This window comes from Ziziphus jujuba, chromosome 4 (assembly GCF_031755915.1).
Source record: "Ziziphus jujuba cultivar Dongzao chromosome 4, ASM3175591v1".
In the NCBI taxonomy this organism is placed as follows: domain Eukaryota; kingdom Viridiplantae; phylum Streptophyta; class Magnoliopsida; order Rosales; family Rhamnaceae; genus Ziziphus; species Ziziphus jujuba.
The window spans coordinates 1505850-1576293 of NC_083382.1; the positions used below are offsets into that span (position 1 = coordinate 1505850).

Here is a 70444-nt window from a genome sequence, read left to right on the forward strand (position 1 = left end):
TTCTTCTTTTGAAGACTATCAAATATGGTATACGCGTTAACTGTATTGCGTCTTAAAATTAATTATGGATTCTAACATGTGGGTTTTGTTTATGTAATTGTCCTCTTTGATTTTCACTCATTTTCATTTTATCTAATAAACTGTTCCATTTTTATCAGTCAGGAGATGGTACGTTAATTGCATGACACTCCCTAGGAATTTATAACCTATGCAATCTTTTTTATTTTTTATTTTTTTATTATTATTTTTTATTTTTTTTATATTGGTTGAATAACCTATATAATCTTTAAGTCATGTATTTTCAGGTTATTTGGAAGTTTTGATGTAATCCCCCAATGATCCTACCAGCAATTTACCAGGTTGGTGAAAGGATTTTTAAATTTTTTAAAGCTTTACAATGGTAGTTTGAAGCAAACTTGAGGCAGTTTTTGTTAGTCAAAGGTATATTCTATGATATAGTTCATCGCTTACTGCTAAAATAATCATTTTCATTGCAAAGGTTGGAGATTAAATAAGGACAATCAAATTTTCTGCACGTTACTCACATACATTTTCATCTGGCTGCAAAAACATTTTCACTGTATGTTTGGCCGATTTACTTTGTGATTACAATACGAGAGACCTGTTATGTTCTTCGAACGTGATGCATCCTCATGCAGTGAGTTCATATTTCCTTGTAGATCAACTGTGAATTCTAGTCTCTCTCTCTTTCGAGTTTTACTTTCTGATCACCGCAGAGCTGTGAAACAATCTGGAGGATGCTGTGGAACATGATTTGGAGGGTGTTGTCGAGTAACATCCAGAGGGAAGAACTGAAGCCTGGGGATCACGTCTACACATGGAGACACATCTATAGTTGAGCCCATCATGGTGAGCCTCTTCTTCTTCTCCATTTCTTATTCTAGAGAGTATCTAAAGTGAGTCTATTTTTGTTTGGGTCTTTTCTTACAAGAGTAGATTTGCACTTTAACTGTATTGGTTATGGGGATTTAAGATGGATTCTAACCTATGCCTTTGTTTATTTAATTGTTTGCTTTGATTTTGACACCTGAAAAAAATCAGCATTTGAATTTATAACTTCATCATTTCATTTTATCTGATCACTAATCCACTTTGATACAACAAAGTATCCATGTGATATCTTTAACAGTCGACAATTTAATTTGATTTGATATCTTTAGCAGTCGACAATTTAATTTGTTTGTGTACTGTGTTAGATGGTATAGACTTAAGCTTTGCAAGGTGACCACGTTGAATTGTTGATCCTAGTGAATCTAGGACACATTGCATAAGCATTGCATCATACTTTGGCAAAGAGTTACTGTATTCCTTGGTTGAATTTTTGTTTTCTTTGGTAGCCTCATTAATGTCTTTGCAACATTCCATATTGTGATTAGTGTCACGATTCTACAAAAACTGTTACTGGCAGAAGCATGTTATAGCCCACTTTCTTGAGGAACAGGTCTATGCATGTGAATGTTTCTTTCTATGGATATAAGTTGCTATCATGTTATCGCTGTAGATGCTCAAACTTGTTCTTTTTTTTTTTCTTTTTTTTTTTTTAATATTATTATTATTTTATTTTCTTTATTTTCTGTTCTTTGGGAACTTCTCTGTACGAAGATTATACTCTGTATCTCTGTCATGTGAGGTCCAAGGATGGTCTCTCTCTTGAGGTGCCCTGTCACAAATTTATATTTTGGAGATCAGGTTACTCCCATGGGTTAGAATTTTCATTTCACCGACTGGAATGAATTGAGACAGCAGCAGTTTCTCTTGTAGAGGTTATGTCATCAGAAGCAAATTAGAAATGGAATGTTAATATCTCATGTCCATCTCTTAAACATATGCTTGTTTGTTTCTAGAGGTGTAGCTCCAAATGTTATTTGTACGGTAAGTGGATTAGTGGAAAACTCCTAGCACTGATATCCTGCTCTTATTTTCTTGTTTTGATGGGGTAATTGACATACAGAGTAGCATCTTTGCTTTAAGTTGTTTGAGACATGGGAAAGGGAGTTATTCTTCTGTCAACCAATCGTTTCTGCAATACAAGTTTGAATTGTTTTCTTCAAAATGGAGATTGGACGAGAAGAGTTCGGGAAAGACAAAAGATTGATGTCAATTACATACACGACCACTTTTTGTTTTGTTTTTCAATTGTTTTAGGCGAGAACAAAGGGGCTGAAATGGAAACCACCTCCTGTTTGAAGTGGAATTGGCGCAGAGAAACGCCTCAAGAGAGTAAGAATTAGGAAAATAAGAATATGGGTGCTTTTTCTTCTCCCTGCCATCTTCTACAATAAGTCTAGGACTTAGAAACAGCTATATTATAAGTAAAATTTTCAATTTAATGTGATGGTTATATGTGACAAATTGTTTAGAAACTTTACTGGTTTGGGAAATTTTTATTAGATTTTAGTGCCAAAAAATAAACCAAAAGTAAGTTGAGGGTTGTGTCTGATCACTGTGTTAAACACAACAGCAAGTAGAAAAATGAATTTTCGCATTCTAGCGGCCTCAAGTTTTTTTAAATATTTACATTTGAGAAGGTTTTCACCTGCTTATTTTTCAATCTGTTGAACTTATTAAGGTTTCGGAGCTTCATAAACCAGTTTTATTGTTTTATTTCTATCTGCTGTTTCTTGTTGTATATAAACTATGTCATGAATTTGCCATCAGGGGATTTTGCTTATTTGTCTGCTATATCACACCAGGGATATACGTTGGTGATGGAAAGGTTGTCCACTACACTTAAGGAGGTCGCAAAGATCACTCATCTGCATCCCATCCTTCAGAAAGTATTTGTGCAATAAGTAGTGACCATTCAAGGCTTGATCATGTGGTCTGTACCAGCATAGATGTTTTTCTTTCTGGTGGAGAATTTTATCTCTTTGAATATGGTGTTAAGCTCTCTTTATAGCCAAAACTCAAGGTGGTACATCTACCCTTGCCCCTAGTGCTCCACTTGAAGTTGTACAGGGCCGTTTGGCATACCACCTTGAAAACGGCTTTGGGGACTAGCACCTTTTCAAAAACAACCGTGAAGACTTTGCAATCTATTGCAAAACAGGCTTTCAAGTTGCGGCTTACAATTTTAGTGTTGGCAGAAGTGGAGGCAGTATCCTTTGTGATAGGCATTATTGCTTTCATTTGTTCTGCAATTCAATCCTCAGCAGTTCCAAATACCGTTCTGCAGACTATTCTGCATTCTCTTATGGGATATGGCATTTACTCTGCCTGTCGATGGGCGTCTGATATCGGAGTTCGGCCTAATGTTAATAAAGATGCAGATGAGGGATTGGCTGAAGAAGAGAGTTCCTGGCTGTTCCGGAAACGCGGTCATTAGTAAAGTTAGCATTACCGTAACGGCTTGTTTGGAACGCTTTGATGGTTGCAGTTTGGTGGATTTATTGTTACAAATTGCATTGGACTACCGAGTACATGAGTTTTCTACTTGAGTGGACGAGTCTGAGTTGTGGAGCATGGGTGGCGTTGTTTGTTCACTTAGATTCTGCCAGAAAAGAAAACAATGAAAACGGTTCTTATTTTATCTGCCTTGCAGGCTGTTGCTTCTTACGCAAGCAAAACACGGCTTCTAGTGCTGGATAACGTAACATTTTGTTTTATCTTTCTGATTTTGGAGGTTGTTTGTCCTGTTGTGTTTTTATTTGTCATTGGACAGCTAAAATGGAATAATGTTTCTATGTCTAGTGTTAGATTTTCCTTTTTCTTTTTCAATGAATATATGTGTTTATGTTTCAAATTTCGAAAGCCATGGGATCGATCATTTGATTTGATAGAAATTTTCCTTTTTATCTGTTCAATTTTATTTTATTTTGCTACAGTTTTTTTAAATCAGTATATATCAACCAGTCTTCCATCAAACGTTTAGATGGATCATCAGAGCCCTTGAAGAAATTTGTTTGCAATTTATATATAGGGATACGAGTTTTAGTAAGGTTGATTTTGCTACTGCCATTTTTGTATGTTAGCATTTTAATAGACTTAATAAACTCATATAATATATTTTTAAATTGAAATAATTAAAAAATTATAAAATTTTTAATTAAATAATATATATTAAAATATCATTAGTTGATGGATATATATATATATATTATATAATTTAAATATAAAAATAAATAAATTTAAAAAATTAATTAAATATTATTAGAAACAATTATCATCTAGTTAAATAAATAAATAAATAAATGAAAAAGACGAATTGGTATTATAAAACCAAGACCATAGATTACGAGAAACAGGTGGCTAAAGAATAGAAAAAAGAAAGAGAGGTGGCAAAAAGTGTAAAAGACAGATGTACCATGACTGGACAGGTGGAGTACGCTACAAGAGGGCTGGGCTGCTGGCGACACTCACTTGCGCACACGCCAACACAGTCCCTCATTTCTACAATTGACATGTGTCTCGCAACTTTTCCCAAATCAATGCTGTTTAAAATAATAATTTCACTTTTTATTTATTTATTTATTACACTGTTTTTATTCGTTTAATTTTAATATAAAACTCTTATTTTACATATATTTTTTTAAATATAATTTTTTTTATTTTACATGTTTATAAGAGTAAAATGATGTATATCCAAAATAATAATAAATTTATATTTATTTATAAATGGTTAATTAATTTTATTTTTTAAATAGAAAATAAATATTTAAATAAAGTAAATAATTTTAATACAATTAAGAAGCTTTTATTTCACATGTATTTTTAATTATGATGCAATACAATTGAGTAAACACATTTCAAATTAAAGTGTTTTTTTTTAATTTTATCTCTGTTTATAAAGAAAAAACAATGCAATTAGCTATGTATGAACAAATAAAAAATTTATTATTATTTTGGATATGTTGTAGATAGAAAATCAGGTTCTTAACAAAAAAATAAAAAAATAAAAAAAAGAAACATATGTAAAATAAAAGTTTAGCATTTAAATAATAGAATGGCAAATACTGTAATAAATTTAAAAAAGAATATCAAATTCTTGTTTGAGTTTTGGTGCATGGCTTTTGAAAAAAGTTGATGGAACACATGTCAGCTATAGAAGTTAGCAAGTGGAATTTCTTGGTTAAAAAAACCAACGAGTAGATTTGTTATGGATAGAAATAGTACAATTACAAAGTTAGAAAAAGGCGTTAATGATAAATTTCAGAAAAGTGTGGGGTTTAGATGTAATTATGCAAAAGTAAAAGTGTCTAAATAAAATTGGCCGGTTCTTGATCCTGAAGTGTTGCGAGCTCCAGTGATAATGCCTGGCCTGCAGCCGTCGCATGCGAAAGCGGGGCCTAATCTTTTCATCAACGATTAGGTTAAAAAGAAATAAAATGGTGGCGAGCCCTTACAGATGAAGCAGCGCGATTTCCATCTTGTTCGTTTACCCTCTGGATCTTGTTTGACAGCACTCTCTCCTATCTTGTTTGACTACTGATGATGAGAGTGCTGTCGACAAGATCCAGAAGGTGCTGTCGAATAAGATACAGATACAGAGGAACGAGCAACTGTACCTACTGTCATGACAATCTTCTTCATATTCTCTTCAATTTTCATTTTTTTTTTTTTCCATTTACCTGTTAATCACCGTGGTATTGACAAAGATACTAACGTGTGGGTTTTGTTTATTTAATTGCGTGGTCGATTCACAGGTAGTTTTTATTTATTATTTATTTTTGGTCTTTAGAAGTGTTCCGTTTTGATCTGCCTCAAAAATATTCGAGGAGGATTCAGTCTATTTATAGTCTTTGGTTTTTTAAAGTTGACTTTACCCGCGATTGTTGATCAGCTTTGCAAATCGATCTTACCTTTGCAAAGATTTATTATATCTATTATTTAGTGTAGTACTAGTTTATTCACGCTTGTATGATTTCTTTAAAAAGCAAAACCATGTCAGCTGTAAGTGTAAGCATTATTTTATTCTGAAGATGCTTAAACCTCCTTTTGTTGTATTTGGTTAATTATTATTTTATTCTGAAGATGCTTAAACCTCCTTTTGTTGTATTTGGTTAATTCTTTGCAACTTGTGCATAAAAAAGAATATATATACATATATATGTGTGTGTGTGTGTGTGTGTGTGTGTGTGTGTTTGTCTCTTTGGGGTGAGATGTCAAAAACTATCTTTTTATCTTGAGGTACCGCGAAGTACATATACATAACATGATTATATGTTATGGATGGTTCCTCATAACGTATTTTCAATGGTGGGAATGAAATTTTAGGTATTTTCAATAATGATGGTTCCTCATAACTTCTCATCTCTACTTTCCCTTCAAGCTGAGAACGGCCATCCCCATCCCTTCCAATTAGGTTTAGTGAACAGAAGGTGTATTTTTTTTTTTTCTTTTTTTGTTTTTTGGGTTAGGATGGATGCGACTATAAAAGGCAGAGGATGCTGGAGTATAGAGCATCCGGCGATCCAAGCAAATTCATTACCGGCGTTCAAACCCGCCAACCGACCGATCGAGGAGAAAGAAGCAATTCCCCAAGGACTCAAATTTTCTTCATTTCTGCCCTCCTCAATCTCTCTCAAGCGAAGCGAGGAAACAAAAAGTGAAAGATGGGAGTGGTGTTGAAGAAGCTCCGGATTCGGAAGCTGCTGTCCAGGAAGATCGAGATTCTGCATCGGAACAATGTCCGGAGCTGGAGAAAGCAGCTGAAGCCGATCAAGCAGCGAAGTTTTACACGGAAGCGCAAGAGTACTAGGTCTCGTTGCGGTGATCTTTTGCTTCTTCTACTCTATTTCACTTGTTTTGGATCGATCCTCAACATAATCCGGAGGTTTGTCTCTAACAAGGTCCTAAGAGAGCAACTAAAGCCTAGAAATGAGGTTTACACTGGGAGGCACGCCGATCATGGTAAGAATTTGAAAACATAGGTTTGCAATTTAATGGTCATAAGATTTTGACAAATATTTGAACTTTTGTGGGTTTTGTTTGTTCAATTGTTCTGCTTTTGATTTAATTCACAGCTAACTTCATCATTTTTTAAAAAAAAAAATTAAAATGCTTTCCATTTTTCATATGTGATCGTTTGTTTGTTCTCCAAATTTTGATAGGAATTCCTTTTTGAAAGATTGTATGCCTGAAAGCATGTAAATTTTCCCCCTGTTTTTGCTATCTGACCGGAAGAGTATTCTCTTTGGACCAACTTGAAGTTTGCGCATTAAATTGAACATTGCGAGGAATGTGGCAATAACTAAAATAGAATTTGAATTTATTTTCTTATGCCTCCTTATGAGGTCAGAGATGGTATGATAGTTGCATGGCACCTACAGGAATTTATAACATGTAAAATTTATAACTCATGTATTTTCACTGCATTGGAAGCTCTGCTGTAGTCCCTCAATGATCTATCCATTGATTTGTCACGTTTGTCAATGAATCTCTAAAATTTTGTAAAGCTTTATATGTTAATCTGAAGCAAACTTAAAAGACTAATTTATGTGGATTCATGGAACATGCAGTCTGCCTTTCAGAGTTTTGTTCTAAATATTTTCACTGTGTTGCTGGTTGATTTGCTTTATGGTTCCAATTCTTCAGGGAGACCTGTTATGTACTTGCGAAGTGGTGCATCGCCATGGGGCATCTTCAGATTTCCTCATAAGGTGAACTGCATGTTCCAAGCTCTCTCTCAAGTTCTACTTTCTGTTTGCCAGAGCTGTGGAACGATTTGGAGGGTGCCATCGAACATGATCCAGAGGGAGGAACTGAAGCCTAGGGGTCACATCTACATATTAAGGCGTGCCTATAACTACAGTTATCATGGTGATCTTTTTCTTCATTCCTCTGAGCATAGGTTTCTATTTTTGTTTTTGGGTTTTTCCTACGAATGTAATTTTAGCATGTTAACATATATTGGTAATAGGATTTAACACAGATTCTATTTTTTTTATTTGATTATCTGCTTCTATTTTTTGACACCTAAAAATTTACTTGAATTCACAGCTTCATCAGTTCCTTTTATATAATAAGTTCTATCTGCTTTCATACAACAAATTTTCCATTTTGATCTCTTTAAACGCTTGAGCATTTGATTTGTTTGTGTTAGACATATAGGCTTTGGCAAAGATGACTGTGTTAGACATATAGGCTTTGGCAAAGATGACTGCCCAGAATTGTCAATCTTATTAAATTTAGGGACACATGTCATTAGAGTTACATCCTACTTTGGCCAAGATTTATCATATTCTTTGTTTGAATTTTTTAGTTTCTTTGCTAGCCCGTTTGTGTAGTGCTTATCATTCATGTCTTTTAAAGGTTGCACTTGCATACCATGATCATCGCAATGCCAAAACAAAAAATGTTAGTGGCAGTTGCACATTATAGCCCAATTTGTGGACGAACATGTCTATATTTGTGAATATTGTCTATTGATATAGTTTGCCATAATGTTATGTTGAAGTTGCTAAAACCTTTCTGTATTTGGTTCAATGCATTTGATCATCAATTTTTTCACTTATTTAAACAGAATTCGGAGTTATTAAAGTAGAATTTGAACTAATTTTCTTGTGATTCTTAATGATGTTGAGATGGTACTATAATTGCATGACTAGACAAGAATTATTACCTATAAAATTTATAACTCACGTATGTTCACAGGGTGGAGAGCTGCGATTCGATTCCTCAATGCTTCATTGATTGATTTGTCAGGTTCGTGAAAGAATTTCTAGACTTTTGTAAAGCTTCCAAACTTTTTCAAAGCTTTTCAGTGTTAGTCTGTAGCAAAGTTGATGTCGTCTTTCTAGTTAGTACAAGAATTGATAATTTTCATTGCAAAACTTGGAGGTTAGTTGAAAGACGGGCATTACAGTTTTCAGCAATGAGAGAGCTGGTTTTTACATGCATGTTCATAAAACATAAAGTTTACATGTGCATGCCTGTTCTTTTATGAATGTGTTGATGCTCTTTCTAAGAGAACTTGGTGATGAGGGAGAGAAATCAACGATAGGAGGTAGAGAAAAAGTTAGTCTATAATAATCAAATCATGAACAAGAATTTAGTTATAAAGATTTATGTAATAAAGTATGTACCAAAATGAAATATGACACGTAGTTAAATAAACCAATACTATAATTAGGATAAGAAATCCTAAATTCTCATTAATAGAAATAATTAACACTGCATGCCTAGTTGCCAATTGCTGTAATTGGAATTAAGGCTATTACTCTGTGATCTGCATCAAATATATGTTTTGAGTAATTGTCACTTTCCTTTTTAAGGTGGAAAGATAGATGGTTTGTTTGGGTTTAATTTTGCTTTCTGGTTTCTGGTTTATCATGTTTTCAGATACTTAGTTCCCTTTTGTGTTGTTTTTACTTCAAATTCACTTTCTCCTTTCCTGTAGTCCATTTGCTAAGTTTCTTTGTCTCTAACACCAATTTTACTCTATGCTAAATTTAAAAAGCAGTTTGTCTAATACAAAAAAGGAATGAATGTCTTGCTTGTATGTCAGTTAAGCATGTGTCCATAACAAACTGATTTAAGGATGTATGGAACATGCAAACTATATTTGAATTTTGATCTAAAATATTTTCACTACAGGACTGGTTGATTTGCTTTTTGGTTTCCCTCTCTTTCAAGTTTTACTTTCTGAATGTTGGAACTGTGGAATGATTTGGGGGGTGCTATTGAACAAGATCTGGAGAGTGCTATCAAACAAGATCCAGATGGAGGAAGTGGAGTGCGGGGATCACATCTACACGTGGAGGCGTGCCTATAGTTATGCGCACCATGGTTATCTTCTTCTCCTTCTCCATTTATTATTCTGAAGATTAGTTAACCTGAATTTCTGTATTTTGTTTCTGGGCTGTTTCCTACAAGAGTAGATTTAGTTACAAGAGCAGATTTGCGGGTTCTATATTGTTTATGGTATTTAACACAGATTCTATATTGTTTATTTAATTGTTTGCTTTGATTTTGACACCTGATTTCAGTACTTGAATGCACAGCTTCATCATTTCTTTTATCTAATAATTATGTCCGCTTGAGAATTTAATTTGTCTGTGTAAGATGATATAGGATTTGGGCTTCTGCTTAGAATTCTTGATCTTATTACATTTAGGGAGACATGGGATTAGCATTACATCCTACTTTGGCAAAGATTTACTATATACTTTGTTTTCTTTCTTTGCTCCATTAGTTTAGTGCTTATCATTCACGTCTTTGCAAGATTTCATGTTGTGATTAATGTAATGATTAAGGAAAAAATTTATGGTGGTGGCACATTATTTACAGCCCACTTTCTGTTAGGAACGTTTCTATATATTTGAATATAGTCTACAGATATGTTTGCCATTATGTTATGCTGAAGATGCTAAAACCTTTCTATATTTGGTTAAATGCTTTTGATTGTCTATTTTTCAAATTTCTTTGTATGAATTAATACTATATTTTGTTGTCTTTGTGGTATAATGATGAGAATCTTTCTTCAGGTATATAAACTACGTTATGTATTTGTCACCATGAGATTTGTTTGCTATGTTACCCCAGGGATATATGTTGGTGATGGAATGGTGATTCACTACACTCGAGGAGGAGGCTTAGATCGTATTATATTCAGCTCGTCTCCATCCCGTCATTCAAACGGTACCAACCCCATAAGCAGTGATCAATCAAGACTTGATCGTGTGATCTGTTCCTCCATAGATGATTTTCTTTCTGGTGGTGAACTCTATCGTTTTGAATATGGTGTTAATCTACCTCTCTTTATTGCCAAAACTCGGGGGGGTACTTGTACCCTTGCCCGTAGTGATCCACCCAATGATGTCCTTGACCGTGCGTATAGCCTCCTTGAGAATGGCTTTGGTAAATACCACCTTTTCGGAAACAACTGTGAAGACTTTGCTATATACTGTAAAACAGGCATCCACTTGGTAGATAACAATTTTAGCATTGGCAGGAGTGGGCAGGCGGCATCCTTCTTGGTTGCCATTGGTGCTCTCATTTCGTCTATAATCGCACTATTTGTAGATAACATGTATAGTGTTGGAAGGACTAGGCAGGCAGCATCCTTATTGGTAGCCATTAGCGCCTTCCTTTCTTCCATAATTCGATGCCCGACTGTTAGAATTACCAGTCAGCATTTCATTGGCAGAAGGGGGCAGACACCATCCTTCTTGGTTTATATTAATGCTTTTGTTTCTTCTACAGTTCGATCACCGACTGTTATAATTGCTGGTCAGCATTTTATTGTGGGTTATAGCATTTACTCTGCCTGTAGATGGGCTTCTGATATTGGAATTCGTCGTAATGTTAGTAAAGCTGCAAATAGCAGATTGGCCGAGGAAGAGACTTCTGGTTATGGAGTTAGTATTAAGTTTAACTTGGCATTTCTGAAAGGTCTTGCTTTGGATATTTTGGTATTTGCAGCTTGGTGGATTTGTTGTTATGTGCTGGAGTTGACTACAGATATTACAAGTTTTCAACTGGGATGGATTATACTGACTTCTACAATATGGCGGGTGCTCTTCGTTCCTGTTGATCCAGCTGAAAAAGAAGACAGAAATAGGTATTTCAATTTTGATCTGTCTATAGACTTGAGAATTCGTTTTATCTCTGTGAAGACCGTATGGCTTGGGCTTCTCAATATGTTGCCAAACAGGGCCGCTTGCTGGTGTTTGATAACATTGGTATCACTACTAGTTTGGTTGTTCTGTTGTTCTATGATGTACTGATTCGGGTTGGACTATTTAAGATGTTGTTGTTGCAGCAATGTGGTGGTGCTTTTCTGGACGTTGTTGTACTGTTATGTATTGATTCGGATTTGACTATCCAAGATTGTCTTTGTTTTTTTGGTGTTTGATAATTAATACCTACCTTTACTGATATACTGATTTAATAAATTCTTATTATTTTTATTTAATTACTAAATCATTTTGTGTTGTACTAAGATTTTTTTTTTTTTTTTTTTGGGGGGGGGGGGGGGGGGGGGGGGGGGGGGTGGTTAGTAGGTGCGCTGCATGATTTTAAACGGTAAAAAATAGTTTTAAAATTTAAGGACTAAATTACGAATGAACTAAATCATGGTTTATGGATTGATTTCCTTTCAAATATATTTGTATTTTGAAAATGGACAATTTTATTCATATTACAAATTTTGGTAAGCATATTACATTCTTAATGATTTTTTTTTTTTTTTTTTATATATCTCAAAATATTCCTATAAAAATATTCTTAAACATTCATCCACATGTATCGGATGATCAATATTGTTCTGTACTAAAAACATAAATTTCAATTGTATAATTTTGAAGAAGTGTATGAATTCTTGTGTGTGTATATATATATATATGTATTGAATGGATCAATATTATACATACTGTTTGTATAATTAAGCATTCTGAACAATCTATGTCATCGCATTTACATATATAATATTTTTAAAAATAAAATTGATATATTTTATTAATGTAAAGGAGAAAAATAAAATTTTAATATGAATGTTTATAGCATGAATATTATGTTTAATAAATTTTATAATATGGAAAGAACTATTTTTTTTTTTTTTTTAACGAGGTACGAGTGAATATTACTCAATGTTAAAGAAATGGGTAGATAAAAAACTTGAGAATGTTCCGTGGAACTATGACGCATGCAGATCTTCGGCGATCAACCAATAATTTTTTATTCATAAGAAAAAAAGAGACGTGATATCATGCTAGTCACATGACATTTAATTATTGGATAAGAGCATTTTCAAGGACTATTTAAATATAATATTTTTTTGTTTTTAGTTTTAAAAAACAACATTTAAAATTAAAATTTGAATAAACTATTTATTTTAATTTTTTAATATAAAAAATTAATTTAATTATTCAAGTATAGATAGTCAAAATTATTTTATATTTTAATTTTATATTTATTTAATTAAATATAATATATTTTTTATATTACTGTTATAATATTTAAAAATAAATAATTTATATAAAAAAACTATAAACAAAACGATGAATATTTATAAAAAAATAAAAATAAAAAATTTATTAAAAATATATTTTTAAATTTTATTAATTATTTTTAAAAATATTTTTTAAATTTGGAAATCCTATATGAAAAAAAGGGAAAAGGAGATAAACCAGATGACGTGTTAAAATGGGCTAATTGATGACGGCGGTATGAGTTTGGACTTTTAGATAACAAAAATTAATCAGAGTAAACGTGGCAAAAAAAATGAAAGAATAAAAAAGACACGTGTGGAAATATAAGTGGAAACTGGAACCACATCATCATGGGCTCCAACTTCTCATCTCTACTTTCCCTTCAAGCTGAGAACGGCCATACCCATCCCTTCCAATTAGGTTTAGTGAACACAAGGTGTATTATTATTATTATTTTTTTTTGGGTTAGGATGGATGCGACTATAAAAGGCAGAGGATGCTGGAGAAGGAACACGCCGCTTCCATCTTGTTCGTTCACTCTCTGGATCTTGTTCGATGGCACTCCCCTCTTATCCAATCTTTCTCTCTCTCTTATGATGCGAGTGGAATTGCCATGAACTTGATCCAGAATGTGCTTTCGAACAAGTTACACCTACTTAATATCTACTTCTTTTTTCTTTTTTCTTTTTTCTTCCATTACTATTATTAATGAAGGTTTCTTTTTCTGGTTCTGATTTTTATTTACTTATTTATTTATTTGTTTTTTGTGTTTGTGTTTTTGGGTCTTGTATAACAATATATATGTATATATATATATGACTATATTAATCATGCATGTAATATAGATTCTTTTGTTTTTTAATTTATTTGCTCATTTATTTTTTACATTCATAAATCAATGTAAGTGTTCCGTTTTGATATTGTATAAAGCCCTTTTGGCGGGCTTCACTGAATTGTTACTATATGTATGTATAAAATCCAGATTTATATAGATGGTACTTCTCTGTTTTGCGTCAAGAGCTAATTTTCTCTCTCTCTTTCCTTCCTGCCCCTTCTATTATAAGTGTAGGACTTAGAAACAGCTATATTATAAGTAAATTCTTCCATTTAAACTTACTCTGACGGTAATAGATGAAAAATTCTTTAGAAACTTACCAGTTTGGGAAATTTTTATTGGATTTAGGCTGATTAACCAGTACTAAGCTTCAGTGGGGGGAAAAAAAAAAAATTCAAAAGTAAGTTGATAGTTGTGTTTGATCATTGTGTTAACAGCAAGTAGAAAGGTAAATCTTGGCCATTTAACTAGTCATAAGTTTTTGAATATTTACTAGTAATTATATATATACATTTGAGAAGGTTTTCACCTATGGAGTTTTTGTTGCTTCACAAACCAGTTTTACCATATTATGAGAACCCATCTGTTTCTTATTGAATATAAATTATGTTATGAATTTGCCACCATGGCATTTGCCTTTTGTGTGCTTTATACCCCAGGGATATATGTTGGTGACGGAAATTTTATTCACTACACTTGAGGAGGCAAATAGCATATAATATTCAGCTCATCTCCATCCCATCCTTCAGAAAGTACGTGTACAATAATTACTGACTAATCAGGCTTGATTTTGTGGTTTCTACCAGCATATATTATTTTCTTTAGGTTGAGAGCTCTATCACTTTGAATATGGTGTTAATCTAGCTCACTTTATCATCAAAACTCGTGGTGGTACCTGTACCCTTTCCCCTAGCGCTCCACTTGAAGTTTTCCTGGACTGTTTGGTGCCCACCACGTTTTCAGAAGCAACTTTGAGGACTTTGCAATATATTGCAAAACAGGCTTCCACGAGGCAGATTGTAAATTTACCATTAGCAGGAGTGGGCAGGCTGATCATTCGTGGTTGACATTAACGGTTTCATTTCTTCTACAACTCGATCCCTGGCTTCTAGAATGACTGCTCTGCATTTTATTATGGGTTATGGCATTTATCCTCCCTGTAGATTGACTGTTGAATTAAATTAATATTTGTGGACTTGGCATAATCAATTACTCACTTACAGGATCTATTTATGCCATTAATGGGACTGGTTTATTTTATTATTTTGTAGTAGGACCCTTGGTCACACACTCTCTATAAGACTCTAGTTGGCCCATTGGACTGGAGGACCAACTCTCTTTATAAGCCCAATGACTTATCCATATTTTTCCTAGTATAATTATATTATCAAATTATTATTATTTTATGTGTGTCAAAATTAATGGATAAGTCTGACTTGCAGAAACTATTTAAAGGTTTAGGGCAAGCAAACAATTGATGCCATACGGTATTTTTGATATTAGGGTTTTCAGAGATTTGAGAGTGGTTTGAGAGTAGTGTGTCCATAGGCACTACTTTACATTGTTTTCTATTTTGCAGGATTAAAGATCTAATTTATCAATGGCTGCGTTTGGAGGTTAATAATTTATGATTTATAGAATTTATTATGCATATTTAGATCCATAAAAATCTAACAATTGGTATCAGAGCACAAGGTTAATATGCATAGTAAATTTCTTTGTAGTTTATTACAGCTAGCATGTGAATATTGATCTGTGTTTTTTGCCATTATTATCAGTGTTCTAGATATATATATATACACGTTGCTTTATATTAATTTTTTCTTTCTTGAATTGTGTACATATGTAAGTTTTGAATCAGATTCAAGATTATGTTATTTACGTAGATGTATATACTCATGGTCGTTTTTTGTTTGTTCTTAAAAAAAAAAAAAAAATTTATTTGTAAATATCGGGCTTGTTAAAAAAAAAAAAAAAAAACTGGGTTTTCGGCCATGAATTTCACATGCTAATTTTTTGGGTTTTTGACCAAATTGATTTGGGGAAAAGTTTCCCAAGAATACACGCAACAAACAGCATCAATTTTGACTAAAATTTGCTCGAATTTCTTGTGTTTCCATGGGTTTTTTTGTTTGTTTTTGGCCGAATAAAAACCTTATTTGGATGTTTATTTTGAGTTGATTTTGAATCAAAATTGTTTGTGGGAAACGTTGACCGTTTGGAGACGAAACTAACGCCGCCGAAATCGTCGGAAAAAGGTGGCCGGAATGGTGAGATTTGGCCGGGTAAAATAGCGGGTCGCCTGACCCGATTGGACTGGAACCGGGTCACCCGTGACCCGGTTGGCTGAAGAAGAAGAGAGAAACGACGTGTCGTTCTGGGTGGTTGCTGACGTCAGCACGACACGTCGTTTGCTGACGTCAGCAGATGACGTCAGCAGGCCCAAAAAAAAAAAAAAAAACTTATTTATTTTTATTGATTTATTTTTGTTTATTTATTAATTAATTTAGTGATTCAATTGTTTAATTTATTTATTTATTGTTTGTTTATTTGTTTAATTATCACATTCCAATTTTATTAAAATAAATTAAATATTTGTGATTGGAAAATTGGTTTGTGTGAGCTTACCCAAAGAGGCTTTGTGCCTAGTTGGTATAGTAGTGTGGGATTTTAGGTACTCACCTGTCGTGAGACTTATTTTATCTGCATTATGTATACCAATGTAATATATATTGGCATAGTGGATGGGATGTTTTATATTTGCCTATTTCATGAAATTGCCAATATGTTATTTTTCTCCCACTTTATTAACCAGGGTCTATACGGGTAATTAAGCTACCCTGTCGGTAGTTCTAGTTGCTTTGTATGACGCCTGGAATGGCAGTGGAAGTTAATTAAATGCCATGTATTGCAGGTTCTGAGTTGCCCTGTCGGTGATTTAGTTCAATGCATTTGATTGTGGTTATTTGGTTGACTGTCCCTGGCCCGCGTAAGGGTATCTTTAGTGCTACAAAGACCCTAAGCGATATTTGTGTTTGTGTTTTTGTGTTGATGGGCTGGAAAATAGTAATTGAATTGTCTTAAATTTTTTAAATGTCTTGTTGTTTACTATTTTTACAGCTAGTAGCACCCCAAATCTTATGCCTATGACTGCCATGATGAAATTGGATGGGACAAATTATCAGAAATGGAAGAAAACCTTAGTTATGAATTTGGCTTTCATGAAATTGGATTTGACTTTGGAGATAGATCCACAAGAGATGCCGACTGATGAGAGTACTGCAGCAGCTAAGAAACTTTATGAGGATTGGAAACACTCTAATAAGTGCTGTATGATGATGATGGAGAATTACATGGATGAGGCCATATATGCTAGTATTCTTAAAGTGGATACTACAAAGGGACTTCTTGAGGAGATAGGAAAGAAGTTTATCAAGTTTGATATGAATGAGAAACATCATTATTTGGACCTATTGAACAATACCAAGTATGATGGTATTAAAGGAGTAAGGGACCATATTATGCTACTTTCCTCCTATTATAATAAGCTGAAGGATCTTAAGATGGACATTGGAGAGGAGTTCTTGACCTATTCTATAATGAGGAGTCTTCCATCACAGTTTGATAATATAAGGTCGAGTTTGAATACTAAGAAAGAAGGTTGTAGTTTGGAGGAATTGACTACTATCCTTGTCAAGGAAGAGGATGATATTAAATTAAGTCTAGGTCTGTTACTATGGTTTCACATCAGGTAGATAAGTCCAAGAAGTTTTTCCAAAAGAAGGGATAAGGATTCAAGCCAGGACAAGGTTTCAAGCCTGGGCAGGGTTTTAACCCCAATAGGAAGAAGTTTTCTGGTATGAAGCCTAAAGGACCTAGGGATGGTGGTTTTCAGATTAGAGAAAGGAAAGAGTACTTCAATGGAAGATGTGGATACTGCAATAAAGTTGGGCACAAGAAGATAGACTGTTGGACCTTAAAGGGAAAGCAAGAGAAGAAAGGTAATATTTTAATGATTGAGACCAATATTATCGATGTGCCTATGAATTCTTGGTGGTTAGATACTGGAGCAACAATTCATGTTACTAATTCATTGCAGGGGATGATAAGCCGAAGGGGCCCAACCAATCTTGAGCAGCATGTTTATATGGGAGATAGCTCAAGAGTGAAGGTGGACATTGTGGGAACAATCAAGTTGAAGCTTGCCACTGGATATGTTTTGGAGTTGCAAGAAGTTTCTTATGTACCTTCAATAAGAAGAAACTTGTTATCTATTTCTGTTTTGGATAGTCAAGGTTATAGTTTTTTGTTTGGAAATAACAAAGTTGAATTATTTAAGGATGGTAAAGTTGTAGGTTTTGGAACTTTATGTGGCAATTTATATAAACTTGATTTATTTAATAATGGTCTCAATTTCTCTGTTAATTCTATTGTTGCTTCTAAACGCCCAAGAGTTAATGACAATTCCTCAATGTTATGGCATAAACGTTTGGGACATATTTCTAGGCACAGGATGGAAAGGTTAGTGAAGGATGGGATACTTCCTAATCTTGATTTCTCTGATCTGTTGACTTGTGTTGAATGTGTGAAAGGGAAGTTAACTGCCAAGGTAAGAAATGATAAGTTAGCTAGGTGTGGAGATGTTTTGGAGTTAATCCACATTGACATATGTGGACCTTTTACACCAATTGCTTTGGGTGGTTATAGATATTTTATTACCTTCATTGACGATTACTCTCGTTATGGACATGTTGAGCTTATTCGTGAGAAGTCAGATTCTTTAGTTGCCTTTAAAGAGTTTAAGGTAAAGATGGAGCTTCAAAAGAATAAGAAAATAAAAGCTGTAAGGTCTGATAGAGGTGGTGAGTTTTATGGTAGGTATGATGAAATTGGAAGGAACCCAGGGCCTTTCGCTATTTATTTGCGTGAGTGTGGCATAGATGCGCAATATACGATGCCTGGTACACCTCAGCAAAATGGTATAGCTGAGAGAAGGAATAGAACTTTGTTGGATATGGTGCGGTCTATGTTGGCAAATTCTAGGTTGCCAGATTATTTGTGGGGAGAAGCTTTAAGGACGGCAGCTTATATTTTGAATCAAGTTCCAAGTAAGTCCGTTCCTAAGACACCTTTTGAGTTGTGGTCAGGAAGAAAGCCTAATTTGCATCATTTTCGAATATGGGGTTGCAAAGCTGAAGTAAGGATTTATAATCCTCAAATTAAGAAGTTGGATCCTAAAACCATTAGTGGATATTTTGTTGGCTATTGTATAGGATCTAGGGGTTTAAGATTCTTTTGTCCTTCTCACACCACTAGGATCGTGGAATCAGACAGGGCCATTTATTTTGAAGATGATTTTGGGTTTGGTAATAGTAATGGTCCAAAGGAATCTCAATTTAGAGAAGAAAGTGTTTTCATTCCCAGTATAGTTGTTCCTGATAGAGATATTGTTGATCCAGTAGTTGATGAACCAGTAGTTGGTCAGAATGAACTTGTTGTTGAAGAGCAGGATATTCCAGCTATTACAGATGCTGATGTACCTTTGAGGAGGTCACAAAGGACTAGGAGATCAGCTATTCCTGATGACTATGAGGTTTACTTGCAGGAGCAAGAGTTTGACATAAGTGATGATTCAGATCCAGTCACTTATGAGGAAGCCATAAGCAGTTCAAATTCAAATTTTTGGTTGGATGCAATGGAAGATGAAATGAAATCCATGGAGTCAAATGGAGTATGGGATTTGGTTGAGTTACCAGAGGGTAGCAAGCCTATTGGGTGCAAATGGGTCTTTAAGACTAAAAAGGACTCCAATGGTCAAGTGGAGAGGTATAAGGCTAGACTTGTAGCTAAAGGGTTTAGCCAGAAGGAAGGAATTGATTATATAGAGACTTTTTCTCCCGTATCCACAAAGGATTCTTTTAGAATTATTATGGCGATTGTGGCGCATTATGACCTGGAGTTGCATCAGATGGATGTCAGAACTGCTTTTCTGAATGGTGATTTATATGAGGATGTATATATGGTTCAACCAGTTGGTTTCCAACAAACGGGGAATGGTAATTTGGTTTGTAAGCTTAAGAAATCTATTTATGGTCTTAAGCAAGCTTCAAGACAATGGTATCTTAAGTTTGATGAGGTTGTCATCCAAAATGGCTTTAAGGAGAATGTTGTTGATAGATGCATATATATGAAGGTCAGTGGGAGCAGTTTTATTTTTCTGGTGTTGTATGTTGATGACATACTTTTGGCTACTAATGACACTGACCTATTAGCTGAGACAAAGCAGATGTTGTGCAACTATTTTGATATGAAAGATCTTGGTGAGGCTTCTTTTGTTTTGGGCATCAAGATTGTTCGAGATAGGACTAATTATGTAGTGCAATTGTCTCAGAGAGCTTATATCGATAGAATTTTTAAGAGATTTGATATGCATAATTGTTCTCCTGGAAGTGTACCGGTTACGAAAGGTGAAAAGTTTTCTAAAGATCAGTGTCCCAAGAATGATAGAGAAAGGATGGCAATGAAGAATGTTCGCTATTCTTCAGCAGTAGGTAGTTTGATGTATGCTCAAGTTTGTACACGGCCTGATATAGCCTTTGCTGTGGGTGTGCTTGGTAGATTTATGAGCAATCCTGGTCCTATTCATTACCAAGCAGTTAAGAAGGTCTTTAGGTATCTTCAGGGTACTAAAGATCATATGTTGACATATCGTCGCACCAACTCTCTTGAAGTAGTGGGTTATAGTGATGCAGACTATAAAGGTTGTGTGGATGATAAGAAATCTACCACTGGTTATATATTTATCATGGCAGGAGGTGCTGTGTCTTGGCGGAGTGCCAAGCAGTCAGTGACAGCATCCTCAACTATGGAGGCAGAATATGTGGCGTGTTATGAGGCTACCCGTCATGCAGTTTGGCTACGGAATTTTATCCGTGATTTAGGAGTGGTTGACTCCATTGAGAGACCTATTATGATGTATTGTGATAATACTGCAGCGGTGTCTTTCTCCAATAATTTAAAAGGTACTCCTGGTGCGAAGTACATTGATGTGAAATATTTTGTGGTAAAGGAGAAAGTTGAAGAGGGCCTCATTACTGTTGTTCACACGCCGACTTATAGCATGGTGGCAGATCCACTGACCAAGGCTTTACCGGTAGGCATATTTGAGGAGCATGTGTCCCGTATGGGATTGTTAGGCAGTTGAGACTGCTGTGGGTCAGTGGGAGGTTGTTATGTTTTCTGTAGTAATATCCATGTTGAGAATTATTTATTTCTTTGAATATTTTAATACATTGATGTATGTGGATCATTATTTACTTATGAGATGATTTATTACACATATTATTGCTCCTTGTATTTACAGGCCTGTTGAGACTATTAGTCTATGTATATGTGTATGTTGATCCACAGGTGCCATGGTGAATCCCTACTACCTAGTTTAGGTATATTGTTGTATCCTGTCGATACACAATGTGCTTGAATGAAATGGTTTTGTGTGTTGGGGGATTGCACATGGTTAGGTAAATCTCTACTACCTAGACTGAGTTTATGGCATGCAAAGTGCTCAGTTGAAATGACAACATGTTTTGGGAGATTTACTGAGAGAATCTCTACTGCCTAGTCTAGTATATTGTTGTGCCCTGTCGGTATACTATATATTTGGATGAAATGGCATTATGGTTCGGGAGATTCTATAGTAAGTGAGTTTGGATTATATGATGATGATTATGCAGTCCAAGTGGAAGAATGTTGAATTAAATTAATATTTGTGGACTTGGCATAATCAATTACTCACTTACAGGGTCTATTTATGCCATTAATGGGACTGGCTTATTTTATTATTTTGTAGTAGGGCCCTTGGTCACACACTCTCTATAAGACTCTAGTTGGCCCATTGGACTGGAGGACCAACTCTCTTTATAAGCCCAATGACTTATCCATATTTTTCCTAGTATAATTATATTATCAAATTATTATTATTTTATGTGTGTCAAAATTAATGGATAAGTCTGACTTGCAGAGACTATTTAAAGGTCTAGGGCAAGCAAACAATTGATGCCATACGGTATTTTTGATATTAGGGTTTTCAGAGATTTGAGAGTGGTTTGAGAGTAGTGTGTCCATAGGCACTACTTTACATTGTTTTCTATTTTGCAGGATTAAAGATCTAATTTATCAATGGCTGCGTTTGGAGGTTAATAATTTATGATTTATGGAATTTATTATGCATATTTAGATCCATAAAAATCTAACATTGACTTCTGATGTTGGAGTTCATGGTAATGTTAATTAAGCTGCAGATGAGAGATTGGCTGAAGAAGAGAGTTCTGGTTGTTTATGAAGCTCTGACAGTTCTGGTTGTTTTCGATACCGGGTCAGTATTAAATTTAACTCAGCATTAATGAAACGTCATGTTTGTGCCCTTTTGATACTCGCAGTTCGGTGGTTTTCTGGTTATCAGTTGCAGTGGACTATAGCATTGGAGAGTATAAATTTTTTCCTGGGCTGGATTATACAGAGTTTTCCAGCGAGGTGGGTACCAATGATGGTTGATCGGTACAGAGTTTGTTTGTTTGTTTGTTTGTTTGTTTTTTTTTTTTTTTTTTTGGCGCTTAAAGATTGGTACAGAGTTTTGTGGTTATAAGTTTTATATATTTATATATATAATTATATAAACGCTATATTGCGCAAATTAAAATAAAGTTATACCACCAGTGACCAATTTCTTTTTTTTTTTGGCTGAAACATATCACCAGTCACCAATTGATATGTGATTATAATTTATTGGAATTGTTTAAAACTAGAAATTTATTAAAAAAATTGAAAACATAATATAATATATATTAATTAATAAGCTTCGCTTCTGCGGTATAGTGCGCTGCCAATGAAAAATAATACTTGTGACAGCTGGCATTGGGTTGGGTTACAAATTGTAGCCTTCGGTGGAAAACAGGTGTCGCATGATGAGTGGATAGATGGATCCACGTGTGCGTCAGTTTCCACCTAACTTTGTCTCCTCTCTGCGATAAGGTCAATGCCACTTTCATTCCATAACCCTTAATTTTCAGAGCACAAACATAGCAAATGGTAGCTAAATTTGTAAATTGACGACGACGAGTGTTAAAGAGAGATGAAGGAAGCGATTAGCGTGGCGTGTTGTTAATTTTACCCTCTGGATCTTGTTTGACAGCACCCCCATCATCTTTGTTCATGTTTATGGTTTAGGGTATTATATATCCAATCTCAATCTCGTATGTAACATGTACTGGAAGTGCTGTCAAGCATGATCCGTAAGGTGCTGTGTTCAGCAACATACAGATGGATCAAGCAACTACACCACTTGCTATATATGCCCATCATCATCTTCTTCTTAACCTTATCTATTTATTTATTTATTTATTATTATTATTATTTTTCCCGAAGAGTGTTGAATATGGGTTTCTGTTTGTTTTTTGCTTTTTGTTCATAGTTTTTATTTATTTATTTATTTTTTAGTTCTTCTTACAAGAGACTATATTAATATTGGTCACACTCCTAGCATTTTAACAAAGGTTCCAACTTTTCCTGATGTGGTTTTCTTAATTTTGATGGTCTGCTTTGATTTCACGCCCAACAACCATCACTTAAATTCACATTCATTTTCTTTTGTTATTGCAAAATGTTACTCGGCTTTGGCTTCGCAAGTTAGACTACCTCAAATGTTGACCAGCCTACTTTGGGCAAAGATTTACCGTATATATATATATATATATATATATATTCTGGGTTAGGATTTTTTATTTTTATTTTTTTTTAAACCAAATTAGTCTGGTGCTTATCATTATTGACAAAATATGTTGCACATGTCTATCTATCGTTAATGATATAATTTGCCACATTTGCTAAAGCCTTCGTTGTATCTGATTAAATGCCTTTGATCCTCTAGTCTTGGGAACTTGTCTATATGGTGTATTTTGTGTGTTCATTATCTTTCTCTCTTCAGATGCTCCATTGGCCATTACTTATGTTTTCGTTTTTTTATTTTTGTTTTTTTATTTTTTATTTTTTTATTTTTTTTGGGGGGTAAAGCCATTACTTGTGCTTATACTAAGCAAATCGGAATAGTCGGCATATTTCACGTGTAACCTCTTAATGTTCTTTTTGTCCACTCGGGTGCAACGCAACAAATCAAAGACAAATAGAATGGCCAACGGTCAAGATTGATTTGGAAAGGACACGTGTCATTATTTTATATGGATAAGATTGGGACGGCAATTGGAAATGACGGTGGTAGTCGTACCAACTACCTAGTTTTGATTTTCTCAATCTTAAGGTGGTGGGACCCATATGAATCCACGGTGATTTATCCTTTGGTCACTTTGGGAGGGACGTTCTGGAGGATTCTTTTAAAGCATATATAAAGCAGTTATTTTCGTTAGTTCTGTACAAAAAGAAGAGGGTACTGTCTCTGTCTTGTCTTCCTCGCTTTCGCTCTTGTTCTCTTTCTCACTCTTTCGCTCTCGGCGGCGGTGGCAGCGAGCTCGTCATTTCAGTGTAGAGCACCTGGCGATCCAACCAAATTGATTACCGGAGTTCAACCCCACCAACCGACCGACCAAGGAGAAAGAGGCAATTCCCCAAGGACTCAAATTTTCTTCGTTTGCCCTCTTCAATCTCTTTCAAGCCAAGCAAGGAAACAAAAGTTAAAGGTGGGAGTGGTGTTGAAGAAGCTCCAGATTCGGAGGGTGCTGTCCAAGAAGATCGAGAATCTGCATCGGAAGAACTCCCGGAGCTGGAGGAAGCAACTGAAGCCGATCAAGCAGCGAAGTTTTACACGGAAGCGCAAGTGTACTAGCTCTCGTTACGGTGATCTTTTGCTTGTTTTGGATCGATCCTCAACATAATCCGGAGCTTTGCCTCGAACAACGTACCTGGGAAAGCAACAAAAGCCTAGAAATGACGTTTACGCTTGGAGGTAGGTTTACAATTTAATAGTCATAAGATTTTGACAAAGATTTGAACTTTTGTGGTTTTTGTTTATTTAATTGTTAACCTTTTGATTTTTACACCAAAAAGCCGGTACTTTTTTAGTTCACAGCTCGCTTCATGTAAAGTGCTTTCCATTTTTCATCTATCTAAGGCTGTTTGCGTATTTAAATGGAATTTGTAACAGCTTCTAAACATGTGATTGTTTGTTTGTTCTCCAAATTTTGATAGGAATTACTTTTTGAAAGATTGTATGCCTAAAAAGCATGTAAATTTTCCCCCACTTTTTGAAAGATTGTATGCCTAAAAAGCATGTAAATTTTCCCCCTGTTTTAATATCTGACCTTAAGAGTATTCTGTTTGGACCAACTTGAGGTTTGCGCATTGCATTTAACATTGCCAGAAATGTGGCAGTAACTAAAATAGAATTTGAATTGATTTTCTTGTGCCTCTTTATGAGCTCAGAGATGGTATGATAGTTGCATGGCACCTACAGCAATTCATAATCTGTAAAATTTATAACTCATGCATTTTCACAGCATTGGAGGCTCTGCTTCTATTTTTGTTTTTGGGTTTTTCTTACGCCAATAGTTTTGCACTTTAACATACATTGGTTATAGGATTTAACACAGATTCTATTTTTTTATTTAATTATCTGCTTTGATTTTGACACCTGAAAATTTACTTGAATTCACAGCTTCATCAATTCCTTTTATATAATAAGTTATATCTGCTTTCATACAACAAATTCATTTTGATCTTTTGAACACTTGAGTATTAGATTTGTTTGTGTAGACATATAGGCTTTGGCAAAGATGACTGCCCATAATGGTCAGTCTTATTAAATTTAGGGACACATGTCATTAGAGTTACATCCTACTTTGGCCAATATTAATCGTATTATTTGTTTGAATTTTTTGTTTTCTTTGTTAGCCTGTTAGTGCTTATCATTCATGTCTTTTGAAGGTTGTACTTGCGTATGTGATTATTGCAATGCCGAGGAACATATATACATTTGTGAATATTGTCTATTGATATAGTTTGGCATAATGTTATGCTGAAGATGCTAGAACCTTTCTGTATTTGGTTCAATGCATTTGATCATCAATTTTTTGGATTATTTTAAACAGAATTGGGAGTAATTAAAGTAGAATTTGAACTAATTTTCTTGTGAATCTTAATGATGTTGGATGGTATTATAATTGCATGACTAGGCAAGAATTATTACCTATAAAATTTATAACTCATGTATTTTCACAAGGTGGAGAGCTGTGATTCAATTCCTCAATGCTTCATCCATTAATTTATCAGGTTCATGAAAGAATTTCTAGACTTTTGTAAATCTTCGAAACTTCTGTAAAGCTTCTAAACTTTTGCAAAGCTTTTCAGTGTTAGTCTGAAGCAAAGTTGAGGTAGTTTTTTTACTTGGTACAAGAGGTAATAATTTTCATTGTGAAACTTGGAGGTTAGTTGAAAGAAGTACATTATAGTTTACAGCAATGAGAGAGCTGGTTTTCACATGCATGTTCATAAAACATAAAGTTTACATGTGCGTGCCTGTTCTTTATGAATGTGTTGATGCTTTTTCTAAGAGAACTTGGTGATGAGGAAGAGAAATCAACAATAGGAGGTAGAGAAAGAGTTAGTCTATAGTAATCAAATCATGAACCAGAATTTAGTTATAAAGATTTATTTAATAAAGTCTCTGCCGAAATGAAGTATGACATAGAGTTAAATAAACCAATTAATTAGGATAAGAAATCCTAATTCTCATTAATAGAAATAACTAACACTGCTTGCCTAGTTGGCAATTGCTGTAATTGGAATTAAGGCTGTTACTCTGTGATCTGCATCAAATATATGTTTCAGTAGTTGTCACTTTCCTTTTCAAGATGGAAAGATGGATGATCAATGTATAAAATCATCATTTGTTTGGGTTTAATATTGCTTTTTGGTTTTTGGTTTATCATGTTTTCAGATATTTAATTCCCTTTTGCTTTATGTTTACTTCAAATTCACTTTCTCATTTCCTGTAGTCCGTTTGCTAGGTTTCTTTGTATCTACCGCCAATTTTATTCTATGCCAAATTTAAAAAGCAGTTTGTCTAATACAAAGAAGGAATGAATGTCTTGCTTGTATGTAAGTTAAGCATGTGTCCATAAGAATCTCAATTAAGGATGTATGGAACATGCAAGCTATATTTGAATTTTGATCTAAAATATTTTTACTGCAGGACTGCTTGATTTGCTTTTTGGTTTCTCTCTCTTTCAAGTTTTACTTTCTGAATGTTGGAACTGTGGAATGATCTGGAGGGTGCTATCAAACAAGATCCAGATGGAGGAACTGGAGTGCGGGGATCACATCTACACGTGGAGGCGTGCTTATAGCTATGCGCATCATGGTTTCCTTCTTCTCCTTCTCCATTTATTCTTCTGAAGATTATTTAACCTGAATTTCTGTATTTTGTTTGTGGGTTTTTTGTCCTACAAGTGTAGATTTAGTTACAAGAGCAGATTTGCTGGTTCTATATTGGTTACAGTATTTAACACGGATTCTAAATTGTTTTCTATGTTTGCTCCATTAGTCTAGTGCTTATCATTAATGTCTTTGCAAGTTTGCATCCTGTGATTAATGTAATGATTAACTGATGCAAGATGGAAACAACCTCTGAAAACTTATCAGAGAAGAGGAAAAACAGATTCTAAGGCCCAAACATTAATTTGGCATGATCTAGGACAAGATGGGCTTATTTGGGATCTTCAAGGATTTTAGTAGATTAATTTAGTTTCCTATTTTTAATTAGAGCATTTTATTATTTAATTAGGTTTCCTATTGTTTTCAGTTTCTTAATGTTATTAGTTTCCTTATTTAACTAGGTTTCTATTATTTTAGTTTCCTAATATTATTAGATGATTTTAATATAAATAGGGTTCTTTGTAATTCTGGGAGCAGTTAATCAATATTACAAGAATTTTATGAGATTATTTTCTCTGGTTTTGTGTGATGCAAAACAAACTTAGGTGTGATGCCTAGGGTTTTGGGAGTGATTCCTAAAATCAATCTAGTGTGATACTAGAACCCTATCTATTTCTTTTCTGTTTTTTTTCCTTTCCCTATCTGTCCTACATCAGTTTGGTATCAGAGCCAGGTTCCAACCCTAGCCGCGTAAACAGTAACTCTTCGGCATGAACACTAACCCATAGCGTGAACAGTAATCCGACGTGAACAGTGTCGGTGATCAGATTGTTTCTTTGGATTAAGGAATCATGACTACAAGGTCTGGAAAGAGTTTTAGAGGTAGAATAACTGACAATCAATTTGAACAATTATTTATTCGTATGGTCGAACAAGTGGAGTCTCTTAATGTTCGGGTTAGTAATATTGAAGCCTAAATATCTCAACCTAGCAGTTCTTCAACTAACAATGAACAAGATGAGAATCCTGAAGCCAATGAGGATAAAAGTCAAGAGAAGCTGCCAGCAAAGACAATTGCTCCAGTGCCTTTCCCTACAGCCCAACAGACACCTAATTGGGTGAGAGATATATTGCAATCAACACAAGGACGTCACAATACTTTTGATGACACCACAAAGAGGGTAAAGATTGAAGTACCAGATTTCGAAGGCAAAGTAAATCCAACTGAGTTTGCTGATTGGCTTTCTTCCATTGAAGAATATTTTGATTGGTATGATATGGATGATGATCGGAGAGTAAGGTTCGCTAAGATGAAGCTAGTAGGTCTTGCCAAAATTTGGTGGATGGGTGTTGAAGGAGATTTAAGGAGAATGGGATCACCACCCATTGGTACTTGGCAAGAGATGAAAGCCAAGCTTAGGGAAAAATACATGCCTACCAATTACTATGATAAATTATGTGAGCAAGCAATCAACTTGAAGCAAGGTAATTTATCAGTTGCTGAGTATATGCAGAAATTTGATGAGTTGAAGACTCGAAGCCAACTACTTGAAGATCCAAGGCAAACATTAGCAAGATTTAAATCTGGTTTGAGGTCCGACATTAGGAGGGAGCTACTAAGACAACCTATCTACGGTTTAGAGCAAGCTTTTCAAGTTTCTTTGGATTTGGAGGAGTATCTTGGAAGTTTCAAAAGACTGGATATAAATCGCAGCAGCAGAGTTGTAACAAATCAGCCTTCAAAACAACCTATGAAGGCCAAGGTACCTGTTCCTAATGCTTCTGAACTTAGAGGAAAAGGCAACCAATGTTTCAAATGTGGACAGCCTGGTCATATGGCATATATTTGTCCTAAAAGAAACCTACATCTTGATGTAGAACATCATGAAGAACCTGATCAACAAAGAGAAGAAGATGAAGACAATTTCAACTATGGAGTTTATAATCCTGATGACTTGGAAGAAGATGAAGTAGATACTTCATTAAGTGCTGTTGTTAGACGTATCCTTTCAATTCCGAAAGATGAGAAGGAAGATTGGAAATGCACCTCTATTTTTCAAATGTTGGTTCGTTGTGAAAATCAAGCACAAAAACTTATCATTGATGGTGGGAGTAGTATGAATGTTGTGTCGGCATCTATGGTAGGACGATTAAAACTTCCTATTGAACCGCATCCACATCCATATAAAGTAGCATGGATTGACAGTACTTCAATTCCGGTAACCCAACGCTGTCTAGTTTCTTTTTCATGTGGGGTTTACAATGACTCAATTTGGTGTGATGTGATTCCGATGAAAGTAACACATCTTCTTCTTGGTCGTCCTTGGCTGTATGATAGAGATGTGTTTCACTGTGGGAGAGAAAATACCTACTCTTTCATGTTCAAAGGTAGGAAGGTTGTGTTGAAACCTATGACGGTAGCTGAGATGGATAAATATAAGGTGGAAAAACCAAGTAAGGTTTCTAACAATCCACAAAAGTCTCTACATATTCTCACTAAGAAGAATTTTGAGCGAGAAAGTAAGAAAAATGGAGTTATATATGCTGTTCTAGCAAAGGAAATAAAGAAGGAAACAGCAACCAGCAAGCAAACGTTTCCAGTAGAGATTCAGAAGTTGTTGTCTGATTTTTCAGATTTGGTTCCGGAAGAATTTCCAAGTGAATTACCTCCTTTACGTAACATTCAGCATGCCATAGACTTTGTACCAGGAGCTCAATTACCTAATCTTCCAGCATATCGTATGAATCCTAGCGAGCATGCGGAGCTTAAGAGGCAAGTGGAGGAGTTGCTGTCCAAGGGATTCATCCGTGAGAGTTTAAGTCCTTGTGCTGTTCCTGCTTTGCTTACACCTAAGAAAGATGGGAGTTGGCGAATGTGTGTTGATAGTCGTGCGATTAACAAGATTACAATCCAATATCGCTTCCCTATCCCTCGATTTGATGACATGTTGGACATGATGGGTGGTTCGTGTATATTTTCAAAATTGGATCTAAAAAGTGGATATCACCAAATTCGTCGAAGGCTCAGAGATGAGTGGAAAACAGCTTTCAAAACAAAGGATGGTCTTTATGAATGGCTGGTAATGCCATTTGGTCTTTCAAATGCTCCAAGTACATTTATTAGGTTTATGAATCAAATTCTACAGCCATTCTTTGGTAAATTTTTGGTAGTATATTTTGATGATATATTGATATATAGCAAGAGCATGGAAGACCATCTTTCACATTTGCAGCAAGTTATGAGAGTTCTTCGACAAGAGAAGCTCTACATAAATTTGAAGAAATGTTGTTTTATGACATCATCAGTGGTATTCTTAGGTTATGTTTTTCATCAAGAGGGCTGGAAATGGATCCTTTGAAGATTAAAGCTATCCTAGAGTGGCCAATTCCTAGCTCATTGCAAGAGGTACGAAGCTTTCATGGATTAGCTACATTTTATCGAAGATTTATTCGGAATTTCAGCTCAATTATGGCTCCAATAACTGATTGTATGAAGAAAAATCAATTTCTTTGGACCAAGACAGCAACAAAAGCTTTGGAAGAGGTTAAGAAAAGATTGACTAAAGCACCAATTCTTCGACTCCCAGATTTTTCAAAGGTTTTTGAGGTAGCATGTGATGCATCTAATGTGGGAATTGGTGGCATACTTAGTCAAGAAGGGCATCCAATTGCATTTTTCAGTGAGAAATTCAATGAAGCTAAGCAAAAGTATTCTACTTATGACAAAGAATTTTATGCGGTGGTTCAAGCTTTGCGATATTGGCGTCATTATCTCATATCAAAGGAGTTTATTCTATTTTCAGATCATGAAGCCCTCAAGTACATCAACTCACAAAAGAAGATGAATTATCGGCATGGGAAATGGATTTCTTTCTTGCAAGAATACTCATTCCTTATCAAACACAAATCTGGTGCAGAAAACAAGGTTGCTGATGCATTGAGTAGAGTTGTGTATATCTTAGCTTCTATGGCAATTCAAGTTGTGGAGTTTGAATCTCTTAAAAGGGATTATCCTTCTTGTAAGGATTTCAGCCTTATACATGCAGCTTTAACAAGAGGACAGCTAGGTGAATACACTAATTTTTCACTCCATGATGGTTATCTTTTTAAAGACACCAAACTTTGTTTGCCTAATACATCATTACGTGAGCAAATGATTTGGGAATTACATGGTGGAGGGGCAGCTGGTCATTTTGGAAGAGATAAAACCATAGCCATGGTTGAAGATCGATTTTATTGGCCAACTTTGAAGAGGGATGTTATCAAAACAATTTCTCGATGTCGGATATGTCAATTATCAAAAGGAAGGAAAAAGAATACAGGTTTGTATATGCCTCTTCCCATACCTCATGAGCCATGGAAAGAGTTAAGCATGGATTTTGTTTTAGGATTACCTAAAACAATAAGGGGGCATGATTGCATAATGGTTGTGGTTGATAGATTTTCAAAAATGGCACACTTTATTGCCTGTTCAAAGACCATGGATGCTGTTCACATAGCTAAATTATTTTTCAAAGAAATAGTTCGTCTTCATGGACTACCTATGACAATAGTTTCAGATCGGGATGTAAAGTTCATGAGTTATTTTTGGAGAACCTTATGGAAGACAATGAATACTAAATTGAAGTTCTCTTCTGCTTTTCATCCACAATCAGATGGTCAAACAGAAGTTGTAAATCGAAGCTTAGGAGATTTACTTCGCTGTTTAGTTGGAGATCACATATCTAGTTGGAATCAAATACTTCCTATGGCAGAATTTGCATATAATAGCTCCATAAATAGGAGCACAGGTCGCAGTCCATTTGAAATTGTAACTGGGATGCTCCCTAGGAAGCCTATTGACTTGGTTCCTTTACCTTTGGCAGCAAGACCAAGTGCTGAAGCTGAAACTTTTGGAAGACACATTCAAGAAATTCATGATGATATTCGCAGAAAAATTGCTCTAAGTAATGAAAGCTACAAGGCACATGCTGATTTGAAGAGAAAATTTGCTGAATTTAATGAAGGGGATATGGTAATGGTTCGGATAAGGCCTGAGCGTTTCCCTAGGGGCACTTATAAGAAGCTACATTCAAGGAATGTTGGTCCATATAAGATTTTAAAGAAAATCAGCTCAAATGCCTATGTCCTTGATCTACCAAAGGATATGGGTATAAGTAATGTCTTCAATATTGAGGATCTAAGTTCTTATGAGGGACATGAAAATGATACAGCAAGAGGTAGCAAGGCAGCAAGTCTACCATCTACATTTCGATTAAAAGAGAAAATTGAAGATGTTGTTGATCATCAAATAGTATCAACTAGAGGTGGAGGATATCAACGGTATCTTATCAAGTGGAAGGACCGACCACTTTCAGATTGCACATGGATCACTGACCAAGAATTTCAGAAACTCAATCAAGACCTCTATGATCAATTTCATGCCATCAACTCGCCGGGGTCGAGTTTTTCTAAGCCAAGGGGAATTGATGCAAGATGGAAACAACCTCTGAAAACTTATCAGAGAAGAGGAAAAACAGATTCTAAGGCCCAAACATTAATTTGGCATGATCTAGGACAAGATGGGCTTATTTGGGATCTTCAAGGATTTTAGTAGATTAATTTAGTTTCCTATTTTTAATTAGAGCATTTTATTATTTAATTAGTTTTCCTATTGTTTTCAGTTTCTTAATGTTATTAGTTTGCTTATTTAACTAGGTTTCCTATTATTTTAGTTTCCTAATATTATTATATGATTTTAATATAAATAGGGTTCTTTGTAATTCTGGGAGCAGTTAATCAATATTACAAGAATTTTATGAGATTATTTTCTCTGGTTTTGTGTGATGCAAAACAAACTTAGGTGTGATGCCTAGGGTTTTGGGAGTGATTCCTAAAATCAATCTAGTGTGATACTAGAACCCTATCTATTTCTTTTCTGTTTTTTTTCCTTTCCCTATCTGTCCTACATCATTAACAGAAACTGTTATGCTGGTAGCACATTATTTACAGCCCATTTCTGTTAGGAATAGTTTAACATATTTGAATATGGTACAGATATTGTTTGCCATTATGTTATGTTGAAGATGCTAAAACCTTTCTATATTTGGTTAAATGCCATTGACTGTCTATGCTTTGAACTTCTCTATATGAATTAATACTATATTTTGTTGTCTCTGTGGTATGATGATGAGAATCTTTCTTCTGGTATATAAATTACGTTATGGATTTGTCACCATGAGATTTGTTTGCTTTGTTACCCCAGGGATATATGTTGGAAATAGAATGGTGATTCACTACACTAGAGGAGGAGGCTTAGATCGTATTATATTCAGCTCGTCTCCATCCCATCATTCAAACGGTACCAACCCCTTAAGCAGTGATCAATCAAGACTTGATCGTGTGATCTGTTCCTCCATAGATGATTTTCTTTCTGGTGGTGAACTCTATCGCTTTGAATATGGTGTTAATCTAGCTCTCTTTATCGCCAAAACACGAGGGGGTACTTGTACGCTTGCCTGTAGTGATCCACCTGATGATGTCCTTGACCGTGCAAATAGCCTCCTCAAGAATGGCTTTGGTAAATACCATCTATTTGGAAACAACTGTGAAGACTTTGCGATATATTGCAAAACAGGCATCCACTTGGTAGATAACAATTTTAGCATTGGTAGGAGTGGGCAGGCTGCGTCCTTCTTGGTTGCCATTAGCGCTTTCATTTCGTCTGCAATCGCACTATTGGTGGATAACATGTATAGTGTGGGCAGGACTAGGCAGGCAGCATCCTTATTGGTAGCCATTAGTGCTTTCCTTTCTTCCACAATTAGATGCCCGACTGTGAGAATTACCAGTCAGCATTTCATTGGCAGAAGGGGGCAGACACCGTCCTTCTTGGTTTATATTAATGCTTTTGTTTCTTCTACAATTCGATCACCAACTGTTATAATTACTGGTCAGCATTTCGTTGTGGGTTATAGCATTTACTCTGCCTGTAGATGGGCTTCTGATATTGGAATTCGTCGTAATGTTAGTAAAGCTGCAAATAGCAGATTGGCCGAGGAAGAGAGTTCTGGTTATGGAGTAAGTATTAAGTTTAACACGGCATTTCTGAAAGGTTTTGCTTGGGATATTTTGGTATTTGAAGCTTGGTGGATTTGTTGTTATGAGCTGGAGTTGACGACAGAGATTACAAGTTTTCAACTGGGATGGATTATACTGACTTCTACAATATGGCGGGTGCTCTTCGTTCCAGTTGATCCAGCAGAAAAAGAAAACAAAAATGGGTATTACAATTTTGATTTGTCTGTAGACTTGAGAATTCGTTTTATCTCCGTGAAGACCGTGTGGCTTGGGCTTCTCGATACGTTGCCAAACAGGGCTGCTTGCTGGTGTTTGATAACATTGGTATCACTCCTTTTTTGGTTGTTGCTCTATTGTTCTGAGATGTACTGATTCCGGTTGGACTATTTAAGATGTTGTTGTTGTAGTGATGTGTTACTTTTCTGGATGTTGTTGTATTGTTATGTATCGATTCGGATTTGACTATCCAACGTTGTTTTTGTTTTTTTGGTGTTTGATAATTAAGACTATCTTTTATTGATATATTGATCTAATAAATTTTTATTATCTTTATTTAACTCCTGTATCATTTTGTGTTCCACTGAGAATTTTTTTCTTCTTTTTTATTTTTTTATATTTTTTTGTGTAGTAGGTGAGCTACGTGATTTTAAACTGTAAAAAATAGTTTTAAAATTCAAGGAGTAAATTACAAATGAATATTATCATGGTTTATGGATTGATAAAGTCTTTTAAAATATATTTATGTTTTTAAAATGGATAATTTTATTCAGTATATTTTATTTTTAATAAATTTTTTTTTTATATTTCAAAAACATTTATCGACGAAAATATTCTTAAGCACACGATTATATATTTCGAATTAACCAATATAATTATATATTACACTTTTAAAATAAAATTGATATACTTTATTAATGTAAAAAACAAAAATAAAATTTAATATAACAGTTTATAAAATATAATGTATTTAATAAATTTTGTAACATGAATTGAACTAGTTTTAAAAATTTTAACAGATAGGGCAAACGGCGATCCGGTTAGTTCTAATAATTGAATATTTTTATTTGCATAATTTGAATAGATTGTAATTTAAATAATATATATAAAAAAAAAAAAAAAAAAAGACATGATATCATGCGGGTCACGTGACATTTAATTATTCGGTAAGGGAGAAAGAGAAAAGGAGAGAAATGGAATGACGGTATCAGTTTGGACTTACAGATAACAAAAATTAAAACAGACGAAGGAGAGGTGGCAAAAAGAGAAACAATTAAAAAGACACGTGTTGCAATATAAGTGGAAACTAGAACCACATCATCATGTGCTGTCAGCTTCTCAACTCTACTTTCCCTTCAAGCTGAGAACGGCCATTCCCATCCCTTCCAATTAGGTTTAGTGACCAGAAAGCAAACTTTTTTTTTTTTTTTTTTTTGGGGGTAGGATGCGACTATAAAAGGAAGCATTTTATTGTTACTTTTTTTTTGTTTTGGTTAGGATGCGACTATAAAAGGCAGAGGATGGTGGGAGAAGAAACACGCCACTTCCATCTTGTTCGTTCACCCTCTGGATCTTGTTCGATGGCACTCCCCTTGTATCCAATCTCTCTCTCTCTCTCTCTCTCTCTCTCTCTCTTATGGTGCGAGTGGAAGTGCCATGAACTTGATCCAGAAGGTGCTCTCGAACAAGTTACACCTACTTAATATCTACTTTCTTCTTTCTCCATTACTATTATTAATGATGGTTTCTTTTTTCTGATTCTGATTTTTAATTTATTTATTTGTTTTTTGTGTTTGTGTTTCTGGGTCTTGAATAACAAATATATATATATGACTATGTCAATCATGCATGTAATATAGATTTTTTTTTAAAAAAAATTATTTGCTCATTTATTTTTGACATTCATAAATCTATCCAAGTGTTCCGTTTTGATATTCTCTAAAGCCCATTCTGGCGGGCTTGACTGAATTGTTTATATATATATATTTAACCCAGATTTATATAGATGGTGCTTCTCAGTTGTGCGTCAAGAACTATTTTTGGTCCCTTCGATCAATTGGAACTTGGAAGGCTGAGATTTAAAAGCTAAGGATAAATTACTCTTTTTTTTTTTTTTTTTTTTGGGTAAGATTTTGTTCCCCTACTGGTGCCCAAAACCACGACTTCCTCGCTGTCACTGACACTCTTTTTCTCTCCTCTCAGCAGGTTCGAATGTTCTTCCCAAATTTTCTTCTTTATAAGCATTAATACCACTAATACCAGGTACGAATTGAATCTATGCATATAAAACTAATTTTGATCTCATGTGTGTGCTGCTGATTACAGTTTTGAGTGGATTCGATTCGTGATTTCTTATTGAGCAAACCGTCTTGGGGGACAATATGACAACTTTGCTTTGGATAAATGATGTTAACCCTTAAACTAATATATGGATATCTAATATTACAAAGAAGCACACCCCAACCATCAATAAACCCTTTCACAATCCGATATGAACCTTATTGTTACGGAATCAAATAAATATAAAGTGAAGTGAGATTGAAAGATGCCCTGCACCTTGCATATTTCCTCCTTTTGCTATGGCTATGGTGTCTGCCACCTTTGCCAACTATGCAATGTATTGCAAAACGGATTAATGAACCTGATCTGAAAAAAATTCAGAAAATTTTATTGCTTAGCAAAATATTTTCAGGATCTTCCTATATATATATATATATATATTGATATCCTTTCAGTGGAGCTTTGACCCTGCCACAAGTTATAACACTTACACTACAGTTATCTCGCTATTTTGGAAGCAGTTTTCCTGACTTGCATATTTATTGAAACCACAGAAATCTTCACTTTGTTGTATTTTGATTTAATTGCAATATCACTTCTTTTTAGAAGATTTCTTTGAAATTGTGAGGGCCACTGCTGGCAATGATATATGGGGAAAAGATAGAACCTGCAGTTTATGAAGTCAAAAGAGTTTATATTCAGGGACTAGAGGAACAAATATGGTATTGATCCGCACCAACACCCCAGATGAACTACTACAACTTTCTATTACTATAACTGACAATTAGAACAACAGATTATTGGCAATAATTCCTTAAAAAGCCTTCTTAGAATGTACTAAAAGATTGAGAGTCAAGAACAAAGATGATAAACAGCCTTCTTTTTTTTTTTTTTTTTTCCTTCTTTTTGTTTGTTTTGGGGTTAACATTTATGTTGGGATAATCTATGAGAAAAAATAGTTGATGAGGAATCTGCCTGTAGTTGGAAGAGAGCTAAAATTTGGCAATTCCCTCACCTATAAATGTGGGAGTTAGAAGCGTCTATATTGTAAGTAAACACACACACTTCCATTTTACCTTAATCCGATAGTAACATGCGGACTTGTCGTCCAGAAACTAGACCAGTTTCGGAAAAGTTTAATTATATTTAGGTCGAGTACTCATTAGTAAGTTTTTCCACTATTGATTTGTAATTGAACACACATTTGATAAGGTTTGCACTTTTACTGCTTCATCTCTTTCACTTGTACTATATTTGGTTATCCACAATCCTGTTTTACATATTATGAGGATCCATCTGCTTCTTATGGCAACATAATTTATGTTATACGAATTGACTGCTATTCAATTTACTCATAACGTAAAGCTTAGGATGTATGTGAATGCTGGAAAGGTGATCGACTTGACTCGAGGAGCAATGCATATTCTATGAAGCTCGTCTCGGTCCCATCCATCCGACAATCCCTGTGGTCAAATAAGTGGTGACCAATCAATATATGATCAGGCCCATCCATCCGACAATCCGACAATCCCAGTGGTGACCACTCAACGTACGACCACGTGGTCTAATCCACCTTATATAGTTTTCTTTCCGGTGGAAATCTTTATCTCCTCAAGCAAATTTCCATGGATCCAGAACGTGGTCTTTACTTACAAAAATGAGTGGGATCCACGGGTTTTGTGAGTGATAGAGTGGAGACCACACATTGTCTGGAATCCATGGGATTTTTTGCAACGTGAATATGGTGTTAATCTAGCTTCCTTTAAAAGCCTTTATGGGAATCAAATTATTGCCAATATGTGTCCAAAAATCAATTTTGGTTACGTATGTGGGTAAGGTTTAAAATATCCAATATTTATTTGATATTTTTTTTATATTTTTATTTTTTGAAAGGATCGAAATGATATGGAAATTGATAGAATTTTTATAATATTCATTAAAATTTTTATAAAAATTTTCATAAAATATCTATATTTTTAAAAAAATTTATAAATATTATTGATATTTAGTAAAATTTTTTATTAAATTAACTTTATTGATAATTTTTTTACTTTTTAATTGCTTTTTAAACATTTAGTGATATAAGAAAAATATAATGAATTGAATTGAATAACATTAATAAGTTCTACTTATTTATTAAATATCGATAAAGTAAAAACATAAAAATTGTAGATTATATTTTTGAACTTTGAAAATCTTCATATTTGAAACTATAATGGAAGATGATGAAGAAGAGGGCAATCAAATATATCAATAGATTATAGATGTTTATTTAGATGATCATGAAGGGAATTCTAATCCAAAAATTGCTCAACAAGCTGAAACAGAGGGAATAAATGTTCAAAAATTGATTGCTGAAAAAGTAAATTCTAATAGTGGTGATTTATTTCAAAGGCTTATGAGAGAGCCAATTAAAACTATTAGTGCTTCAGCTTCATTATGTGGTACACATTCACAATTTAAGACTTTTAGTAGTCACTCTAGCTCTAGTGGTAATGAAGATAATTTCAATAAATTATTTGAATTAAAAGTTAGAAGAGGTAGTGACAAAAAGGAATCACTAAGTCAAAAAGTTTGATTAAGCCTATTTACTAGTGAACAATATTACACATATGCAACACAAGATGAAGATCATAGAAGTAGAGATGCAGGTCAAGGATTCGGTACTGTTGGAAAAGACTATATACATAAAGAAAAATCTATAATGAAGATGTCACAATAAGAAAACGATTCAATTTCTACGAATTTTGCATCTATGAGGATTGGAAGTTATTTTTATAATCCTTATTCAATGGATATGTATGGAATGTCATCAAATAACAACTTATGGGTACCATCTGAAACTCAACCATCAGAGAGTAGTAGTTATGCACATAGTCAATCAATAATGCAAGATCCATATGGTTAGTATATTAATAATTATATGCAAAATTATCAGGGAGATATATTTTTTCATAACTACTTCTCACATTTCATATCTCAAAGTCAAAATGAGAAAGAAATCGATGATTTTCAACTACCAAGAAGTTCTATGTGGTATTAAGATGACATTTATGAACTATAATATAATTATAATAATCGTTTTATATATTTTAGTTAATAAATAATTTTATCATATATGTATTTTTTGATATATATTTTTATTAATAATAATTTATCTATGGTCATTAATGTTTATTATAAATCAATTCACTAAGAAGAATATAACATCCATTCACTATTTTAGTAAGTTTTATAACCAATTTGATAATCAATGGATTAAATAAACTAATTCTAAAGTTTCAATAAAAATTTCTATTTCTTAAAACAAATTCCATAATTTTTATAACTTTTTATTGAAATTCGATATATTCCGATATTTTCATGAAAATTTTCGTATTTTAAACTTTTGATATTTCCATCGATTTTTTGAACTTTGTTTGTGAGTGCCATCCAAAAGAATTGTATCTTCTCACAATAGACCAAGACTTGAGAAAATTGCCTTTTTATTTTTTATTTTTAAATTAAGAATAATAAAGGAAAGACTCAAGAAATTTACTCATCATGACTTGTTACAAGTCCTACAAATTATATTTTTGTTTTTTTGTTTTTTTGTTTTGTTTTTTTTTTTTTTTGATAGCTGCCTTTGTTTTCTCTCACATTTCTTTGACACCTACCATGAGCTCTATAGACTTGGAATATAAAGTTACGAGAATAATTTAGTCACACAACAACTCCACCCCTGTTTGCTTTCACGCATATATTAGTTGTTAATTCGAGAAGGATTCCTACAATTTTGTTTTGCTCAATTTCGATTGAAGCCCTCTAATTTTCTATAATTTATATATATATATATATATGTATTTATTTTGGGGTCAAATTTCTGTAATGACACAGTGCATAGGTAGCTTTTCTAATTAGAGAGCCTCATCGAAATCAGATAAAATAAAAAAGTAGTAAAGTATATTCCATCCTTCTAAATTATATTATTTCAAGAGACATCTTTCAAGATGACTTTGTGCCTGATCGAGGGCTTTCTCCGAAAGGTGCTAATTGACAAACTTACATGCTTAATGTTCAAAAGGAAACAGAAGAGGTTTATAATTTTCAAGTGTAATTAAACCTATAATGAACCACAGACTAGAGGACTTTGGGAGGACTTTGGGACCAAAATCTTTTCTGGCCAACCCTCTTCTTTTCATCAAACCTGAAAGGACAGAGATCGGAAACAGTTGGAGGTGAGGCCATCGATGGCAATGGATAGGACAGTGTTTGAAGCTGCAGCTTCGGGGGACGAAAGCCTTATTCAGAGACTGCAGCAACATGGTATTGATCCTCACCAAGTAACACCCAAGATGAACACAATTCTTCACATTGCCGTGAGGTTCAATCAAAGGGGTATTTCAAAAGGAGTTCTTCGCTTAAGTCCATGGCAACTTCACCAAGCAAACGCTGAAGGAAACAGTCCTTTACATATAGCAGCGAAAATTGGGAGTGAAGAGATAGTTAAGCTTCTCATCGGTGGTTTGGAGGACATTGAAAGCCACCAAGCTGATACTATAAGGATGAAAAACTTGAAAGAGAAAGACACTGCCTTACATGTTGCAATTAAAAATGGTAACTTTGGTGTAGCAAAACTGCTAATGGAAAAAGATCCAGGATTGTTGGAGTTGGTGAATAATGCTAATGAATCTCCACTTTTTCTTGCTGTGGAGGGAGGTTTTCTCGATATTGCACAACATATTTTACAACAGTTTCCTTCAGCTCCATGCTGCGGCTCCAATGGCATGAATGCTTTGCATGCAGCCGTTATTCGAGCCCATCATGGTGATGATATACAATACATGCGTGTATATATGTGCATATGTATGTTCCTAATTTATCTCCCTTCCCTCTAAAACAAATAATGTTTGTTGCAGCTAGCATGTTAGAATATCAGGCACCTGACTTGTCTCTTGAGAAATTCCGACGCCTACTAAGCGGCTTTCTTTTGCACGCTGGAGACCAATGCACTAATATAGGATGCAGAAAGACTTACCAACCAACACAAATTGGTACTCTGTCTTCCACATTTTCCTTTCTTCCTATATGATCCTAGACTATGTATACATGTAGATGATAATTATTGATTTCCATCAATTTCTAGATATCATGCGCTTACTGCTTGAAAATGGAGGTCATGGACTTGCAGAAGAAAAGGATGTATTTGGATGGACTCCACTTCATTGTGCAGCACATCTCGGACATCTTAAAGCAACTCGACTTTTACTTCATCATTCCCCAACTTGTATTGCATACTTCCGGGACAACGAAGGCACCTCTGCTTTGCATATTGCTGCAAGACAAGGCCATGTCAATGTAATGGAAGAAATTATTGGTCACAATCCGGATGCTTGTGACTTGGTTGATAACAGAGGATGGACTCCTCTTCATGCTGCCATTACAAATGAAAGGCTCAATGTAGTCAGGTATATACTGAAGAAGCCAATGCTTGAGAACCTCATCAATGCAGTGGATAATGAAGGGAATACACCTCTTCATGTGGCTGCTGGAAGGGACAAGTACAGCATCATAACAATCCTTGTGAATGATCTTAGAGTTCACAAGAAGGCTCAAAATCTCAACTTCCAAAAACCCATTGACTTGATTCGAACGAATCCAAATATTGGAGAACTTTACAAGGTAAATGGTCGGAACCGTGAAGCTAGACTGAATTTCTTATACAAAAGCGTTATTCACCACCACGGGTAACAAACAACAGTGATATGACAGCTAAAGGTTGTTCTTTCCTCATCTAGCTCTTAGTTCTCAAAAAATTAAAGGAGATTCAAATAAAAATTAAGTAACAATCACCATTTAAATTGACATATCACTAACAGTCACCACTAGTGGTAAAATTAGCATTGCTAACTTTTTTGCATTCGGTTACAAACTTACAATATGGTAATTTTTACACAAAATGATGCATTATTCACTATTGTCGTATTGTTGATTCAAGTTTCAGATAGAAATATTAATTTCCACATTGCAAACATTTTGCAATAAAACTGTTTCCGTTACAAAATTATATTCTCAATGCAGAAGAATCAGATCTTTGTTGAAACCCAATCAATATTTTTTTAGTGGCATTTTATTGGAAACTTTTTCACTCTTTAAACCAATTTAACACTACTCTCCTTGGATTTAAACCTTTCAGTCTATGATTACAAAGAAGTTGGATAGCCAAGGAGGCCGACTAAGTCTGCGATCACTTGTCCATGGAATGGACATTCATGAGAGAGAAGTTGGCCAGGAGAACAAAGAAATGAAATCTCATAGATTGAAAAACATATCCAACATTCATCTGCTGGTGGCAAGTCTTATCGCAACGGTGACTTTTACAGCAGGTTTTACAATGCCTGGAGGGTACGAAAAAGACCAATCATCTACGAAGGGCCTGGCAATGTTATCTAACAAGACATCTTTCAAGGTGTTTGTAATAGCAGATTCAATAGCTTTCTACTGCTCCTCTACCTCAGTTTTCATACAATTCTGTGGTTCCTTGGAGCATAACTATCATCTGCTTTTACGTTTTACACGAGTTGCAGCAACTCTCACTTATATTTCTAGTCTTGGGATGGTACTGGCTTTCACTTCAGCAATGCACGCAGTTATGCCTGATTCCACAATGTTAGCATGGTATACATTTATATCCGGTATTTGCGGGATATTTGTCTATATCTTTGGGTTTTTGTAGATGTGAAAACGCAACATCTTTTTAATATGATAAACTTATTCAAATAATTAATTGTAATGTATTTCTTATCGATATGTAATCTTCACTCCCACTTGACATTGTTTTGATGTAGAACAAATACAACTAATCCTCCCAAAAACTAGAGTTGTTTATGCGAAGATGGAGACAGAAAATAACTTCCATTTTGATTAGTTTTGCAGAGTCAACCAACCTATTTGACAGGATATTTTCTCTGATAAACTTTGCAGATTTAAACATGTTACATAAGATTGAAAAAAAAAAAAAAAAATGGCATTTCAGAGTATGCCTAAGTAGTCGACCCTTCTATTTTCCTGTCGGAGCTAGCAGCTCATATTTATTAGCAACGACTAAGAAGTCCTCGTAGAGAACCAGCAGTACCACGTTGTCTCCCCTACAAAGTTGATCAAATAGAATAAGTTATTGCAAAGTTTTCAGCGATATAGATTTCTGAGTTAGCTAGAAAAGCACACAGTGCTCACCTTTTCATTGTTAAACAAGTCTTCAGCAATGGCTTCCATTTTCTTTCTCTTTTTCTCTTCTTTCACAGACTCAACAATTTCCTCACTCCTATAGTCAGATTCTCTATCATAAAGAAAAGAAAGAACAATATAAACATACCATTAACCTAAAAATTTCTAAATTCCGTATAAAATAAGAATTTTGGTAAAATAAATCTTACTGATATGGATACTTTGAGAATGGAATTAGGTTGTCAAAGCTGTTCCCGGATGGAGTGCCTTTCTGCAAATCAAATCAAACAGGGACCAAAAAAGAAAGGCAAAAATCAGAAAATGCTATTGAAGATAGCTCAATAAGTCTACTTGATGTAGTCTTACCATAAGATAGCTCAATAAGTCTACTTGATGTAGTCTTACCATAAGATAGCTCAATAAGTCTACTTGATGTAGTCTTACCATAAGCAAAAACCATAATTGGAAAAGTTGATGATACAGAGCAATCAAATTTGATCTGGATGAGTTTTACTCTGCTAATCTAACTCTTTTCGTCATGATTATACAACTTAAGATGTGGTTTGTATAACTGTCTCATAATTCAGCTTATTTGCAAACTGAACAAGATAGACAATGAACATAAGTCCATAAATTATTCTCCAGAATGCCAAACGAAAAAATAGAATGGCCACCTGAGCTCTACTTGAGAATAATGAAAAAATAGAATGGCCACCTGAGCTCTACTTGAGACATAGTTATTCGTCTGGAGAAATTGGTTTTAATATGATTTCTGCATAAATCATCTTAATTCAAAACCTTACAAACTAAACAGGACTAAGCTATAGATAATGTCATTACGAATTATAAGTAAAGGGGCAAGCGACGACTGCAGGGTAGCTGGGTCTAATTGGAAACCCACAGCATGGTGGCAATATTAGATTGAGAAAACTAATGCAATTACCTTTCTAAAGCGTTTGAAGTTTAAGCCTTTGCAGTTTGTTGTAGAAGCTGTGGTAGGAAGCACATTTATATCTCGCACAAATAAATCTTGGCTATAAATAATATCTGAATTTCCATTCTCAGACTCATCAGCACTATCTCTTTTGGCAGGTATACCGTCACTAGTAGGCCTAAAGCTTGTAAAATTATTGGTATTAGCATGAGCTGTGGTTCTGTCAATCTTACTCACAGTTTCAATTAGGTCTTCAGAACATACAGCAGCGGTTTTATGGACCGACGTGACTGTATCCACTTCAGCTTCAGAATCTGCTACAATTGTCTCATCTGTGGAGCATGAAGATGATACAACTACTGCAGAACAGATAAACAGGTACATTACTTTTGTATGCAAAAGAAACGTGGGACAATCATCAATTTTTTAGTTTCATTGGATGAAATTAATAAAAATACATAAAAGAGAACTGTAGTCAAAAACAAAAGTTTTGAACAGTTAACCCATCAAGCAATTGTCCAAATCTAGTTCTATCTAGAGCCATCTTCTTGGTAAAATCATAGATGATCATATTCTTTTCACCGCTTCAACCATGTCAATTTTTAGACTTATTTTGAGATCAACCAAAAGCCAAGCCTCCTTCAATAGGTTCTCTTCATCCAAGAACATGTAAGAAAAGGACATATAGATACATTTTATCTCGTAAAAATTTTATACTTCCTAAAATCTCTCCACAAGCATGATCCAAATTAACCAGAAAAGGCATATTTATCCAAAGAGAGCAAGAATACTTACCACAAGGTGATCTCAAAATGGAATGATCCAGTTGTCCACTTAAAACAGCAGAAATTAAGTCCATTTCATTCACTCTAGATACAGAACTGAGTTTAATGAAGCAACCAAACTTCTCAGCTGATCCTCCAGGGATGACACAAACAATGCAATTATCTTCTTCATGATCTGGTGCCTGCAAGGAATAGCTCAAAACAATTAAAAGATGGCTAGCTAGAACATGAGTAATATCTGCAAGCCACTCAAGAGGAAGGAAAAATTTAAAATTTAAATTTAAAACTTTGTTATCCCTATAATTTGCGAATTCTGTTGTAATGGAATTGGCCACAAACCTTATATAATTAGGGAAAACTCAAAGAAGAACAAGAAGTAATAAGGGGAAAAACTTGGAAGAAGAAGTACTAGTGGGGAAAACTAGGATAAAGAATGGATCTGTGATGTTTTTGATAAGAATGTGTGATAACTAGGATTAAAAAAAACCTATAATTCACAAAATTTTATTTGAATAACAGTGAAAGTAAGCCATCAGCAACAAGTTCTTGGCATGGAGCTTGCCCTTTCATAAACAAATGCATGCGCATGCATGCACACCCATGGAGGAAAATATAGATACTGTTCAAAAAACAATAATGGAACTTATCAGTACTTCTACGTCACAAATAACAACATGGGGAGAGGTGGGAAGATAATTTTTTCTCCAATGATGGCAACATAGCATAATGTTGCTGCTATTGTAGATTTCAAAATTTCCACCAAAAAACAGTGAATTTCGCGCAATGAAGAGGGCTGCAGATATCAAATTTTTTGCATAAAGAAATGTGATTAGTCTAGAATAAGAAATACACAAACTGTTGCTGCAAATCCAAAGAAACCTAAAGCATAAAGAATGAAAGCATAATAGAATAGACAACTGGATACTTGGCTGCTTAAGTTAATGCCTTCAATAGATTGAATCTTTGCTCCACTAACTTCCAGTAAAGACTGCAACCGAGCCCCAAATTTATACTGTCATTGTATATAAATAGGGTAAATACATCAATATTGTCATTTTACATAACCCAACAACCATTATAATTCTTAAACATGGATATGTGCATGGAAGACATTTGTAAGAATTGTTCATAACATCCTCCCAAGGAATTAAACAAATATAACTTTCTATGCAATACAAGGAATACAAACATTACCTTGTTTGTCGAATCCAATACAAAAGTATATCCTCTGAAACAGTTTTCACGAGTTTTTGGATCTGTAACTTTTACTGCTACTCCTTCCACTGTTAGAGTTGCAGAATAGCTGATTAAGATGAAGAAAGACACCTTAATTAGCATAATCAATGCCAATCTACAAGGAATTTCATAATGTAACAAAATGCATAAAGCAAGATCAAACAACACTTACTTACTGCAGCTGGGAATTTCAGTGCGAATGTTTTCTTCTGCAAATGACTAAATAAGCTATTGGGATCAGTACAATACAGCAGGTCAAAGTAAGAAAAGCATATATTTCAAATAAGAACCTATCACCAAGATAAGCAAGAGCAAGTCTAAATGACTATCAATCAGTCAATAGTACAAGTTTGAGTAACCCCATTAGCAACCAGACTGGCTTTGAATCTCTCAAAGGACCTATCAGCATTGTGCTTGACGGTAAATATCCATTTAAATCAGACAGGTTTGTTTCCTAGGCCCTGGAGAGGAAAAGAAATATCGTCCTGCTTTCTTATTGATGGAGTTCAGTAACCATGACATGAACATAGTATTCACAAAATCCCAATCTTAAAATTGGAAACTGAAGTCTGTGGTAGGAGATATATGAGATAGTCCATCTTTCCTCATCCTTTAATGAAGAGATGTTGATTTCTTTTTTCTTTTTTTTTTTTTTCTTTTTTTTTTTAACAATTACTCATCCAACAAGGTAACACCTCAACTAACTTTATGTTTTCAAAGCATAGATAACACCTAAACTAAAATTATGTCTTCAAAGCATAGAAACTCAGTATGTTGAGCATTTATTTACCTTAACCCAACTACTAAGGATACATGGTTTCTTAGCCACAATAGCATCAAGTAGATCTTCTCGCAAAGGCATGGGTTCATCAACAAGTACATGAGTGCACTCTTGACTAAAATTATGAATAATACAGGCACCTATAAGAAAATAAATTATTCAGTAACAGTATTAGCAAAAGTAATACGGGCACCTATAAGAAATTTGATACAAGTGCACAGAAACGTTCCTTCCCCCTCACATGTAGATTACAATAGCAGTACAAGCAGGTCTTATATGTGCAGAATAATATATTACCAAAAATGGGAGTCAGAATTTTGAATGCAAGTAAGACACACAACCAGATCAAATACATGTTGAATTATAAACCCATCCTAAAAGATTAGGATGATAGGAATTGAATATGTGCATATATATACACAGCTAATACTAAAAATTTAAGAGATTAAACTATTGTAATCCAGTCAACAAAACAAATTTAACACTCCCCTCATATATAGGTATGTCCAATAACCAGAAATAAAGTGGGCCTTACATGTGCTGACAATAAATTGTAAAAAATAGGGGTAACTAAGATTTGAAAAGAAGACTATGCAGATAACCTAAATTCTAAGACCACAATAAGTGACCACCGATCCTAAAAGTTTAAAGTCCTAAGAAAAATAACCCAACTATATAAACTAACAAAAATGCAAACTTAATAGAATAACAGAAACTAAAATCCAAATCAGCAAAGCATTTGCAACACGCAACAATAAAAACATTTGAGCAGCTACACATGGGGAACCATCAGCTAAAATGTCCTCCTCACTAACCAATTGATGAAATTTTGTCCTGAAGGGGATGATTCACTTGGCAGGTCTCCCAGCAGCAGTCCCAGAAAATTAGTGGAACAAAAGAAAACCTGCAAGACAAGCGTACAAGGTATAAACATGAAAAGTTGAACATATGTCTGGTGTAATCCTGTGATTTTTAATTTTTACTTTTGATAAAAGCATGAAAACCCTGTTATATAAAATTCCATAGATTTCTGAACATTACTCTTGTGACCATAACTGAGTTCCAATCATTATATTGGAGACCATGCTAGCTTTTTTGATAACCTTGCACAATGAAGATCCATGCCCTGTAGGGAATCTGAAAAGCTATTTGAGTACCAAGGCAATAGTTTTCTTTTTAGTGTTAGCCACTCCTAAACCATCTTTGGAATAGCTTTACTACTTCCCAGGGAACCAAATCCCCTTAAAACCCTCCCCAGTACTGCCCCACAAAAACTCTCACCGTGATCTTTTTAAGTTTCAACAAGCTACTGCTGGAACGCTAAAAGGAGATTAGAAGAAAAACAGAAATGCAAGAGATCATGTCACTTTCAACAGATGTAACTACATTTAAAATCTTCTAGCACCAGCTATGTTTGATAGTGTAATAAAATGTTCATATGATTACATGGGTTCTCAAAGATGTGAATCCCCTGAGCCAAAAAAAGTTGCATCACCTGATGCTCCAGGCAATTCATATACTTGTAGATAACAGAGACAAATAATATTACGTTATAATATTAAGTTACCTGTAGGTTGCATTTCCAGTTCCAAATGAGATCAGGTCACCATCTCTTAAAGTGGTTTCTTTATTTGGGAACTGATGAACTTTCTCCATTGAGCCAAGGTTTTTATTAATGAAGGTACCATACTTTGAGCAATCCCAAACAAGAACTTTGCATGAAGAACTAGAAGATTTAATCTGTGAGGGGTTAATGGAAGTCATTACATCCACAGATATTTCTGCATGGATCCGAGATACTCCTTTGTCCTTTGTAATAATTATGTCACAACCTACAAGGAAGGTCATATATGTATGTTAAGCCAACTGCCATCCTATACATTTTATGCAACTTTAAACACAGAAGAAGAAATAAACATAGAGAAACAATAGTTAAGTTACTATCAACCTGAAAAACTTAAGCTAAAAGGATATGTATTCAACTATGTATATCATAATAGACACTTAACACTCCCCTTCATTGAAAGTTCCATCCAAGAGCAAGACAAAAAGTGAGATCTTATACATGCATAACAACAACGATCAATCGTAGGTGTTACCAGAAAATGGCACAAGATGAATAGGCAACTAGAGCTCTTATACCATGTTAAGTTATTATCAATTCTAAAAGTTTAAACCAATAACAAGCATACCAAACTTGTATAGCAAGTCAACATAACAAACAGTTAACAAATTTTCCAAATGGGTTCTAGAGCACATCCTTTAATCCATCCTCTTCAATTTGTAATTCTAAAGGATTCATGTCCCTATTAGCTTTTACATAGATATGTCCTATATTCAGTTTCCTGTTAGCATACCTTGCCGCTTTGCATGCAACATGAGCAAGTCACTTTGGTCAGTAGACCTTAAAATAATGATGAAACTGACATTTATACACTTATAGGAACAATGAGTCAATGACAACTATAAAGCTAGGAATTCTACAATTTAATTGAAGCCATAAGATAAAATTAGTAAAGAAATTCATTCACTCAGAAGAATACTCTCTATGCAAATGTATGTAAATAAAACATTGCTAGTTCTTGCCTTTTCTTGATGAAACAAACTCTTATATAAAAAATATTACTAAAAAAAATGAGAATTAATTATGATCAATATCAATATGTTTTGAACCAAGCAGTGAGCAGCAAGCATATATGTACTCAATGAATAAGCAACTACAAGTATAAAATGGAGGGAATTTTACAAGAAATGCATAAGGTCAGTACCTTTTCGACCCACTTTGTACAATCCCTTTGCAGAGATATAGTATTCATATTCACCTATCATATGATGCACACCTTGTTAAACAGCAACAAAGGATATCTAACAATCACAAAATTCAAGTAGAAAAATATATTTCAAACATATAAATTCGAAAGATAAAAACCAGTACACATAGCAATCATGAATCTAGACAACAATGGAAGAATTATGCATGTTTGTAAATGAATTAAGTTCCAAAATTGAATTACATAGGAATGTCAGAGTTAACTAACCTTTACAAACACATTCCCCTAGATAAAAAAATATGAGTAAAATATTTTATCAGCATTCATAAAAAACTAATGGTTTACAAGAATCTAGTATTCTAAAAAAGTAAAGAAAAAAAAGCTAAATATAGGTGAGCTTGCTTAAACCCTTCCTTCAAGTAAAAGCAAAATATGTTTCCAAGATTCATGATTCATGAATTAGAAGGTGATGTGCACCATAAGCAACTGTGCACAAAACTCATAAGGAGTGACATGAGGGACAGAGAGAGAGAGAACCTAGCAATCTACAAGAAGAGTTGAGATAGAAAGGTACTCAGACAATCACTTTAGCCATATATCATAGTAACAGACTAACAAAATAGAGTTCACAGTCTCTAGTCAGTCTCCAGGGTCTGTCAAGAAAGTATTTCCAGAAATTAGCTTGAAGATACTTAAAGTTCTAAGAGGATATCTTCTGAGTTAATGATAATGCTACGTAATTACCCACTTAAAACAATTTCCAACATAACATGAGGTAATGTCCATCTCTGTGGTTCTAAGAATGAAAATGTCCTTAAGGACCCATAAATTACACCTCCCTAGAGAGTACTGGAATATGCAAAACCAATTGCCCATGGTCATGATTTTTGTTAGAGAATTCTATTAGCTACGGAGACCAGTCATGCCCTTCTTAGGGTGGGCGTCAACCACATACATGGTCATAGATATACTTCCAGCCTTTGCCATGACCATGATCAGACTAGTTTTGCAAGACCATAAAAATAGCATAGAATATTAACGACGATTGCTCAATCTAAAAGCTTGTCGAAGAGTATGAACAGGACTTTCAAACAGGCAATGCCAAACGGTGATCCCATATTTTTCCTGAATAAGGGGACGCTTAGGAGGAATTCAGAAACAGATTACAAAGAACTATCTTTTTTTAAATATATATATATATATATATTTAGGGAAAGAAAAATTGCGCATGCTTATATATGACACACAAAGAAGATCATTTTCTTGCTATTAATATGGTACAAGAGCTGGTTCTTCCATGGTACAATGCTGACTAGCTACAAATAAGCTGGACACGCTGAATTAAACAAATGAAATTTTAGGGAAGAAAAGGAAAACAGAAGCAAATAATAAGAATTATAAGGATAGTGAAAGAGTTTACAATTGTTCTAGGATGTAATTTCCTCAGCCAGGTTCTTTAATACAATTTTCTTACAGACAAATAAACAAACAGGTTTTGCTAAAGGATAAAAGCCAACCATAGCACAATACAGCACTAACCTGAAAGGGGGTCAACGGGAAAGAGACCCCAGACCATGTTTTCGCCGGAGACGGAGAAATAGATTACCGGTGACCAGTGCTTGCTATGATTGTACCTCCCCACAATTCAAGAAGACAGGCTTCGTATCTCTCCGGCTTTTCAAGCCCACAACAAAAATTTATTACCCCAAAAACTTATTAAAAAAAAAAAAAGCCCAAAACGAAAACAAACCCAACTTTGTTTTTCTCCTGGCCCATTTTTTATTTTTATTTTTTAAAAAAAGAAGAAATTTCTAATCATTTTATTATCATGAGTAATTAGATTTTCTTAAAGGCCTAAAAGACAAGTTCTTTATTTATTAATTTTATTACTTCATTCTTAAGATGCATTTTTACTTTGTAATCCTATTTAGAAGTATGAAATCCTCAAGAACATTATTTTAGCATTTTTTTATTTTTTATTTTTAACATTTATTTGTTTGATAATAGGATTTGAGATTACCATCAACGGCTAGCTATCTCTGTCTGCATTACTTTTATTTTAAAACTAATTTTTTATTTTTTTTGTTAACTTCTTATTTTCTCCATTTAATTATTTATAAATTTAAGAAAGTGTTTAACGTATTATTTTACTCTTATTTCTCCAATATATATATATATATATATATTCCTTTTAATTGATTTATTGAAGCATAAATTGGAATAGTAATTTTATAATTTTAGCCAAAGACGCCAATATGATTTAAGTAAATTTGGGAGAAATATGTAACCTTCTTTTACAAAATTTGAAAGAACGCTATTTTCAGTCAAATTAGAGCACATTCCAACTATTTTCTTATTAAGAGGCAATCCATATAATTTTAGCAACTTAAGAGATTTCTATACTATTTTCTTTTATGAAACTAGCTTCAATTATTGCTCAACAAATTGGCCATATATTAGCTTGTTTGGTTCATTTCAGTGTCCATCATAGACCCACAATTTTGAGAAGCATCAACTATTGTAATTTGGACCAAGAAGAGATACTAATCCGTTGATTTGATCTCAAGCAAATGCTGATTCTTCCGTTATCCTTATTTTTTTCGAAGGGCCCTCACAACAGGTGCTTTACTTATTATGCGAAATGAAGTACCCTAATATGGTGAGGCTTATGCTTTATACTGGAAGACACTTCATTGAAGACCTTAAAAAATAAAAAGTAATAGTAATAATAATAATAATAATAATAATAATAATAAAATGTTGGAGGACTTGGAACTAAAATCTTTCTTGGTCGACATTCTTTTCATCAAGTCTAAAAGAACAGAGATCGGCGGAAACAGTTGGGAGTCGCAATGGACAGTACAGTGTTTGAAGAAGCAGCTTCAGGGAACCAAAGGCTTATTCAACGACTGCAGCAACATAGTGTTGATCCTCAACAAAAGACACCCCAAAAGAACACTGTTCTTCACATTGCTGTGATGTACAATCAAAAGGATATTTCAAAAGAAGTTCTTCGCTTATGTCCATGGCAATTTTACCAAGCAAACACTGATGGAAACAGTCCTTTACACACAGCAGCGAAAATCGGGAGTAAAAAGATGGTTGAGCTTCTCATCGATGGTTCGGACGACATTGACAGCCAGCAATATGATATTATAGGAATGAAAAACTTGAAAGAGAAAGACACAGCCTTACATGTTGCAGTTAAAAATGGTCACTTTGGTGTAGCAAAGCTGCTCATGGAAAAAGATCCAGGAACTTTGGATTTGATGAATAATGATAATGCGTCTCTACTTTTTCTTACCATGGAGGGAGGTTTTCTCAATATTGCACAGCATATTTTACTCCAATTTCCTTCAGCACCATGCTGTGGCTCCAACGGCATGAATGCCTTGCATGCAGCTGTGATTCGAGCCTTTAATGGTAATCATATCATATACTTTTTTTGTTGCTAACGATTTTTTGTTATGGAATTTTGACACTTTTTATTACAACATCTGGCATCTATGCTAGCTTCTAATCATACTCACTCTCCTTTGAAAACACTTAATGCTTGTTGCAGCTCGCAAGTTTGAATATCGAGCGCCTGACTTATCTCTGGAGGAAGTCCGACACCTGCTATGCGGCTTTCTTTTGCATGCTGGAAATAAATGCGTCAATGTAGGATACAGAAAGGCTAACCAGCCAACACAAACGGGTACTCTGTCTTTTACATTTTCTTTCTTCCTATAGGTCCAAAACTATTATATATATATATATATATAGAAATTAATTATTGATTTCTACCGATTTCTAGATATTATGCTCTTACTACTTGAAAAAGGAGGTCATTATGAAGTCCAGCCGCACCACCACTGCACTGACAGTGTGAAGACTGCACAGCCACCATTTTTGACAATGGTCATTGCTGCATTTAACATCGAAAATGGATTGCTCAACAATTGTGGGCTACTGTCAGAAGCTGTTGAAGATTGTGGCCATGCAACCGACTTTGTAAGCCTATAAATAGGCTCCATCCCGTTGCATGCAAGCAAGCCATGAGAGCAAGCTCAATATTATCCCAAGTGAGGAATATTGAGAGAAAACTCCGAGAGAGAGAGTGTTTAAGTTCCAGAGAGAGCTTGAGAGAAGAGTGAGCAATTCCAGAGAGAATTTGACAGTGTAGAGAGAGGTTCCAAGTGAGAATTTCCACGAGAGAAGTTTTTTATTTTTGTATTCTGTTTCCAAGAGAGTAATAGAATTATTTTTATTTTTCTTATCATATTTCTTCTCTAAAGTGGTCAGAGAACCACAACAAGTGGTATCAGAGCTCCATGTCGAGAGCTTGGGTTCAAAATTTGAAGAAACAGAGCTACTGTTCTTCAAGTTGGTGTTTCGAAAAGTTGCTCAAATAATTAATTTGACAATACCAGGTGAAAGTACCCGACGAGACGAGAACACACAAGTTCGTCGGAGAGAAAGAAAGCGTCTCACGCGCCCGCACGCGCCGTCTGAAATTTTCTGCAGCAGTTCACGCGCCGCACGCACAATCTGGAGGTTGAAGACGACCACGTCAGCAGACACGTCAGCGCACCAAGCCACGTCATCAGCCACGCCAACCGACACGTCATCTGCCACGTGTTGACACGTCAACATAATCTGCCACGTCATCAAAATTTTCTGAAATTACGGAACAGACCCTGAATTGTTGGAAATTACATATTGACCCCTGTAGTTTCTATATTTACAGGTTGACCCAGAAGTTTTGTGAAATTATATTTTTGCCCTAAAATTTTTGGTAATTATATTTTGACCCCGGAAGAGTCAAGTCCACCATTTTCGGCCGTTCCGGACGCAACGGTTAACTCCGTTTTGCCAAATTCGGCTCCATTTTTGTCAAGCCATAATGTCAATGGAAGAATCATCTTCGGGAGCTATGGTTAAGCTCACTGCCACAAATTATATACTTTGGAGACCTCGGATGGAAGATCTCCTCAATTGTAAGGATCTGTTTGATCCTATAGAAGCTAAAGGAGAAAACCCCGATCCCAGCAAAGAAGCAGAATGGAAGAAATTAAACAAGAAAACGATTGGTCAGATCAGGCAATGGATCGACCATAGTGTCTTCCATCATGTAGCGAAAGAAACGGATGCATATGCCCTCTGGACAAAATTGGAGGACATGTACCAGGCCAAGACTGCTCGGAACAAAGCCCTGTTGCTTAAGCGATTGGTAAATTTAAAATTACAGAGTGGAACTTCTGTAACCGAGCATACCAGTGAGTTCCAGAGCTTGGTAAATCAACTATCTGCTGTGGATTATCAACTAGGGGATGAGGATCAAGCCCTCCTACTTCTAAGCTCTCTTCCAGACAGTTGGGAGACATTGGTAGTCTCTCTCAGCAATTCGGCCCCGAATGGCAAACTTACTATGTCTATGGTTAAGGATGCCCTATTTAATGAAGAGGCCAGGAGAAAGGACATTGGCATGGATCAGTCACATGCCCTCGTCACAGAGAGAGGAAGACAGCAAAGAGGTGGTCGAGATAAGGGGAGAGGCAGGAGCAAGAGCAGAGGCAGATCTACAGACGGCAGAAAATCATCATATAAGTGCTATCATTGTGGCCTAGAGGGTCACATGAAGAACTGCAGAAAGTTGTTGAGAGAGCAGAGACTCCAAGGTAATCAGCCGAAGAAGGATGGAGAGACACTAGTCACTGTTACAGGCGAAGTGGCGCTCTGCTCCACCGTAGAAGAGACATGCCTTCATATATCAACCCAAGATGTTGAGTGGGTAGTCGATACTGCAGCATCCTACCATGTCACTCCACACAGAGATTTCTTCAAAACGTACAAAGCAGGAGACTTTAGTACGGTAAAGATGGGAAATTCCAGTTTTGCAAAGATTATGGGAACTGGTGATATTCAGGTAAAAACGAATGTTGGTTGTACAATCACTTTGAAGGATGTCCGTCATGTTCTAGATCTTCGGCTTAATCTACTTTCGGGAGCAGCCTTAGACAAGCAAGGCTATGACAACTACTTCAGCAAAGGCACATGGAAAATGACGAAAGGTGCCATAGTTGTCGCTCGAGGATATATTTGTGGAACGCTGTACAAGACTCATGTGAAGATATGTGCAGATAGCCTCAATATTGCAGAAGGAGAGGCGTCTCAAAATCTGTGGCACTAGAGACTCGGTCATATGAGTGAAAAAGGATTGTCCACTTTGACAAGGAAGAAGCTTATCACTGTTTGCAAGGATGCTGCGCTAGATCCTTGTAATCACTGCTTGTTTGGTAAGCAACATAGAGTTTCCTTCAGTTCCTCTGCATCGAGAAGATCAGAGTTGCTTAGTCTGGTGCACTCTGATGTTTGTGGTCCCATGGAGGTGGAATCATTAGGTGGCAACAAGTATTTCCTGACCTTCATTGATGATGCTTCTCGGAAGGTGTGGGTATATTTTTTGAAGACAAAGGACCAGGTATTGGATTACTTCAAACTGTTTCATACCATGGTAGAGCGTGAAACAGGAAAGAAGCTGAAATGCCTCCGCTCAGATAATGGAGGCGAGTATACTTCCAAGGAGTTCGATGCCTACTGTAGAAGACATGGCATTCGACATGAGAAGACGGTCCCTCGCACCCCACAACATAATGGAATAGCCGAAAGAATGAACCGAACCATTATGGAAAAAGTCAGAAGTATGATCAGTATGGCTAAGCTGCCAAAGCCATTCTGGGGAGAAGCTGTTCGTGCCGCCTGCTATTTAATCAACAGATCACCGTCAGTACCGTTGAATTTTGAAATTCCGGAAAAAGTGTGGTCGGGTAAGATTCCCTCCTACTCTCATTTAAGAGTGTTTGGTTGTTTAGCTTATGTACATGTATCCAAGGAGCTCAGACAGAAGCTCGATGCAAGATCTACTCCATGCACCTTTATAGGATATGGAGATGAAGAATTCGGATACAGGTTATGGGACCCGAAAACAAAGAAGGTTATTAGAAGCAGGGATGTAGTATTCCATGAAAACCAGAAAATGGAAGACATTGAAAAGCCCAGAATGTCTCCTAATTGTAGTTCTAGTGCCGAGAATTTTTGTCCTAATCCAGCACCAGCACAAATAGCCACAGAAGATAATGAGGTGCATGAAGATATACCAGAAGCAGACCAGGAGGAAGAAGGGGATATTGAGCAGGGGGAGACTCAATCCTCTCAAGCAGCTGCAGGGCCATCACAGCGATCAGATGATGGTACATCTCCTGAAACCAGTGGTTTACAAGTTCGGAGATCTGAGCGAGGCCGAATTCCATCAAAGAGATTTCCAGAATCTGAGTATATTCTGCTTACTGAAGAGGGGGAGCCAGAGAGTTTCCAGGAAGCTGTTTCTCATCAAGAGAAGGAAAAGTGGCCGCAAGCAATGCAAGATGAGATGGAATCCTTGCAGAAAAATCATACTTATGAGTTGGTTGAGCTTCCAACAGGAAAGAAGGCACTAAAGAATAAATGGGTGTTCAAGCTCAAGAAAGATGGCAGCGGAAAGGTGGTGAAACACAAAGCCCGATTGGTGGTCAAAGGATTTCTTCAGAAGAAAGGAATTGACTTTGATGAGATTTTTTCACCAGTGGTAAAAATGACTTCAATTCGAGTCATTTTTGGTTTAGTAGCAAGTCTAAACCTAGAGCTTGAACAGATGGATGTGAAGACAGCATTTCTTCACGGTGATTTACATGAAGAAATCTACATGGAGCAGCCAGAAGGATTTGAGGTTTCAAGGAAAGAAAACCTCGTATGCAAGCTGAAGAAGAGCTTGTATGGCCTCAAGCAAGCACCAAGACAATGGTATAAGAAGTTTGACTCGTTTATGGTGAGTCAAGGTTATAAAAGGACTGCAGCAGACCAGTGTGTTTATATTCAAAAATTTTCAGGTGGAAACTTCATTGCACTTTTGCTATATGTGGACGACATGTTGATCGTTGGACAAGATGCAATGAAGATTAGTCAGCTGAAGAAAGAATTGTCTAAGTCCTTTGATATGAAATACTTAGGACCAGCTCAACAAATTTTGGGAATGCAAATAATCCAAGACAGGAAGAATAGAAGGTTATGGCTATCTCAAGAGAAGTATGTTGAACGGGTGATAAAGAGATTCAACATGGATAAAGCCAAACCGGTCAGCATTCCACTTGCAAATCATTTCAAGTTGAGTAAGAGATTGTGCCCCTCATCCAAAGAAGAGATAGAGGAGATGGCTTCAGTACCATATTCTTCAGCGGTAGGAAGTCTGATGTATGCAATGGTGTGTACCAGACCAGACATTGCTCACGCAGTAGGTGTCGTGAGCAGATTTCTTTCAAATCCTGGAAAGAAATACTGGGAAGCAGTCAAATGGATTCTCAGGTATCTTAAAGGTACATCGAAGCTGTGCTTATGCTACGGGGGAGGTGATCCAATCTTAGAAGGCTATACAGATGCAGATATGGTCGGAGACCCTGATAATAGAAAGTCTACATCAGGTTATCTCTACACTTTTGCGGGAGGAGCTGTGTCATGGCAGTCAAGATTGCAGAAGTGTGTTGCTTTATCCACTACTGAAGCAGAGTACATTGCCGCAGCGGAAGCGGGTAAGGAAATGTTGTGGTTAAAGCGTTTTCTCACAGAATTGGGCATCAAGCAAGAAGACTATAAGATACATTGTGATAACCAAAGTGCCATGGATTTGAGCAAAAACTCAATGTATCATTCCCGTACAAAGCACATTGACATCCGCTATCATTGGATACGCGAAGTAATAGATCAACAGTTGCTGAAACTGATGAAGATCCACACAAAAGAGAATCCAGCAGATATGCTAACAAAAGTTGTTGCTCAAGAGAAGCTGAAGCTATGCAGAGACATAGCTGGAATAGATGGCAGATGACCATCAGTTTTAAATGCGGCTGGAGGGGGAGAATTGTGAAGTTCAGCCGCACCACCACTGCACCGACAGTGTGAAGACTGCACAGCCACCATTTTTGACAATGGCCATTGTTGCATTTAACACCGAAAATGGATTGCTCAACAATTGTGGGCTACTATCAGAAGCTGTTGAAGATTGTGGCCATGCAACCGACTTTGTAAGCCTATAAATAGGCTCCATCCCGTTGCATGCAAGCAAGCCATGAGAGCAAGCTCAATATTATCCCAAGTGAGGAATATTGAGAGAAAACTCCAAGAGAGAGAGTGTTTAAGTTCCAGAGAGAGAGCTTGAGAGAAGAGTGAGCAATTCCAGAGAGAATTTGACAGTGTAGAGAGAGGTTCCAAGTGAGAATCTTCACGAGAGAAGTTTTTTATTTTTGTATTCTATTTCCAAGAGAGTAATAGAATTATTTTTATTTTTCTTATCATATTTCTTCTTTAAAGTGGTCAGAGAACCACAACATTCATGGGCTTGCAGAAGAAAAGGATGTATTAGGATAGACTCCACTTCACTGTGCAGCACATCTGGGTCACATTGAAGTAACTAAACTTTTACTTCAAAATTCCTCTACTTGTATTGCACACCTACAAGACAATGAAGGCATGTCTGCTTTGCATATTTCTGCTAAACAAGGCCATGTCAATGTAATGGAACAAATTATTAGTCACAAACCAGATGCTTGTGACTTGGTTGACAACAGAGGATGGAATCTACTTCATGTTGCCGTTGCAAATGCAACGCTTAATGTTGTCAGGTTTATTCTGAAGACGCCAAGGCTTGAGAGCCTCATCAATGCAACGGATAACGAAGGGAATACACCTCTGCACGTGGATGCTGGAAGAGACAAGTACCGCATCATAACGATCCTCGTGAATGAAATCAAAGTTCATAAGAAGGCTCAAAATCACAACTTCCAAAAGCCGATTGACTTGATTCGGACTAATCCAAATATTGGAGAGCTTTACAAGGCAAGTGGTCTTATTCTTTTAGAATTTAGTTATGATATCTTAATTCCTATTCATGCATTTATCTCAAAAATATGTCGCTCTATTTTGCTATAAAAGTTCATTTGTGATGGCCCATACCCACTTAGCCACTTTTATTGCCAAGAATAATTTTAGGGCTACCTAATTTTAGTTACACAAGTACCACTTGGGAAAATCTTCTTTAACTAAAACCAATTCTTTAGGTTGCCAGTTTCTCCTTGTATCTTTGTACCAATTTAATTTGTCTCTCGTGTAAACCTTTTTTCAGTCAATGATTGCAATGAGGTTGGAAAAACAGGGTGGCCAACCAAGTCTGCGTTCACTTGTCCATAAAGAAGAATATAGGAAGCCCATAAAAAAGGATATAATCATAAACAGAGTGGGAGCTAATAGAGATAAAGATCATGATCATACAAGTAAAGAAGTTGGCTATGATCAGGACAAAGACGTGAAATCTAATAGACTGAAGAACATATCTACCATTCATCTACTGGTGGCAACTCTCATTGCAACAGTGACTTTTACAGCAGGTTTTACAATGCCTGGAGGGTTCGAACAAAATGAATCATCAAGAAAGGGCTTGGCATTGCTATCTGACAATACATATTTTCATCTGTTTGTGATAGCAGATTCATTAGCCTTCTACTGCTCCTCTGCCTCAGTTTTCTTGCAATTTTGCGCTGCCTCGGAACATAATTATCATTTGCTCTTACGTTTTACAAAAGTTTCTGCAACTCTCACTTATATTTCTAGCCTTGGAATGGTTGTTGCTTTTACTTCAGCCTTGCACGCTGTCATGCCTGGTTCCTCAATGCTAGCATATTATACTTTTGTATCAGGTATCTGTTGTGTATTTGCCTATATATTTGGGTTTTTGTAGATGTGAAACCACCACATCATTTTCTGGTAGCAAACATTTACAAATATTTGTAATTATATTGTAATAGTAATAATACATATATATAACCACCATTACCATTTTGGTATCAATACGAGTAGGACGAACGCAATTATCCTTCCAAAAGCCGCAGTTGTGACCCAAAAATACTCCCAAAAAGCAAATAATTCTTGATGTTATGCGCTTACTGCTTGGAGGACGTAATGAACTTGCAGAAGAAAAGGATGTATTTGGATGGACTCTACTGCATTGTGCAGCACATCTGGGACATCTTAAAGCAACTCATGTTTTACTTTAAAATTCCCCAACTTATATTGTAATGGAAGAAATTAATGCTCACAATCCTGATGGTTGTGACTTGGTTGATAACAGAGAATGGACTCCTATCCATGCCGCCATAACAAACAAGAAGCTTAATGTTGTCAGGTACATATTGAAGAGGCGAATGCTTGAGAGCCTCATCCATGCAGCGGATAACAAAGGGAATATGCCTCTGCATGTGGCTACTGGAAGGGACAAGTACAGCATCATAACGATCCTTGTGAATTATCTCAAAGTTCACAAGAAGGCTAATAATCTCAACTTCAAAAACATCATTGACTAGATTTGACAGATTGAACGTTAGGTAAGTGGTTAGAACCAGAAAGCTCTGATTGAATTTCTTTTACAAAAGCTTTAATTGATTTATTGAAGCATAATTGGGATAGTAATTTTATATACGACTTAAGTAAATTTGGGAGAAATATGTAACCTTCTCTTACAAAATTTGAAAGAATGTTATTTTTAGTCAAATTAGAGCCTATTCCAACTATTTTCTTATTAAGAGGCAATCCATATAATTTTAGCAACTTAAGAGATTTCTATACTATTTTCCTTTATGAAACTAGTTTCAATTATTGCTCAACAAATTGGCCATATATTAGCTTGTTTGGTTCATTTGAGTGTCCATCATAAACCCACATTTTTTAGGAGCATCAACTATTGTAATTTGGACCATGAAGAAATACCAATCAGTTGATTTGATCTCAAGCAAGTGCTGATTCATCCGTTATTCTTATTTTCGAAGGGCCCTCATGACAGGTGCTTTGCTTATTATGTGAATTGAAGTACCCTTAAGCTTATGCTTTATACTGGAATATAAAACCATAAAACCATACTCCCCATAATCTTTGTGACATTAGGCTGGAGAATTAAATGGCCTGCATTATAAAAGCTTACTTGTCAAATCAATGGGTCATGCAATTGGTGCTCAAATACTTACCAAACACAAAAGATTAAAATCCGTTTGGCATAGTTTTTTTTTTTTTTTTTTCGTTTTTTCTAAAAGTACTTTTTGAAAAAGTTATTCTTTACTGATTTTAATTAGTCATAAATATTTTTTAAAAATTATTTAAATATTTTAGAAAATAGCTTTTTTGAGTCTCAAAAACTGCTTTTGGCTTCCCAAATACCCTACCAAACAAGGCCTAAGTTGATAAGCACATTAAACCCGGAATATCCATTTCAATAGGTTTTTCAATATCCATTTGTATTTGAACGGAAATATTTCTATTACTCCCGGAATATTGAAGACTCAGTACTCCTCCCTTTCATTTAACGACAAGTAGCTAACATGTGGATAATTTCTGCATCAGATGGTCTTGCCCAAAAACTTATTAATGCTACTAAGCACCGTTTCTTTTCAATAGGTTAGCTTTTCCGCCTCCTCCATTGAAGAATCTGCATGCTGTTGATAAAAGAAAAGAAAGAAAAGAAATTGTAACAAGTTCGTTTTTTGTAATTGAAGAACATAGAAAATAAAAATAGGATGGAAAAATATAATAAGTTTTTCAAGGGAACCAATCTCCCAAAAGATCATTCAATAATCCACAATTCCATTAAAGTGCAAGCACACATTTTACATTCACTTTAAATAGAAAAAATATGACACTAAAAAATCCCTAGATATTAGGCATTAATAACCCATAATCTAGTAATGCTAACTATATAGCCATAGTGGGTAGAAATTAGCTACATTAAATCTTACTATTACTAACCACTTTGACTAATTAGATACAATAAACAAAACAGTTAATAATATTATTTTAAACTAAAAATTGAGATAGTAACATTCCACCATGCTTTCAAAACTGATGTTCATCAACTATATAAGCATTAATCTAGTGACTTATTCGACCATTAGTATTCGATGTATGCACATCTTAATCTGGGTTATATGTTGCACGATTTCATAGTCTAATTGGTGAAGCGGTGTTGGAAAAAATATTAGCTATGAATTTCATAGCTTTTTCCATAATCGGCTTTGATACCAAATGTTATAAACTCATTTATTTGTAATTGAAAAACATAGAAAGTAAAAATAAAATGGAAAACTATAATGGGTTCTTTTAGGGAATGCAACCTCTCAAAAGATCATTCAATGATCTACAATTTCATTAACCCCACAATTTGTTAGATAGAAAAACATTGACACCAAAAATCCCTCACTATTAGGCATTAACAACCTATAATCCAGTAATGCTAATATATAACCATAGTGACTAAACATTAGCAACGTTAATCTAACTATTATTAACCACTTTTACTAAAGTAAATACAATAAACAGAACAATTAACAATACTATTTTAAAATAAAAATTAAAATTGGAGCTGAAATAAAATGAAATGAGGTAAAAAAAAAAAAATAATCAGAGAGTACAACATAAATTAATTCGGTGGGCACTATGAAATTTACGAGTGCATTTGTTGCCAAATAAATTTATGAGTGCATTTGTAAGATTAATAACTTGGTCTGGAAAAATTTTCAGAGATTTATTGTTTAGCCAAAAATTTTCAGGATCTTCCAATATATGTTGATATTCTTGCTTTTGAGTAGCAGCTTTGACCCAGCAACAAGTTATAATTTAGGGTGCCATTACACCTCAGCTTAGTTCTCTCTACCTTGGGACTCCAGATTTGCATATTCTTTGAAATAACAGAAATCTTGCTTTATAAGTTTATATATATATATATATATATATATATATTTTTTTTTTTTAATATCACTTTTTGTTATATATATATATAGAGGACAATAATAGAAGCTATAGTTTAAGAAAGCAAAAGTGTTGATATAGAGGAACAATATAAAGTTGATCCGCACCGATAACACCCAAAATGAACTATTACAGCTTTCTATCTCTGTAATTGACAATTACAACAAATTATTGGCAATAATTCCATAAAAAAAGCATTATTAAATGTCCAAAAATCAATTGGGTTACCTTTCTGCGTCCTATCCAAAAGCAACAATCAAGTCTCCTCAACTCGTGAAGCTTATCTTTTTCCTATTTATTTCTATTTTTTAAATAAACGACAATAATGGAAAGCAAGGATTACAATATATTTTAAATAAAAAAGAAAGGGGGATCACCAAGTGATTTGGTTGAACAAGGACGTGAAGGTGTAATTTTTAGTGGCTAAGCCTACAGATACAACTCTGTTCTTTGTTTGATAGCTGCCTTTATTACTATTACATTTTTTTTTTTTTTTTTTGGCTTTTCTTCGATAGGTGCTTTTGGGTTCTCCAATAACTAGTCATAGACCAATTGTACCATTATCTGGTTTCATGCATAAAATTTTGGAAGTTCTGTCTTGTTGCAGCGAATAGGAAAATAGGAAAATTAAATAGAAGGACTCACTGAAATCAGATAAGATTAAGAAGGTTGCAAAGTAATAGATTTCCCTATAAAGCATTTAATTTCTGAAGGGACATAAAGATGGTTTCTGTCCCTCGTTGATGGAGAAGGTCCTATAATGATTTTTACTTTCAGTAGGACCAAGACGACTTCATTGAAGACCTAAAAAATAAAAAATAAAAAATAAAAGGTTAGAGGAGTTGGAAGTTGGAACCAAAATTTTTCTCGGTCGACCTTCTTTTCATCAAACCTAAAACAACAGAGATCGGAAAGAGTTGAGAGTGGCAATGGATAGTTCAGTGTTTGAAGAAGCAGCTTCAGGGAACCAAAGCCTTATTCAACGACTGCAGCAACATAGTGTTGATCCTCAACAAAAAACACCCCAAAAGAACACTATTCTTCACATTGCTGTGATGTACAATCAAATGGATATTTCAAAAGAAGTTCTTCGCTTATGTCCATGGCAACTTCACCAAGCAAACACTGATGGAAACAGTCCTTTACACACAGCAGCGAAAATCGGGAGTAAACAAATGGTTGAGCTTCTCATCGATGGTTCGGACGACATTGAAAGCCAGCAATATGATATTATAAGAATGAAAAACTTGAAAGAGAAAGACACAGCCTTACATGTTGCAGTTAAAAATGGTCACTTTGCTGTAGCAAAGCTGCTGATGGAAAAAGATCCAGGATCTTTGGATTTGGTGAATGATGATAATGAGTCTCCACTTTTTCTTGCTGTGGAGGGGGGTTTTCTCAATATTGCACAGCATATTTTACTCCAATTTCCTTCAGCTCCATGCCGTGGCTCCAACGGCATGAATGCCTTGCATGCAGCTGTGATTCGAGCCCGTAATGGTAATCATATAGCATACTTTTTTGTTGCTAACGAATTTTTGTTATGGAATTTTGACACTTTTTATTACAACATCTGGCATCTATGCTAGCTTCTAATCATACTCACTCTCCTTGGAAAACACTTGATGCTTGTTGCAGCTCGTAAGTTTGAATATCGAGCGCCTGACTTATCTCTGGAGAAAGTCCGACACCTGCTATGCGGCTTTCTTTTGCATGCTGGAAATAAATGCGTCAATGTAGGATACAGAAACACTAACCAGCCAACACAAACGGGTACTCTGTCTTTTACATTTTCTTTCTTCCTATAGGTCCAAAACTACTATGTATATATATATATATATATATATATATAGAAATTTATAATTTCTATCGATTTCTAGATATTATGCTCTTCCTTCTTGAAAAAGGAGGTGATGGGCTTGCAGAAGAAAGGGATGTATTAGGATGGACTCCACTTCACTGTGCAGCACATCTGGGTCACCTTGAAGCAACTAAAATTTTACTTCAAAATTCCTCTACTTGTATGGCACACCTTCAAGACAATGAAGGCATGTCAGCTGTGCATATTGCTGCTAAACAAGGCCATGTCAATGTAATGGAACAAATTATTAGTCACAAACCAGATGCTTGTGACTCGGTTGACAACAGAGGATGGAATCCACTTCATGTTGCCGTTGCAAATGCAAAGCTTAATGTCGTCAGGTTTATTCTGAAGACGCCAAGGCTTGAGAGCCTCATCAATGCAGCAGATAACGAAGGGAATACACCTCTGCACGTGGCTGCAGCAAGAGACAAGTACAGCATCATAACGATCCTTGTGAATGAAATCAAAGTTCGTAAGAAGGCTCAAAATCACAACTTCCAAAAGCCGATTGACTTGATTCGGACTAATCCAAACATTGGAGAGCTTTACAAGGCAAGTGGTCTTATTCTTTTAGAATTTAGTTATGATATCGCAATTCCTACTCATGCATTTGTCTAAGAAATATGTCGCTCCATTTTGCTATAAAAGTTCATTTGTGATGCCCATACCCATTTAGCCATTTTTATTGCCAAGAGTAATTTTGTGGCTACAAAATTTTAGTTACACAAGTACCACTTGGGAAAATCTTCTTTTAACTAAAACCAATTCTTTATGTTGCCAGTTTCTCCTTGTATCTTTGTACCAATTTAATTTGTTTCTCCCGTAAACCTTTTTTCAGTCAATGATTGCAATGAAGTTGGAAAAACAGGATGGGCAACCAAGTCTGCGTTCACTTGTCCATAAAGAAGAATATAGGCAGCCCATAAAAAAGGATATAAACAGAGTGGGATCTAATAAACATAAAGATCATGATCATACAAGTAAAGAAGTTGGCAATGATCAGGACAAAGACATGAAATCTAATAGACTGAAGAACATATCTACCATTCATCTACTGGTGGCAACTCTCATTGCAACAGTGACTTTTACAGCAGGTTTTACAATGCCTGGAGGGTTCGAACAAGATCAATCATCAAGAAAGGGCTTGGCATTGCTATCTGACAACACATATTTTCATCTGTTTGTAATAGCAGATTCATTAGCCTTCTACTGCTCCTCTGCCTCAGTTTTCTTGCAATTTTGCGCTGCCTCGGAACATAATTATCATTTGCTCTTACGTTTTACAAAAGTTTCTGCAACTCTCACTTATATTTCTAGCCTTGGAATGGTTGTTGCTTTTACTTCAGCCTTGCACGCTGTTATGCCTGGTTCCTCAATGCTAGCATATTATACTTTTGTATCAGGTATCTGTTGTGTATTTGCCTATATATTTGGGTTTTTGTAGATGTGAAACCACCACATCATTTTCTGGTAGTAAACACCTACAAAATATGTGTACTCGTATTGTAATAATAATAATACATATATATAATCACCATTACCATTTTGGTATCTATATGAGTAGGACGATACCATTTTGGTATCTATATGAGTAGGACGAACGCAATTATCCTTCCAAAAGCCGCAGTTGTGACCCAAAAATACTCCCAAAAAGCAAATAATTCTAGATGTTATGCGCTTATCGCTTGGAGGACGTAATGAACTTGCAGAAGAAAAGGATGTATTTGGATGGACTCCACTGCATTGTGCAGCACATCTGAGCATCTTAAAGCAACTCATGTTTTACTTCAAAATTCCCCAACTTATATTGTAATGGAAGAAATTATTGCTCACATTCCGGATGCTTCTGACTTGGTTGATAACAGAGAATGGACTCCTATCCATGCCGCCATAACAAACAAGAAGCTTAATGTTGTCAGGTACATATTGAAGAGGCGAATGCTTGAGAGCCTCATCCATGCAGCGGATAACAAAGGGAATATGCCTCTGCATGTGGCTACTGGAAGGGACAAGTACAGCATCATAACGATCCTCGTGAATGATCTTAAAGTTTACAAGAAGGCTCATAATCTCAACTTCAAAAACACCATTGACTAGATTTGACATATTGAACTTTAGGTTAGTGGTTAGAACCAGAAAGCTCTGATTGAATTTCTTTTACAAAAACGTTAATTCACCAGCACTGTAGATAAACAACAGTGAGCAGCTAAAAGTTGTCCTTTCCTCATATAGATCTTGTTTCTCAAAAAAATTAAAAGAGATTAAATAAAACTCAAGCAATTATCACCATTTAAATTTGATATATCACCCATGATTATCATTAGTGGTTAAAAAACACATTTGCTAACTTTTTTAGCATTTAGATTTTGGTTTTTATTTCTTATTTTTTATCATTAAGGTTATTTGAATCCAAAACCTTACATATAGAAAGTGTAGCCACTGTTTTTAGTCTGTTACCAAAGGGACTTTTTAGCATCTAGTTACGATACGGTAATTTTCACACAAGTGATGTATTATTCACTATTATCCCAATGTTGGTTCATGTTTTAGACAGAAACATTTTCACCATTTTACCAAAATTTTGTGCCCAATTATTTTCCTTACAAAACCATATTATCTTTGTTGACACCCAATCAATATTTTGTAACATATTTATTTGTATCTTTTTCACTCTTTAAACCAATTTAACATGTTAAGTGAGGTTGACTTAATTAGTAAGTCACTCACACCTACGAAAACAAAGTTGTTTATTTGAGACACTAGGGTAAAGGAGGAAATTACTTCACCTCTCAGTCTATGATTGCAAAGATACTACTTTCACCTCTTAGTCTATGATTGCAAAGAAATTGATTAACCAGGGAGGCTAACCATGTTTGTGATCACTTGTCCTTGAAATGCACATTCGTGAGAGAGTAGCGAGTCATGAGAACAAAGAAATGAAATCTCATCGACTGAAGAACATATTCAACATTCATCTACTCGAGGCAAGTCTTATTGTGACAGTAACTTTTACAGTTTTTACAGCGGGTTTTACAGTGCCTGGAGGGTACGAACAAGACCAGTCATCCACAAAGGCCATGGCAGTGTTATCTAACAAGACATATTTCAAGTTGTTTGTGAAAATAGATTCAACAGTGCCTTCTACAGTTCCTCTACCTTGGTTTTCATGCAATTCTGCAGCTCCTTGGAGCATAACTATAATCTACTTTTACGTTTTACAATAGTTGTAGCAACTCTCACTTATATTTCTAACCTCGGGATGGTACTTGCTTTCACCCATGCATGTAGTTATGCCTACGTTTTACAAGAGTTGCAGCAACTCTCTCTTATATTTCTAACCTCGGGATGGTACTTGCTTTCACCCATGCATGTAGTTACGCCTGATTCCTAAATGCTAGCATATTATACTTTTGAATAGGGTATGCTGTGTATTTGCCTATATCTCTGGCATTTGTACTTGTGAAACCACCACATCTTATTCAAGTATAGGTAATCAATTTTAAGGTATATTATAACCATATATAATCTTCATATGCACTTCGACATGATGTGATGTTTAGGACAGAAACAAACTAATCCAAATCAGGGAGCATTTGGAACACGCAACAATAAAAACAGTTGAGCAGCTATGCATGGGAACCGTCAGCTACAAAATGTCCTCCTCACTGGACAATAGATGAAATTTTGTCCTCAAGAGGACGATTCACTTGGAAGGTCTTCAAGCAGCAGTCCCAGAAAATTAGTGGAACAAAAGAAAACTTGCATGATATGCATCACAAGGTATAAACATAAACAGTAGAACAATTTGCAGTGCATATCTAGTGTAATCATGTGATTTTTATTTTTTACCTTTGATAGAAGCATGAAAACCTGTGATATAAACTTCCATAGATTTCTGAGCATTACTCTAGTGATCATAACTGAGTTCCAATCGTTAGATTAGAGACCATCCTTGCTTTTTTCAATAACCTTGCACCATAAGGATCCATGCTTTGTAGGGTGACTTCCAGAGCTATTAGAATAACAAGGCTTTATTTTTCTTTTTAGTGTTATTCACTCCTAAACCCTATTTGGAATATTTTTACATACTACTTCCCAGGAAACCAAATGCCCAGTAAAACCCTCCCCACTACCATCCCACAAAAACTCCCATCAATATTTTAAGTTCCATCAAGCCACTGCTAGAACTCTAAAAGGAGATTAGAAATAAAAAAGTGAAAAAAATGCCAGAGATCATGTCACTTTCAACAGATGTTACAGCATTTGAAATCTTTCAGCACCAATTAGGTTTGATAGTATTATAAAATGTTCATGATGATGTGTGTTCTCAAAGATGTGAATACGCTGAGCCAAAAAAGTTGCATCAACTGAATCTCCAGCCAATTTATATACTTGCAGATAACAAAGATAAATAATATTACGTTATAATATTAACTAACCTGTAGGTTGCATGATCAGTTCCAGGTCTCCATCTCTTAAAGTGGTTTCTTATTTGGGAACTGATGAACTTTCTCCATTGAGCCAAGGTTTTTGTTAATAAAGGTACCATACTTTGAGGAATCACGAACT

The 70444-nt window shown here is 35.2% G+C and overlaps 8 protein-coding genes and 1 long non-coding RNA gene across 33 annotated transcripts in view; 8 read left to right on the forward strand and 1 right to left on the reverse strand.

Moving 5' to 3' along the window:
• The window catches only part of LOC107404583 (protein LEAD-SENSITIVE 1-like), a 7373-nt gene extending 3591 nt beyond the window's left edge, over positions 1-3782 (forward strand). For 4 of the 20 annotated variants that reach the window (XM_060816389.1, XM_060816402.1, XM_060816398.1 and 1 more), the window contains 3 exons: positions 306-870; positions 1624-2241; positions 2715-3726. The gene's annotated coding sequence lies outside the window, so the exon portion shown is untranslated. Of the gene's footprint in view, positions 28-305; positions 871-1623; positions 2242-2714 lie in introns of all 20 variants that reach the window. The other 16 variants (XM_060816392.1, XM_060816401.1, XM_060816393.1 and 13 more) reach the window with 15 other exon arrangements.
• A 2160-nt stretch (positions 3783-5942) lies between these two features.
• On the forward strand, positions 5943-11886 carry LOC107415643 (uncharacterized). 2 transcript variants are annotated; one of them, XM_048471330.2, is made up of 5 exons: positions 5943-6870; positions 7555-7779; positions 8614-8664; positions 9556-9747; positions 10504-11886. In XM_048471330.2, exons 1-5 carry the CDS (start codon positions 6573-6575, stop codon positions 11685-11687), a joined length of 1950 nt encoding a protein of 649 aa, XP_048327287.2. In that variant the 5' UTR covers positions 5943-6572; the 3' UTR covers positions 11688-11886. The 2 variants fall into 2 exon arrangements, with proteins under 2 accessions (XP_048327287.2, XP_015879486.3); XM_016024000.4 differs by lacking the exon at positions 8614-8664.
• A 10701-nt stretch (positions 11887-22587) lies between these two features.
• LOC112491474 (uncharacterized) lies at positions 22588-34721 on the forward strand. The gene is made up of 3 exons (XM_048471340.2): positions 22588-24679; positions 26924-27091; positions 33350-34721. The coding sequence occupies exons 1-3, from the start codon at positions 24661-24663 to the stop codon at positions 34534-34536; spliced, it is 1374 nt and encodes a 457-aa protein (XP_048327297.2). The 5' UTR covers positions 22588-24660; the 3' UTR covers positions 34537-34721.
• Positions 34722-35305: 584 nt separating this feature from the next.
• Positions 35306-38314, forward strand: LOC112491227 (uncharacterized). 2 transcript variants are annotated; one of them, XR_009638532.1, is made up of 3 exons: positions 35306-35554; positions 35659-36423; positions 36897-38265. It is a non-coding gene; the product is annotated as an uncharacterized LOC112491227 (long non-coding RNA). The 2 variants fall into 2 exon arrangements; XR_009638531.1 differs by lacking the exon at positions 35306-35554 and having other exon boundaries at positions 35563-36423; positions 36897-38314.
• A 2081-nt stretch (positions 38315-40395) lies between these two features.
• On the forward strand, positions 40396-43472 carry LOC112491415 (uncharacterized). Its single transcript, XM_060816471.1, has 4 exons — positions 40396-41247; positions 41340-41474; positions 41567-42102; positions 42617-43472. The coding sequence occupies exons 1-4, from the start codon at positions 40671-40673 to the stop codon at positions 43154-43156; spliced, it is 1788 nt and encodes a 595-aa protein (XP_060672454.1). The 5' UTR covers positions 40396-40670; the 3' UTR covers positions 43157-43472.
• On the reverse strand, positions 43321-51846 carry LOC107415696 (nibrin homolog). 4 transcript variants are annotated; one of them, XM_016024073.4, is made up of 13 exons: positions 51694-51846; positions 50152-50205; positions 48951-49215; positions 48199-48287; positions 47393-47523; positions 46775-46821; positions 46561-46669; positions 46292-46378; positions 45377-45548; positions 44591-44940; positions 43857-43918; positions 43657-43759; positions 43321-43568 (listed from the first exon to the last, which is right to left on the reverse strand). In XM_016024073.4, the coding sequence occupies exons 1-13, from the start codon at positions 51728-51730 to the stop codon at positions 43515-43517; spliced, it is 1560 nt and encodes a 519-aa protein (XP_015879559.3). In that variant the 5' UTR covers positions 51731-51846; the 3' UTR covers positions 43321-43514. The 4 variants fall into 4 exon arrangements, with proteins under 4 accessions (XP_015879559.3, XP_060672455.1, XP_060672457.1 ...); XM_060816472.1 differs by having other exon boundaries at positions 50152-50248; positions 51694-51805; XM_060816474.1 differs by lacking the exon at positions 46292-46378.
• Positions 51847-52930: 1084 nt separating this feature from the next.
• LOC132803364 (protein ACCELERATED CELL DEATH 6) lies at positions 52931-53779 on the forward strand. Its single transcript, XM_060816122.1, has one exon. It carries the CDS (start codon positions 53007-53009, stop codon positions 53607-53609), a length of 603 nt encoding a protein of 200 aa, XP_060672105.1. The 5' UTR covers positions 52931-53006; the 3' UTR covers positions 53610-53779.
• A 5915-nt stretch (positions 53780-59694) lies between these two features.
• On the forward strand, positions 59695-61580 carry LOC112491288 (ankyrin repeat-containing protein At5g02620). The gene is made up of 3 exons (XM_048472622.2): positions 59695-60060; positions 60347-60917; positions 61303-61580. The coding sequence occupies exons 1-3, from the start codon at positions 59695-59697 to the stop codon at positions 61578-61580; spliced, it is 1215 nt and encodes a 404-aa protein (XP_048328579.2).
• A 3055-nt stretch (positions 61581-64635) lies between these two features.
• On the forward strand, positions 64636-67874 carry LOC112491287 (uncharacterized). The gene is made up of 4 exons (XM_048471670.2): positions 64636-65511; positions 65650-65784; positions 65892-66427; positions 66714-67874. The coding sequence occupies exons 1-4, from the start codon at positions 64941-64943 to the stop codon at positions 67317-67319; spliced, it is 1848 nt and encodes a 615-aa protein (XP_048327627.1). The 5' UTR covers positions 64636-64940; the 3' UTR covers positions 67320-67874.
• Positions 67875-70444: the final 2570 nt, after the last annotated feature.

Bases quoted from the DNA above. Each gene is read 5' to 3' on its own strand.
- LOC107415643 (XM_048471330.2), top strand. From the start codon at position 6,573: ATGGGAGTGGTGTTGAAGAAGCTCCGGATTCGGAAGCTGCTGTCCAGG. The intron at 6,871-7,554 runs GTAAGAATTTGA...CCAATTCTTCAG, and splicing joins TGGGAGGCACGCCGATCATG to GGAGACCTGTTATGTACTTG. The intron at 9,748-10,503 runs GTTATCTTCTTC...ATGTTACCCCAG, and splicing joins CTATAGTTATGCGCACCATG to GGATATATGTTGGTGATGGA.
- LOC112491474 (XM_048471340.2), top strand. The intron at 27,092-33,349 runs GTTTCCTTCTTC...TTGTTACCCCAG, and splicing joins TTATAGCTATGCGCATCATG to GGATATATGTTGGAAATAGA.
- LOC112491415 (XM_060816471.1), top strand. From the start codon at position 40,671: ATGGCAATGGATAGGACAGTGTTTGAAGCTGCAGCTTCGGGGGACGAA. The intron at 41,475-41,566 runs GTACTCTGTCTT...ATCAATTTCTAG, and splicing joins TTACCAACCAACACAAATTG to ATATCATGCGCTTACTGCTT. The intron at 42,103-42,616 runs GTAAATGGTCGG...TAAACCTTTCAG, and splicing joins ATATTGGAGAACTTTACAAG to TCTATGATTACAAAGAAGTT.
- LOC107415696 (XM_016024073.4), bottom strand. From the start codon at position 51,730: ATGGTCTGGGGTCTCTTTCCCGTTGACCCCCTTTCAG. The intron at 49,216-50,151 runs GTACTGACCTTA...CCTTCCTTGTAG, and splicing joins GTACAAAGTGGGTCGAAAAG to GTTGTGACATAATTATTACA. The intron at 46,670-46,774 runs GTAAGTGTTGTT...CATCTTAATCAG, and splicing joins GAAATTCCCAGCTGCAGTAA to CTATTCTGCAACTCTAACAG.
- LOC132803364 (XM_060816122.1), top strand. From the start codon at position 53,007: ATGGACAGTACAGTGTTTGAAGAAGCAGCTTCAGGGAACCAAAGGCTT.
- LOC112491288 (XM_048472622.2), top strand. From the start codon at position 59,695: ATGTCTGCTTTGCATATTTCTGCTAAACAAGGCCATGTCAATGTAATG. The intron at 60,061-60,346 runs GCAAGTGGTCTT...ACCTTTTTTCAG, and splicing joins ATATTGGAGAGCTTTACAAG to TCAATGATTGCAATGAGGTT. The intron at 60,918-61,302 runs GTATCTGTTGTG...TTGTAATGGAAG, and splicing joins ATATTATACTTTTGTATCAG to AAATTAATGCTCACAATCCT.
- LOC112491287 (XM_048471670.2), top strand. From the start codon at position 64,941: ATGGATAGTTCAGTGTTTGAAGAAGCAGCTTCAGGGAACCAAAGCCTT. The intron at 65,785-65,891 runs GTACTCTGTCTT...ATCGATTTCTAG, and splicing joins TAACCAGCCAACACAAACGG to ATATTATGCTCTTCCTTCTT. The intron at 66,428-66,713 runs GCAAGTGGTCTT...ACCTTTTTTCAG, and splicing joins ACATTGGAGAGCTTTACAAG to TCAATGATTGCAATGAAGTT.